The 72,089-nt window shown below is 41.0% G+C and overlaps 2 protein-coding genes and 1 pseudogene across 4 annotated transcripts in view; 1 reads left to right on the forward strand and 2 right to left on the reverse strand.

Annotated features, from left to right (window-relative positions):
• Positions 1–5,336: 5,336 nt before the first annotated feature.
• Positions 5,337–33,170, reverse strand: TSPAN3 (tetraspanin 3). The gene is made up of 7 exons (XM_084877105.1): positions 32,916–33,170; positions 13,979–14,170; positions 13,672–13,746; positions 11,483–11,584; positions 10,388–10,540; positions 9,295–9,378; positions 5,337–6,211 (listed from the first exon to the last, which is right to left on the reverse strand). The coding sequence occupies exons 1-7, from the start codon at positions 32,976–32,978 to the stop codon at positions 6,119–6,121; spliced, it is 762 nt and encodes a 253-aa protein (XP_084733231.1). The 5' UTR covers positions 32,979–33,170; the 3' UTR covers positions 5,337–6,118.
• LOC311612226 (nuclear transport factor 2-like) lies at positions 14,191–22,368 on the forward strand (annotated as a pseudogene). Its single transcript has 2 exons — positions 14,191–14,196; positions 18,558–22,368. The product of its transcript is annotated as a nuclear transport factor 2-like (transcript).
• A 14,832-nt stretch (positions 33,171–48,002) lies between the features above and the next one.
• PEAK1 (pseudopodium enriched atypical kinase 1) overlaps positions 48,003–72,089 on the reverse strand; it is a 117,774-nt gene continuing 93,687 nt past the window's right edge. For both annotated transcript variants that reach the window (XM_084876569.1, XM_084876568.1), the window contains 3 exons: positions 65,461–65,645; positions 60,244–60,980; positions 48,003–54,812 (listed from right to left, as the gene is read on the reverse strand). In XM_084876569.1, coding sequence (XP_084732695.1) covers positions 53,649–54,812; positions 60,244–60,980; positions 65,461–65,645 — 2,086 coding nt within the window. In that variant the 3' untranslated portion in view covers positions 48,003–53,648. The remainder of the gene's footprint in view (positions 54,813–60,243; positions 60,981–65,460; positions 65,646–72,089) is intronic.

Consider the following 72,089-nt stretch of genomic DNA (forward strand, 5'->3'; position numbering starts at 1 on the left):
TGCTGTCTGTGGCCGCAACCATCTTGGTTGGGGTTAATCTGCATACTCGCTTTGATTGGCTGGTGGGCAAGGCTTGTGGGTATAGCAAAGTGATAGTTAATTTGCATATTACTCTTTTACTAGGTAGGACTAGAGGCCTGATGCACAGAGTTAGTGCAAGGGACTCAGTCTCTGCCCGCAATCACAGCCTGGGGGCCTCTACCACCTCTGCCTCAACCCCTGCTACCCCGGCTTTGACTGGAAGGACATCCAGTCTAATTAGCATATTATGCTTTTCTTATTATAGATTTTCCTCTTACTGGTCCCTCAATGATATACCAAGGTGATCTAAATGAACAAAGGGCAGATGATATTGTAACCTCTTGATGTGACTGATGCCTGCCCCAAGAGGATGGGACACAGGTAGTATTCCAGCCACCTGGAATGCAAATCCTACTCTAATTCAATTAGAGGAGATAATCTCCAAATATATTTTATTTAAAAAAGGGACTATGTTTTTCCCAAATGTCTACCTTAGCTATTTTTAAAAATAAATCTTTATTGCTCAGATTATTGCAATTGTTTCTTTTTCCTCCCATAGCTCCCTTCCACCCAGTTCCCGCCCCACCCTCTGCCCTTACCTCCCCACCCCACCCCCGCCATTGTCCTCATCCATAGGTGTACTAATTTTGTCATCTCTTCCTGCACCCCTCACACCCTTTTCCCCGATAATTATCAATCCACTCCCTTTCTTTGCCCCTGATTCTATTATATTTGCCATTTTATTCTGTTCCTTAGATTTTTAATTCACTTGATTTTTAGATTCACTTGTTGATATATATGTATTTGTTTATCATAATTTTTATCTTTTTTCTTCTTCTTTCTCTTTTTAAAGAATACCTTTCAGCATTTCATATAATATTGGTTTGGTGGTGATGAACTCCTTTAGCTTTTTCTTATCTGTGAAGCTCTTTATCTGCCCTTCAATTCTGAATGATAACTTTGCTGGATACAGTAATCTTGGTTGTAGGTTCTTGCTATTCATCACTTTGAATATTTCTTGCCACTCCCTTCTGGCCTGCATAGTTTCTGTTGAGAAATCAGCTGATAGTCATATCGGTGCTCCCTTATAGGTAACCAACTGCTTTTCTCTTGCTGCTTGTAAGATTCTCTCTTTGCATTTTGCCTTGGCATTTTAATAATGATATGTCCTGGTGTGTTCCTCTTTGGATTCTTCTTGTTTGGGGTTCTGTGTGCTTCCTGTCCTTGTAACTCTATTTCTTTCACCAGGTGGGGGAAGTTTTCTGACATTATTTCTTCAAATAGGTTTTCAGTATCTTGCACTCTCTCTTCTTCTGGCACCCCCATAATTCTGATGTTGCTATGCTTGAAGTTGTCCCAGAGGCTCCTTATACTATTGTCAACTTTCTGGATTCTCTTTTCTCCTTGCTTCTCCAGAGGAGTGTCCTTTGTTTCTTTGTATTCCAAATCTTTGATTTGATTCGTGTGTTCCTCCAGTCTGCTGTTGGATCTCTGTATAATATTTTTTTTATTTTAGTCAGCTTATGTTTAATTTCTAGTTGGGTCTTATTAAATTTATCGGCCTTTTCTAGGAAATTCTTGAAAAACCTTATAACTGTGGTTTTGAACTCTATATCCAGTCTTTTATTCTCCTCCATCTCTTTCGTTTGAGATCTATTTCCTTGTCTCAGCATTTTCACTGCTTCCCAGAATTGGTAGGATGGCTTTGTGTTTGGTGTTCTAAATGGCCCAGTGGGTCAGCCTCCCCAGTTACCTGAGGTAGACACTCTTGATGCTCCCCTTTGTGGACTGCATGTACAGCCTTGTTGTAGTTAAGTCTTGATTGTTGTTGGTATCACTTGGAAAATTGACCTCCAGGCCCATTGGATGTGAGTATTAGCTGTGTCTACTCAGGGATACCTTCTGTATTAGAGACAGTCTTATAGGATCAGACTTACAAAATTGCAAAAGCCTCTGTGCTCAGCTTGGATGGGACAGAGTCTCGGGACAGAGTCTCAGGGCTGAGCTGACAGTCTTGGCTTCCCGTCAGCCCTTGTGCGCTCACCTGAGTTTTCGCTCTGCCTTCCACAGCTTCCCTGAGTTTCCGCCTGACCATCCTGATTCCCCATGCAAGAGTGTGGGTGCCCCAGGGGCTCACCCAGAATTGGGTTGGGTCTCTGTAGTCTGGAGCTTCTGATTCCTTTCGCTATGGAGACTGTGGCAACCTCCGTGGTCAGACCTCTCTGCATGCAATCACTCGCGCACGACTGTAGACCCTGCCTGCTACGGCTCCTGGCTCCCCCAGTCTCCCAGTCTCTGAGTCTCTGGGTGCCTTTCTCTACACTCCAGACTCCACCCTTATGAGCCTGAGTCCACGGGGTTTCAGCCGGGGTTGGGGTTCAGTGCAATTGGAGACTTCCTTTCCCCTCCTGCCAGCCAGGCATTCGGCCACACTTCCTCTCTGCACACGAGTGTCTCCCTACTTCAGCGCTTAGCGGCTCCCAATCCAATCCGTGAGCCTCTCTCCTTTCTAGTTGTAGATTTCCCACTCCGCCAGCTTTCCTGTGTTTTTGGATGATGTCCGTTCTGTCTTTTAGTTGTTGTTTTGAAATTGTTTTGCGAGGCGGCAGCTTAGGTGCTTACCTAGGCCGCCATCTTGGTTTCTCTTTCTACCTTAGCTATTTTTAATTGCTATGCTACAAAAAAATTTTAAATATGCAATTCCTGATTATTTAGTCAAGAGCATTAACCTCTCTTCCCTTAATTGTCAAATAAAAAATGACAACAGCCAATACAACAATAGCCATCTGGTATGAATGAATCCAAATTATGCTTTTTTTTGGTCAGAACAGCAAAAAATATAGTATATTTTTTGGTGTGCCAGAGAATTTTAGTAATTAGTTTATGTGTGCTATGAGATGAAAGAGGTTGAAAATCATTGGTCTATGTCATAAGGGACAAAACTATGGAAATGCTCCAGACTAAAGAAGAACAAAGAGCCATGACAACTAATCCAGAAGTGAAGGCAAAAAAAAAAAAAAAAAAAAAATGCTATAAAGGACTTTATACATTAATTGGAATAGGAAGGGTAAAGTATTGTATTAGTGTTAAATGTACTAAATTTGATAACTATACCATAGTTATTAGGGACTATTTTTAGGAAATACCTACTCAAATATCGATAGTAGGGATAAAGCATCATGAGATATGTGCAAAGAGAGACTGAGAGCACATGTAAGATCACAAATAACAAAATCAAATGAGGCAAAATGTTAATAGGTGAATCTAAGAAAAAGCAATTCAAGTTTTATATACACGATTCTTATTCTTGCAACTTTTCTGTAAGTTTGAAGTTATTTCCAAAGAAAATTAACTTTTTCAAAAGGCAATACGATATAGCAATGGTTCTCAGCCTTCATTGCATCTGGAAGTACCCAGACATCTGCAGTTCTCCGTTTCCCAGATGACTCCAAAGTACAGACAAGGGTAGGAAACACTGACACAATGGGAGAGCTCAATCATTAAATTCAGACACAGCAAGTAGCTCTTCTACCCTCTGAAGAATAAGCACTGAAGGACAGGGAGTCAGAGTAATAAAGACTCCCAGTCTTAGCTCTGTGTGGAATGGCAGAAACTCTGGAGACATTAATCAGATAGAAGTTGAATTTGTATGGAACTGGCCAACATGGACAGATTCCCATTCAGTGGTTCCCAAACAATGGAAAAAAGACATTTCCAGTACGATGCTAGGAATTATGCACAACATAAAGCTGACAGAAACTAGAATGGTTTAACAGGCCCCAAAGTAACCATCTCTCATCTTTTTTGGCTTCACTGATAACATGGTCTATTTCAGTATGTAACTTTCAGAGCACAATGGAGGTAGCTGCTCTCTCACCAGGCAAGCAAAGAAGAATCAGTAAAGGAGGGATGTATGGAATTAGTCTCTTGAACAACTTTAAGGAGTGAGCTAGCAATTGGCACATTTTCCCAAAGCACTTTCCTTCTCTAAAGGCTCAGTTCTGTCATGCAGAAATAACTGAGGGCTATCAACATCATAGTCCAAATACTGCTCACCTCAGCTCCACCCTGTGAGAGGATAGCCATGAAATGGTACATAATGAAACCTGGACGGGGGAGGGGGGGGAACAGGGCTGGGTGCAGAAAGTGGCTGTAAAAGATCAAAAGATAAGCAAAACATTCTTACCCACTGTGCAAGAGGTGGGATGGGTTAGTGGAACATATGAAATCTCCTATAGTTCTCAGAAATCATGAAAGTTTTAACTTCCACTCTGTCAATAGGAGTTAGAACAGGAGTTAGTTTGTTCTCCTCTCCTTTCTCACATCTTCTCCATTTTTCAGGCAGGACAAACTTGCGTGATATTTCAGTATCTCAAAACTGATAGGTCCAAACTGAATTTGAACTCATGCCCCTAGATGTGGTCCTTTCTTGCTCCCTACCTCTTGTGACCAATTCTGTTTTCTCAGTTGGCTGAACCAAAAACCTGGGATTCAACCTATACACCTTCCTTCCACTCCTTTCTCCCCCCCCCCCCCACATCCAACTAGTAATAAAATTCTGCCATTCTTCCTCAAATTCCCCAAACCCAGCCCCTCACTAGCTCCACCAGTAGTGCCCTACTCCATGCTCTTCAGCTCTCTCCTGAATCATCCAATCCAACTCCCTGAAGCCCAGTCATATCCCCTCCAATTTGTCCTCCCCACCACAGCCATAGACAAGGGGGTCTCTAAAACAGGTCCACTCATATCACATGACTGCCTCCACCCATAAGTAAAATCTGACTCTCAATGTCATGTAAGACTCTGGAGGACCCAGCCTTTGCCACTTCAACTTCTTTTCCCAGCCTTGTATTTTAAAATCCAGGCACAAGGATACTGGTAGCTCCCTATACATTCTATCCCACTTCGCACTCCTGGTACCTCCTCCCAAAAGCCTATCCAGCTACTGGGCTTGGCCTCTTCTCTAGGAAGTTGCCCTGACTTATCTAGGTACCTCATTTAGGTTTCCATTCTTTTGTCACTACAAACACTGTATTGTATGAAAATTATCTGCTTAGGTGTATGGCTACTACACTAGGGCTCCACATACCTCGAAGGCAAGGACAGCATAATGATTGTACCCCCAGCACCATGCACAAGTAGATTCTCCATATTTGTGAGATATAAGGAACTGAAAAGCATCTGTGCATTTTGAATATCAAGGACTTCAGAATTTGGCAAGAGATATAATTAAAACACATGCAAATTATGATGAACTGTAGATGGCATCAATATATAAATCATTGAAATCCCCCCAAATAATTAAAAACTACATGTTAAGGGATAATACAGAGTTTATTGAATTATATTTTTATATTTACAACTGAGATCACATCTACATACTATTTTGCTAGTCTATATGGTACATTATTTCTAACAAAATTACTTACATTGAATGGGCTCAATCATACAAACACACACTCTAATTGTTTTAAAACAGTAGTGCATACATTACATTATATTCCTCCTATAAAGCCAGCTTTAATTAAAAACCTCTAGTTTCAAAGATCAATCTGATTTTAAATATGAACTAAGTTGTACATTGTATAATTCTAAAATCTATTGTAGCCATTTTGTATAGTTGCTGTCTTATTGGATTATGGTATATAGTTTTTATAAGGACTCTGATGAGGGGTACCATCTGGTGTTAATTCCTCCTTCCTTCAAAAAAAAAAAAACCACATTTGGCCAAGAGTTGTCCATTGTGGTACTCCGAGGACCCAGTGGTACTTCAGCAGCAGTCCCATTGCTGCTTGGAGGAAACAGAAGCAGTCTACATCCTCCTTTAATTCTACCACACCATACAACTTGCAAAAGGCTTTGAAATTAGAACATATACCACTTTACTTAAAAACATAGGGATGTGAAAAGTCAGTTAGAACAGGGGAAAAGGAAGTCTTAAATGGCTAGGAAAGTAAGTGGGCACATGAAGAACCAAGCAGCTCTGTCTGACATGTGTGCTTAAACTACATGAACTGTGGAGGCCAACAGCAGTAGACCTGCTCAATTCACCTTCCAAATTAGAACAAGACGAAAAAGCTCAGGCTTGAGTTTTCTACTATGCATAAGTTCCGCCAGTGATGAGGAGCTCATAAGCTGGATCTCTACTCCTTCTGCACAATACAATGCATGCACACAGCATGCCCAGCAGCTGTGGGAAGAAAATAACAATGGAAAAGAAAACCTAAGAACCTTTATATGGCAAGTATATATTTCTTTGTTGGCAATGAAGTTGTTTCAAAGTCCAGAGACTTCAAATCATCAAAAAAGCAGTAACAAGAGTAAGAGAAGCAACATGTAATGAACACAATATTTTTTCAGAAACTAAGTACCAAGTTTTAGCTTCCCTCACTTACATCTAAGAACAATTTGTGAAGCTAGCCAAGAATCAAGGCTCTCCCTACTGCCATCCCCACTCCCAATCCAGAGCAATGCTGTACAAAAGGACTTTGTACAATGATAGAAACCTTCTCTATCTGAGCTGCCAAAATATGGTAGCCACTAGCCACTGCAACAAAAGAATTGTGTTTTTATTTTATTTAAATTAATTTAAAGTTAAAATATGTGACCACTAGTTACCACACTGGATAAGAAAGTTCTAGAAAGTAGAATGATCAAGGCTATTTGTTGAGGAAATTTAATGGTGGTCTTTTCAGGCATATGGATTTGAAAGAGACAGGCTTTATAATAGTCCACAAATTTCAGTACATGTGTAGCCCAAAAGCTCTATGGCAGAACACCCCCCCGCCCACCCCCCCAAATGAAATTTGCAGGTTTTGTTTCATTCACAATTATTTCTTATTTTTTAAATCCAGGTTTGACTCTGAGGTATTACATACATATTACTTTGTAAAGGTCACAACTCCATCATTTTATTTTAATAAGCCCTAATACTTCCGTAGTAGCAAATTGGAATAATAATAAAGTCATGCCACATTATTTTGGATAAGCTAGATGGTTAAATTGGATTAAGCAGAAAACTATTCTAGAATTTTGACCTCACAAAATATAAGGCATGCAACTTTTTTAAAAAATATATATTTTATTGATTTTTTTACAAAGAGGGAGGGAGAGAGATAAAGTGTTAGAAACATCGATAAGAGAGAAACATTGATCAGCTGCCTCCTGCACACCCCTTACTGGAGATGTGCCAACAACTAAGGCACATGCCCTTGACTGGAATCGAACCTGGGACCTTTCAGTCCGCAGGCCGATGCTCTATCCACTGAGCCAAACCGGTTTTGGCAGCATGTGACTTTTTACAAAATATAAACTAGCAAAAGATCTAAATATGAGTAAGTTAATTTCCTGTTCTACTTTTCATTGCTACTGAAAGGTCTCAGTTATTTGGTTTTAAAAGCCCATCACAAGAGACAACAAAGGTCACTACAAAATACCCAGGTTGTGATATACTATAGTTGGGTAAAACATTATCACTATAGGAAACTGCACAAAGCATATATGCACTCTGCACACTTCCAAATATACCTATCTAACAAAACTAAGTTTCAAATACAGAAGAGGTTAGAACCTGTTTTATTTTAAAGCCTTTTCTGTAAAAAAAAAAAAAAAAAAAAAAATTAAAAAAAAAAAAATAAAATATATATATATATATATATATATATATATATATATACACACACACATACATACATATATAATTGCTCCTATTAATATAAGAAACTAGAGTTGCAGAACCAGACCTTGATTTATGTATATCCTACATAATAAAAGTATAGTATGCAAATTGTCCCCTCAACCGAAAGTTCGTCCAGGAGTTTGACCAGGGGGCAGGGCCAGTGGGGAAAAAGGAGGAAGGCCCAGGCCAACAGTGGCAGGTGGCTGGGGAAAGGGAGGGAGGCCCTGGCTGGTGGCGGCAGGTGACCGCAGGAAGGGAGAGAGGCCCAGGCAGTGGCAGGTGGCCGGAGGAAGGGAGGGAGTACTTGGTTGGCAGCTGGCAGCCACTAGGAACCCTACAGTGTACAAATTACGTGCACTGGGCCTCTAGTCCTATCCAATAAAGAGGGAATATACTAATTGACGCTCATACCATCGCAAAAATGGCAGTGCCCACGGTCAATAAGAAGGGAATATGCTAATTGACCCTCATACCATCGCAAAAATGGCAGTGCCCACGGTCAATAAGAAGGGAATATACTAATTGACCCTCATACCATCGCAAAAATGGCAGTGCCCACGGTCAATAAGAAGGGAATATGCTAATTGACCCTCATACCATCGCAAAAATGGCAGTGCCCACGGTCAATAAGAAGGGAATATGCTAATTGACTGCCATGCCCTCAAAGATGGCTGCGCCCAGTCCCCTCAGACTTGCCAGGGTGGCAGACGTGTGGCAAGGCAGGCCTGGCTGCTCCATGAACCTGCCTCTGGAGTCCCCAGTCCTCTCAGCCCCCCAGCCCCTCAGGGCTGGCCCGAGCTGCAGACAAGCCTTGGATAATGGCTGCCCAGCCACCCAGGGCCGCCCGAGGCTCAGGTAACCAGGGCTGGCTGAGGCTTGTGCTGCTGGCAGTGGAAGCAGCAGAGGTGGGATGGGACATTGCCTTCCCCTATCTCTGGGTTGCTTCCTGCCCCTGAGGGCTCCAGGACTGTGAGAGGGGGCAGGCCAGGCTGAGGGACACCCCCCTCCAATGCATGAATTTTCATGCACCAGGCCTCTAGTAAACATATAGAACCCTTGAGAACAGAATAATAATAACTGAAAGGAGAAAGATATTTTTAAAAAACTAAAACAAAGCTATTTCCAAACTGAAATAAAGCAATATATATATTTTTTTAATTCTGTAAAGTTCTATTAAAATATCTCCAAGAACATACAGTTCGTATTTTGAACAGCTCACTCACTTAATCAAGTCAAGAAAATAAGGTGGCCCTAGCTGGTTTGGTTTGGTGGATAGAGTGTCAGCCTGAGGAATGAAGGGTCCTGGGTTCAATTCTGACTAAGGGCACATACCTGGGTTGTAGGCTTGACCCCCAATGAGGTCATGCAGGAAGCAGCCAATCAGTGATTCTCTCTCATCATTGATGTTTCTATCTCTCTCTCCCTCTTCCTTACCTCTGGTTTCTTGAAACCATTCTGGGCCTAGGACTACAAATGGAAATAGAAGATGTTGGAAACTGGTGCCTGGTATCTCAATCATTTTCACTTAGTGATTCAGGGCTGACATCAGAGAATCAATACACTATGATCTAAACTGCTTGGCTAGCTGTGCTTACCTGAATAGCTGCAAATGCCAGTGCTGCCCAGATAACATGCATCATGATTTCTTGTAGCTTCTTCACAACTAGAGCCTCACACCCCTGAAACACAAAGTCATCCTTATTATATGTCTCTTTTAAAACTGAAAGCTACACAGTCACATACTACCACCCACTGGCAGAAATGGCAATGACAAAAACTAAAAGACAGAAAAAAGAAGGCCCATGTATTTAAAAATTATTTACAGTAAAATAAAATAGCTTGAAGGAGAAGCAGAAGTCATGGAGATGTAAACTACAGCATATGGAATATAGTCAATAATATTGTGATAACTACAATACATATGGTGTCAGGTGGTTATTAGGCTTATTGGGGGAGATCACTTTGTAAGCTATAGAAATGTCTAACCACCGTACTATACATCTGAAACTGATATAATATTGTATATCAACTATAATTGAAAAAAATTAATTTTTTTATATTAAAAAAGCTATAACTACAATCTGTACATAATATAATTTAAATCCTTAAAGAAAAATAATTGAAAGGAAGGACTCAAACGAATATTTGCATATCTATTTTCACAGCAACATTATTCACAATAGCCAAAGGGGAAAGCAACTAAGTGTCTATCCATGAATGAATGGATAAGCAAAATGAAGTCTATCTATACAATGGAATATTATTCAGCCTTAAAAAAAGGATGAAATTCTGGCTTTTGCTACACATGGATGAATCTTGAAGACGTAGTTAGTAAAAAAAAATAAGGCACAATATGACAAGTTTTATATGATTCCTTATATGAGGTACCTAAAATAATCAAAATCATAAGCAGAAAGTAGAATGATGGTTGCCAGGGACTGGGGGAGGAGAACATGGAATGTTATTTAATGGGCATAGAGTTTCAGTGTACAAGAGGGAAAGAGTTCTGCAGATGGGTAGTGGTGAATATATTCAATGCTACTAAGCTGTACACTTAAAAATGGTTAAGATGGCTTTTTAAAAAAAGACAAACAAAACAAGGCAGAAAAGAAGTTCCAGGTAGAGATGATTCAGAGAAAAACAGGTTATTAGGCTAGATTCAAATTTTAGCCAAGGAACTGAACTTACCTCAGCGTAGAGGTTGGAGGGATGGGCCAGACTGCCATTACAGTTGCTGGCAGTCTCTCTGCAGCAGCTAAGAGGGACACTCTGATTTTTGGTTTCTTTGAACCAGTCTGTATTTTCCCAGTCTGAGTAGTTGTGAATTCCACAACAGTGCAGCTATTGGAAAAGAGAATAGAGATATTACTCCTCACAAAATACATATACCTGTGTTGAACTTTAGAGTTCTGTGCACTGCAGAACCTTAAGTTATTCTAGAACAGTGATATCACAATACAACTTTTTGCATTGTTAGAAATGTTTTATGTCAGCATGTCCAACATGGTAGCCACTAGCCATATAAGGCTATTGAACACTTAGAATGTGGCTAGAGTGACTAAGGACCTGAGATTTTAATTTAATTTAAATAGCTGCATATGGCTAGTGCCTCTAGGAATGTCAATATGAAGAGCACAATGCCCACAAGAGGTAGTTTATAGCTAAGAAAAATCTTCCTATCTTACATGTTAAATACCTGGTTCTGAGTTAAATACTATTTCCAATGACACAGTGTTCGAAATATTTTATCTAAAATGTCTGTGATTTGCTTTAAGATAATTTAGCAAAAGCTATGTGGGGGTAATAGATGAAACGATTACAAACAAAACACTGACAGTTTTGAAGATGGGTTTCTGAACATAAAAATCAACTATACTATTCTATTTCCATGTATGTTTCAAATTGTCCATAATTTTTTTTTTTTTCAGTTTTGTCAGTTACTTTTTCTGGTCTTGCTTTAAAAAGACAGGTAATATCTCCCACCTCCTCTTTAGTCCATCTGGACTCCCACCTTCCCTGTGGCACACACCTCTCTTCCTTCCATCACCACCTCTTAGCTAATTAGTTTTTTTGGAGGAAAGTCAGATACATTTTATCTTACTTTGACTAGGTCGTGATGGGAAACAACTTTTCAAGTGTGAAGATAAAAACATTGAACATATCATAAAGTTAACCATGACTGTGCAAGTACATGACTAATTTACATAGTAATAGCAGAGTAAGTTTCATGTTGACCCAACAGTGATTGGCCCTCAAAAACAAATTCACCTCAAGACTACTCACCTGTCTCTGTACATAATCAATAGCCCGGCTAGCAGCATCAGGATTGGTTCCATTATAGGTCTTATATACTTTCTGAATGCTGTGGTCAACCTCATTTTCCACCTGAATCAAAACAAACAATTTGGCCCCTCTAAAATACTAGTAAAAAATAATATTAGTCAAGGCTCTAACTAAGATGCATAAATGGCATATTTGCAAAATTGACAGACATCTCTGTAAATTTCTTATAAGAAAAAGTTTTACCCCTTCTTGGTTCTATACATATTCAGGTAAAGATTCAAGCATTTTATATCACATAGATTAAGCTTCAAAGAAAAGATTGTGTGCAAAGTGTCAGGCTAACAATCCACTCAAAAGGGAAAAAGCAGTCGAGCCTTGAGACAGATGTTCTAAATAATAAATGGACTGCTGCCTCCTCCTCTTTTTTAAATCCTCACCTGAAGGTATATTTTCCATTTAGAGAGAGTGGAAGTGGGGGGGGGGGGGGGGGGGAGTGTAGGCAGGAGGGGGAGAGAAAGAGAGACAGAGACATTAATGTGAGAGGCAGGTGGACTGATTGCCTCCCACATACATCCCAAATCAAACCTGCAACTCCAGTCATGTGCCCTTTACTAGGAATTGAACATGCGACCTTCCAGTTTGTAGGCTGGCACTCTAACCACCGAGCTCACTGGCCAGGGCAACTGCCTTTATATATATACTATATTGATTTTAGAGAGGAAGGGAGGAGAGAAACATCAATGATGAAAGAGAATCATTGATTGGCTGCCTCCTTCTCCCCCATCCTCCCTGCCCTCACACTGCGGATTGAGCCCACAACTCAGTCATATACGCAGAATTGGAATTGAACCTGGAACCCTTCGGTCTGCAGGCCAACACTCTATCCACTGAGCCAAACTGGCTAGAGCTGCCTTTTTTAAAATAAGTTTTCAGTGTAGTCTCAGAAGACCTAGGCATTTTCCTTTACTTAAGGAAGTTAAAAATAATGTAATTCAAAAAACACCACATGCCTGGCAAGAGTGGCTCAGTGATTGAGCATTGAGCCATGATCCAGGAGTTCATCAGTTTGATTCCTGGACAGGGCACATGCCTGAGTTGTAGGCTTGACCCACAGTAGGGGATGTGCAAGAGGCAGCCAATCAATGATTCTCTCCTATCATTGATGTTTCTATATCTCTATGAAATAAAAAAATAAAAATAAAAAACACATGGGGGGAAAAAAAAACACAAAACACCACCACAAGATACTTTTGGGACAAATTATTAAACTTGGCCAAATATGCAAAAATAATCAGCAGGTAAAGAAATGACACTTTCCTACTAATTATTGAAGAGTCACTTAAAGTTTGTACCTGATTTTCCTTACCCTTTGAAGATTATTAAACTTATTTGGTAATTTTATTACCGATGTCAGGATACTATAAAATTAATAACCAGATCGTAGGTAGGAGCATAATCCACTGCATTCCTTTTTTTTTTTATATAGTTGCTCAATACCTTATTTATCAATGATTTGAATATTAAATTAGAATATCGTGCTTTTGATTTAAAACCATACCTTACAAGGAGTCTATACCATGGCTCTAAAGTTATGCCCAAATTAATTAATTTAAAGAAACCTGTTTAGCCTTAAATGGTACTGTAAGTGGAAAGCAAAAGCAGGCAAAGTAGAAAGGAAAGAGGAAAGAAAATAAAAGAGAATGACAAGGAAAGAGGGACAAGAAGGGAGTGGCTGCAGCAGCTGCCTTGTTCGAGTTGGCAGGTCACCTTGTTCCTTAGGATGAGGTAGAAGGTAGGATCACACAACTCACAATCATCTTTTTTTTTCTAAGGCATTTTTAAAAGAGGCAATGGAAAACAAAACAGAAATCAGGAAATTTGCATTTCCCCTCTTATATAGAGAATCTATGGGCAGAGGAAATTTGAACAAACTTCTTAGTTGACTAATTATTCATCTATAGCTCATTCTGAATAATTTAAAGAAAACTAAATATAAACAAACTAGAACAGGAGTAGAATTAACACTTTGCTATATAAAACAAGACAAGAAATCTTGACATATGAACTTTAGATATTTAATACAGTGGCTAAACTGAAGTATGGCAAAAGAAAATGTTTACTTTGATAAAATGAATTTGGTCTATCTTAAACCACCTTTTAAAGCATATAAATTATAGTAGATAACATACCTTTGCTCTGTAAACATATCCCAAAACCACTACAACAACTTCTGTGACAAAAACTAAGAGTAGGATGATGACAAACTGCAAGGAAACATAGTCAAAAATTAAATACAAATAAAAATAGCACTAAATACTCTCTTGATAAAAAAATGATCTAAGATAACTGTTACAAGTTTAAGACAAGTGCTAATTCTATTCCAACAATAGGAACCAATCTATGGAGTTTCATGCTTAATTCAAAGCAAATAACCCAAATGAAATATTCCCACATATTACGATGAAACATCTGGTCAATGAAGTGCTGCTAACTTACCGTGGCCAATCCACAGCGGCTTTCCCGGATTGTGGCACAGCAGCCAATTAGCCCGATAATGAAAAGCAAAGCTCCTACAGCTATAATCACCACAGCAGGGATGAGAGTGTACACATCTTCAAAGAAGTGGTCATAGTCATCGTAAGTGATGAAGACATAGGCTCCCACATAGCATAAAATGCCAGCTGCCCCCTGTGGAAAACAAGGGCAGAATGCTGGTAAGTTTCTAAGGGCAGCTGGTAAAATGTTCCAGTAGTTTATAATTCAGTGAGATTTTCCATCATTTTTAAATCAATCTGTATACTTTTTTTCAGAAACTGGAAAGTCTCCTATTATGCATTAGCAAGAATATTTCTTTACTTAAGTTGAAAGGTTTTTCAAACTCTATCTACTTTTCAATAATTGCTGATTTACTTAGAATAAGAAACTACAAATTTGGTAATAATGATGACAAGAATGAATCTCACAAACACCCCAAATGTTTATTTGTAGCTCAATTACAGTACCATATAAATCAAAAAAGGGGTAAGGAGGACACATTTGCTCATCACAGGTGCCCTCAACAAATAAGGAAATTAGATACAAGTTGCAGGGTCAGGATGTGACCCCAGCATTCTGACTCCAGAATCTGAATTTATTACCTACTAGAGATCTGGTGCATGAAATTCATGCACTGTGGGGGAGGACCCTCAGCCCAGCCTGCACCTTTTCACAGTCTGGGAGCCCTTGGGGGATGTCCAATTGATTGCTTAGGCCTGTTAGTCAGACATCCTTAGCGCTGCCCCAGGCAGGAGAGGCTGTGGCCACTGCCACTGTGCTTGCCAGCCGTGAGCTCAACTTCTGGCTGAGCAGTGCTCCCCCTGTGGGAGTGCACTGACCACCAGGGGGAAGCTCCTACATTGAGCAGCTGCCCCCTAATAGTCAGTGTGTATCATAGCAACCGGTCATTCCATCATTCAGTCAATTTGCATATTAGCTTTTTATTATAAGATACCTATCCCTTTAGGGGGAAAAAAATAATACCTAGTAACAATGATACCCATTACCAAAAAACTTGCTGTCCTAGTCAAGGTTGTGAAATGGTAAAGATTGAGGACTCATTTATAGCAAACTTTGCAAACCCTTAGGGTCTATTTAGTCTTTAGAATAGTTCTTCTCATGTGAATAGGACTCATCTGAGGATCTTATTAAACTATGAGGCCTGGCACAGGAAATTCATGCATGGGTACGGTCCCTAGGCCTGGCCTGCAATCAGGGCCATCTTCCCCAGCTGCCAGCAGCCGGCCCCACCACCCACCACCACCCACCCCAGTTCCCTGTTCTATCGGGTGATCAGAGCCTGCTGGCCAGGGGAAGGGACCGAGAGGTTGGCCAGCAGGCCCCAATCAGGTGATCATGGCTTGCGGGCTGAGGGCAGCTCCTGCATTGAGAATCCACCCCCTGGTGGTTAGTGAACATCACAGTGACTGGTCGTTCTGCTGTCTGGTCAATTTGCATATCACCCTTTTATTATATAGGATAGACTTATTTAGTAGGTCTAGGGTTGAGGCCTGAGATTCTGCATTTCCAACAAGTTCCCAAAGATGCTGATGTTGCTGATTCTTGGACTACACTGTGACTAAAAAGCTATAGAGCACCTGTAGGGAAAATGTTGCACTAAGTCAGAGAACCGATATGTCTTATTTCGGCTGCTGCTCCAACCACCATTCTCCAGCTGCAGTTTTATATACATTCTCCTTTTGCATTATTGATTTTGCTATTATTATGTACCAACGCAATGCTGACAGCCCAATACCACTTGCTTATGTGTGAATGACCAAATACAGTGTGAGGCTAAGTATTAAAACATTTGGTTTAATGAGTTATAATTTGTAAAGCACTTTGAGATTTTCACAGAAAAATAATTACTTCACCATCCTTTAAAATTTAACACCTAAATCATTAATTTTCCAACTACAAAATAGTCTCCACAATGACACAGGAAAATAATTCCTTTCAACCTGAAAACTCAGTTTATTTCTTAGGTCTATGGCACCCAGTAAGCTTGGTAAATTTTCTTACAATAGATCATTAGAATCATTATCAGCTCTGATAGAAAAAGACTACATTTATGTAAAGTGGAGAAAGTAACTTATGTTTTCTAAATAGCATGGATCTTTTTTAAAGACAACTAGAATAATGGAGGCAATTTTTTAAAAATATATTATTTTTAGAGTTCCCATTCAAGATGATGGAATAGGTGTGGTCCATGACCACATCAAAATTGCAACTAAATTATGGAACAATCAACCTGGAGAACCATTTGAAGACTAGCTAAACAAAAACCCTATAACTAAGAATAAACAAAAGTCATATTAAGACTAGTAGAAGGGGAAGGGAGACAAAATGGGCCAACTCCACGTGCATGTGAGGCAGCTGAGAAACCAGAGGGATATCTCAGCTGCAAAGGTGTCCCCTAAGGAGCCAGGGGTCCCAGCCCTGAACTGGGGCCCCCAGTCCATACCACAAGTGCTGGGAAGAGAAGCCCCCACAACATCTGGCTTTAAAAATCAGTGGGGTTTGGCTGGAGAGGGTCAGTGGATGAGTGTCGACCTATGAACCAAGAGGCTGCAGTGTGATTCTGGGACAAGGCATATTTAGGTTTGATCCCCAGTGGGGGTCATGCAGAAGGCAGGTGATCAATAATTCTCATCACTGATGTTTCTCTCTCTCTCCTTCCTCTCTGAAGTCAATAAAAAAAATTTTTTTTTTTTTAATCTGTGGGGATTTTGTCCTTTTGGGTGAAGATTAGAAACCCAGCTATCCTCTTAAAGAGCCTCCACACAAACTCTTGCTCACAGACACTCACCTTGGACTTTGGTGTAGGGACAGTGGCACAGGGGATGCCAGATACATATAGGGAGAATCTGAGTTGTGTGGTCAGGGCAAGTGCTGGAGGGATGGCCGCTATTGTCCCTGTGTTGAGCTCTCCTCCCTCATGGCCAATAGGCACCATCTTTCTTGTGTAGAGCACTCTCTCCACTTCAGCCAAATCTGAATCTCCTTTAGCCAAGTGAACACCACTCAATTCATCCTGACAACTCCCAGAAACCCTGCCCCACCTCAAAGTTCCACAGGCCACAGGCAAGTGGCTGTTAGCTTTGGTGTACCATCACTTTTGCTAACTGGCATCAAGCTCTGCACTGACACCAAATCTAAATCTGCATGAACATCGTGAACACCACTCACCCCACCCTGCTGACTTCCTGAAACTCTACAACCCCAACTCATGATGTCCAAGGCTCTTTCAGAGGCTGACTGATGAACAGAGGATCAAATTAGTAATTTGGAAGACAAGGTATCAGACAACACCAAATCAGAAAAGCAAAAAGTAATAATAAACGAGGGGAGTTTAAAGGACCTCTGGGATGACATCAAGCATAACAATATTCACATTATAGGGTTACCAGAAGCAGAAGAGAGAAAAACAAGAGATTTAGAACATATTTGAAAAAGTTATGAATGAAAACTTCCATATGCTAATGAAAGAAATAGATTTCCAAGTGCAGGAGGTGCAGAGAACCTAAATAAGATGATCTAAACAGGTCCATACGAAGACAGATCATAATTAAAATGATGAAAAAATTAAAGACAAAAGAGAATCTTAAAAGCAGCAAGAAAAAGTCAGTTAGCTACAAAGGAGCTCCCATAGACTGTCAGTTCATTTCACAACAGAAACTTTGCCAGGCCAAAAAGTAATTGGCACAAAATATTCAAAATTATGAAAAGCAAGGACCTAAAACAAAGACTAATGATAACCAGCAAGGTTATCATTAAAATGAAAGGTGAGATAAAGAGCTTCCCAGACAAGAAAAAGTTGGAGTGGATCACCAACAAACCAGTATTACAATAAATATTAAAGAAACTTTTTTTAAGGGGGGAGGTAAAGAAACAAATATAAATAATAAAATGGCAATGTATATATGTTACCTATCCTTAATCACTTTCAATGTAAATGAATTAAATCCTGCAAACAAAAACATAGGATAGCTGAATGGATAAGAAAACAAGACCCATATATATGCTGTCTATAAGAGATCCACTTCAGAAATACACAAAGAGTAGGGAGATAAAAGGATATTTCATGCAACAAACTTTATATTTTATTGATTTTTTACAGCGAGGAAAAGAGAGGAATAGAGAGTTAGAAACATCGATGAGAGCAAATCATCGATCAGCTGCCTCTTGCACACCTACTACTGGGGATGTGCCCGCAACCAAGGTACCCAATGTACCAGCAACCATGCCCTTGACCAGAATCGAACCCGGGACCTTTCAGTCCACAGGCCATCGCTCAATCCACTGAGCCAAACTGGTTTTGGCAAGATATATTTTTAAAAATATATATTAGCAAATAGAATCTAGTAATACATTAAAAAGATCATAAACAATGACCAAGTTGGATTTATTCCAGGGATACAGGGCTGGTACAACTTTTGCAAATCAATAAATATGTTATATCCTATAAACAAAATGAAGGATTAAAATCACATGATTATTTCAATTAATGCAGATCATGAATTTTTGACCCACACTGCAGAGAATATGGAGCATAAGCAGAGGCTGGGTGAGCTTCAGTGTGGGAGACAAGCCAATTTGGGATCAGATTTGATCCAGCTTCATTCAACATCACTACCAGCTATTTGATAATGACAGAACTCAATTAGGCGCAATTTACATCGGCACATCATTCCTTACATGGGAAGGACAGCAATTCCAGGGGAACGCTGCCATTGTGGAGAAGTTGTCTAGCCTTTAGTTCCAGAAAATCCAAGCATCAAAGTGCAGGACCATCAACCCACACTAGATTAACTGCTCCTCAGCATGGCTGTGGGCCAGCTTAAGGCTGATGAAGACCCCATCATTGGATCCCATCAAATGTTCTTATTGAAGAACATCAAAGATGTTTGAGTTTGCACCAATGACATGTTCAGACTTGCCCTGCACAACTTTGGTTGACCTTTTCCCAGCCAGGCACTCATGCTGTTTCCTCCTCCCTCCTCTTCCAGATACTATTCACACTCCTCCAGGTGCTCCAATTAGCATATACAAATGAGCAGGACCAGGTGGGAAAGGGCACAGGGCACTGCTGCTACCTAGGTATTGTGCATGCTGTTTGGATGCTAGACTGGTTACATCTGACAGAAGTTTGTGTTGAGCCAGTGCATGCCTTGGAAAGACTTACATAATACAAAAGGTTGTCTTTTTTTTTTTTTTAATCTAATAACAAGTTGCTCTAGAAACTCAAAGAAGTGAAGGAGAAAACAGCTGCCTCACTGTCCAGATATTGATTTGTTCAGATGCCTCATGATACAATAAAATCACAAAAGTTTTCTTAACAACAGCAACAACAAAAAAACATAGGCAGTAAAGTACCAGATATCTCATGTAGCAGAATTTTCAATGATGCTTCTTATAGGGCAAGAGAAACAAGGAAAAAGAAACAAATAGGACTATATCACACTACGAAGCATATACACAACAAAAGAAAGTATCATCAAAATGAAAAGAGAACTCACTGCTGGGCCACACAACCAACCAGCCTGAGGGTCCACCCCTCCCAATGTCTTGCCAATATTACTTGTGATAAGGGGTTAATTTCCAACATATATAAAGAACTCATACAACTCAACAAAAGAAAGACAAACAATTCAAAGAGGACATACAGATAGCCAATAGACATATGAAAAATGCTCAAGGTCACTAATCATTCCAGAGATGCAAATTAAAACAACAATAAGGATACCATCTCACACCTGCCAGATTGGCTACCATCAATAAAGCAACAAATAAGTGCTGGTGAGGATGCGGAGAAAAGACAACCCTAGCACACTGATGGTGGGAATGCAGACTGGTGCAGTCACAATGGAAAACAGTATGGAGTTTCCTCAAAAATTTTAAAATGGAACTTCTTTTTGACCAGTGATTCCACTTCCAGGAATATATCTTAAGAATCCTGATACACCAATCAGAAAGAATATAGAAAGAGGGGCAAGATGGCTGCAGCCTAATAGTATTTTACAGCTGAAATACTGTATGCTCACCTTGAAAAAAATAAGAGTATAGCTGACTGGACATATTTTGCCTAAGGTGCCCTGAAGAAGCAACATAGAGACTGGTAAGAAATGGGGAGTTGTGGAAAGATGGAGCCCCCCTAGAGCTAGTGCTCAGCTGAGAGGCCCGAGTGATACTGGCTGAAAGCTCTCTCCCCTTGGAAGTATGGACCCCATCCCCATATAGGGATCCCAAACCCAGAGCAGCAGAGACTAGAAGGAGAGCTTGCATAGCATCAGGCAGAGAGATCCAGGGGAACTCTGTCTGAGTGGAAAGCTGGGTCTTCACCTTCTCAGTCAATGTGCACACCTATTGTTGGCAGCCCTAGAGGAAGTCATTCACCCTGGACTCTGACTATGGAGAAAGGCTGTGTTTGGCTCCAAAAAAAAGGGGGGCGAGGGGGAGGGAAGGAAAGGAGTGGCCAAGGATTACACCCAGCAGTGACTCTTGAGTGACCCTGTTTTCCTGAAAGGCTTTTTGTAGACCCCAGACAGTGAATAAACTGTGTGGAGTGAGCAATGGGGAGAAGATTCTCCCACCTCCAATGAGGTCTCTCCCCCCACCTAGGGAACCACATGGACTCCTCCATCCTGTGGTGTTGGTGGCAGTGCAGATCGTGGATTTTGACCCACACTGTAGAAAACTTGGAGCACAAGCAGAGCTGGAAATCTCAGCCCCAGCTATACTGAGACCAGATGTGCAGAGAGATCTGAGTCCTGCACGGGGCTGACTTTAAAACCCCTTCTGATTGAACTGGGCCCCTAATGATTGATTCCCCAAGACCCTAAACTAACCAACTTACAGGCATACCAACTTGCTTCCAGTGGTTGTTCCATAAAAAGGGCCTGTCTTAGCTCATGCTGTAGACTTTCAAAATCTCTCAAAGGTTCATATACCCCAAACAAGCATCATCTGGCTTTGGGTTGTTCCATACTTTTTGTTAAGCAGACCCAAGACCAGCACTAATGGCAGCAGGCCTCAATTCACAGCTTAGCTTCCCAAAGGAATATCCAAGCCCAGCACAAGTGGCAACCATCTGCAGATTACTTTGTTGCTCATACCACATTGCATGAGACAGGGTACAGGCAGCAGCTGACCTTGGCCAGGACCAAGCCCCTACTAAGAGGCCCAGAACCAATAAACCTGGTGGCCAGCTTCAGAGAACACCACAATACCCAATATCTCCACAAACAACACACCCGAAGGGCAGACTCAGCAGGCACCAGAGTCCTGCTGCAGCAAAATCTTCTTCCATAGTGTTAGCTCCTGCACAATAGCTACTCCATTGTAATCACTGCTGAGCCACACAACCAATCAGCTTGAGGGTACATCCCTCCCAATGACTTGCCAACAGCAATCAGGCTCAACTATGACAGGAAATTACACATAATCTATACAGGGACGCACCTGAAGCACCTGCCTCAGATGACTACAAAGATTGTGTCAATGGACCCCACAGGACATCTACTACATCAAGGCACTTTACCAAGACTAGGAGTCATAGCACCTCTATCTAATTCATACAAACAAACACATGGAGGCAGCCAAAATGAGGAGATAGACACTTGTCCAAAATGAAAAACAGAACAAAACTCCAGGGGAAAAAAAATTAAAACAAAATGGAGACAAGTAATCTACCCAATGCAGTTCAAAACACTGGTTATAAGGATGCTCAATGATCTGAGAGAACTTCAACAAAAAGATGGGCAACATATAAAGGGATATAGAAATATAAAAGAGAACTAGTGAGAAATGAAGAACACATTAGAGGGAATCAACAGATTATATGAAACACGACAGAATCAGCCATTTGGAAGACAAGGTAGTAGAAAACTCCTAGTCAGGTTAGCAAAAAGAAAAAAAATCAAAATAATGATTATAGTTTAAGAGGCCTTTGCGACAATATCAAGTGTACCACCATTCACGTCATAAGGATACCAGAAAAAGGAGAGAAAACAAAAAAATTTAAAATTAACCGGAAGAAATAATGACAAATACTTCCCTAACCTTGTGAAAGAAATAGACATATAAGCCCAGAAAGCACAGATGCTCTCAGACAAGATGAACCAAAAGAAACATACCCCAAGACACAGCATAAGAGGAAATCTTAAAAGCAGCAGGAGAAAGGCAGTTACATACAAAGGAGCTCTCATAAGACTTCCAGCTGATTTCTCAACAGAAATATTTCAGGCCAGACATGACTGGCACAAAGTATTTAAAATGATGAAGAACAAAGACTTACAACCAAACTTAGTCTACCGACCAAGGCTACTTTCAATGAGAAATAAAGAGCTTCCCAGACAAAAGAAAGCTAAAAGAGTTCATTGCCACCAAACCATATTATAAGAAATGTTAAAGGACTTACTTTAAAGGAAGAAAAATAAGAGATAAAAATATGAATAATAAAGTAACAATGACAACATATCTATTAACAATTATTTTAAATGTAAATGAGTTAAATGCTCAAATCAAAGACATACAATGGCTAAATAGAGAAAAAAGAAAGACCCTTACATATGCTGCATAGAAGACACCCACTTTAGATCAAAAGACACATACAATAAGGGATGGAGAATGATATTTCATGCAAGTGAAAATAATAATTTTCACAAAGCTAGGGCAGCAATACTCAGATCAAAGTAGATTAAAGCAAAGGCAATAACAAGAGACAAAGAAGGACCCAGCAATTCTATTTCTGGGTATTTATTTAAAACAGTAATTTGAAAAAGACATATACATTCTGATGTTCACTACAATGTTTTTTACAATAGCCAAGATGTAGAAACAACCTAAGTGACATCCATAGATGAATGGATAAAGAAGTGGTACAACAATGGAATATGACTCAGGCATAAAAAATAATGAAATCTTGACATCTGCAACAGGGTTTCATGCTAAGTGAAATAACAGGGAAAGACAAATACCACACGATCTCACTTATATGTGGAATCTAAAAGAACATAGTAAACGAACAAACAAAACAGACACAAACTCATAGATATAGAGAACATTTTGATGATTCCCAGATGGTAGGGGGCTTAAGAGGATGGGTGAAAAGGGGGAAGGAATTAAGAGGTACAAATTGGTAGTTACAAAACACTCACAGTGATATAAAATACAGCAAAGGGAATATAGCAAAAAAAAAAAAAAAAAAAATTGTAATAACTATGTATGGTGTCAGATGGGTACTAGATTTATCAAGGTATAATTGTAATCATTACATTGCATACCTGAAACTAATATTGTGTGTCAACTGTAACTGAAAAGTAAAAATAAAATTATTTTAAAAGAGAAAAAAACAATATTTGTGGTATGTTAGAAGAAAAACAAACACATATCATCACATACAGTCATTTAAAAACCCCACCAAAATAATAATGTTTAATCTCTGGGTGGTGAAATTATAGTAATGTGGGGTGTTTTTTTTGTTGTTGTTGTTGTTGTTTTTAATACTTTTTAATGTCTTCTTTAAAAAGTAAATAATTTGAAATTTTGGAAACATTAGCTGTGCTGTCAACTTTGGAAAAACTATCCCAGTTGTACTGTGTTGGGTTGGCATTATACAGAAATTATCAGCTGTATCAGTCAAGAAATGTTCAACATAATTTTTTCCATTTGTACAGGAGTAACACACTGTTTTAAATATGTAAAGCCTTAATCTACATGGATTTGATTACAGAAACTAATATTCTCTAAATTATGAAAAAAAAAGTAAATATATCACCTGCATAATCAGTAATGTTTAAAATTATGTCTGACATTGAGACCTTGTTATTCTCTCACAATAAATTCCTATGTCTGTCCTTAACCATTTATACTAGTAAAAGGGTAATATGCTAATTAGACCGGGAGACATTCTGGACAAAGCCAGGGTGGTAGGGCCGAGGCCAAGGCCGAGGCAGTTAGGGGCGAGCAGGCCAATGGGGGAGAGGCAGTTGGGGGCAAGTAGGCTGGCGGGGGGGGGGGGGGGGGGGGGGGGGGCACTTGGGGGCGACCAGACCATCAGGCAGAGTGGTGATCAGGCAAGCAGGCCGACAGGTGAGCGACAGGTGAGCAGTTAGGAGCTAGCGGTCCCGGGTTGTGAGAGGAATGTCCAATTGCCAGTTTAGGCCCAAACATCCCCCAAGGGGTCCCAGATTGGAGAGAGTGCAGGCTGGGTTGAGGGATTTACCCTCCCTCCCCCCTTGCACAAATTTCATGTACCAAGCCACTAGTCAGCATAAAATAGTCATCTGCTTAATCCTAAATATCAAGCATCTCTGTCAAACTGCTCGATTATTACTTTTCTTGGGTCTATCTGGCTTTGATACATCTTTAGATGTTTTCTGATTATCTAACACAATTCTGATTCTTTCAATATACACTATCTTTTCTCCCCAGAAATTTAACCTTTCAAGGAAACAAGTAAAAAAAAAAAAATCCTACTTCTTGCTAAAACAGGTTTGGCTCAGTGGACTGAAAGGTCCCAGATTTGATTCCGGTCAAGGGCATGTACTTTGGGTGCGGGCACATCCCCAGTGGGGGGTGTGCAAGAGACAGCTGATCGATGATTCTCTCATTGATGTTTCTAACTCTATCCCTCTCTCTTCCTCTCTGTAAAAAATCAATAAAATATTTCTTTAATCCTACTTCTGCCATCATTATCAACATCACTATCATCATTATTGCCACTATTCTTTTTTTTTCTAAATGCACAATGGGGACTTGGACTAAGAATATTAAAATACAAACTCCCATTCAGAAAGGGAGGGGTATTAAATACATAGCAGTCTCTGGTGCAGGGCACTGGAGCAGTCCTTCTTTTGGCCTGGATTGTGTGCTTTGTGAGGAACTCCCTAATCCATTGCCGCTTACAGTCCTTTGCTCTTGACCACCTGGGAGGTTATTTTCTGTTCATTAGCCTTCAGGCCACACTATTGCTGAGCACTGGAAATATGCCCTCCCTAGGCCATATAGCTTTGAAACTACCTTGCTATTCTGCAAGTTTTTTCCCCCTCATACTTCATTGTTTTTTAATCTTTATTGTTCAGATTACAGATGTTCCTTTTCACTTACCCCATAACTCCCCTCCACCTAGTTCCTACCACACCCCATGCCCTCATTCCCCTCTACTGTCCTCGTCCATACGTTAAAGATTTTTGTCCAGTCTCTTCCCTTGCCCCCTGAGAATTGTCAGTCAGTTCCCTTTATGTGCCCCTGATTCTATTACATTCATCAGTTTATTCTGTTCATTAGATTTTTTATTCACTTGATCTTTAGATTCGCTTGTTGATAGTTATGTATTTGTTGTCACTTTGTTTTTCATAATTTTTTAAATGCTTCTTAATTTTTTAAGCTTTTGTTAAAATATATTTTATTGATTTTTTTACAAAGAGGAAGGAAGAAGGATAGAGTTAGAAACACCAATGAGAGAGAAATATTGATCAGCTGCCTCCTGCACACCTGCTACTGGGGATGTGCCTGCAACCAAGGTACATGCCCTTGACTGGAATCGAACCCATGAGTCCACAGGCCGATGCTCTAGCCACAGAGCCAAACCAGTTAGGACCATAATTTTTTATCTTTACCTTTTTCTTCTTCCTCTTCTTAAAGAATATCCTTCAGCATTTCATATAATACAGGTTTGGCAGTGATGAACTCCTTTAGCTTTTTCTTGTCTGTGAAGCTGTTTATCTGACCTTCAATTCTGAATGATAGCTTTGCTGGGTAGTTATCCTGGTTGTAGGTTCCTGCTATTCATCACTTTGAATATTTCTTGCCACTCCTTTCTGGCCTGCATAGTTTCTGTTGAGAATTCAGCTGACAGTCATATGGGTACTTCCTTGTAGGTAACTAACTGTTTTTCTCTTGCTGCTTTTAAAATTCTTTGTCTTTTGCCCTTGGCATTTTAATTATTATGTGTCTTGGTCCTCTTTGGATTCCTCTTGTTTGGGGTTCTCTGCACTTCCTGGACTTGTAAGTCTATTTCTTTCACCAGGTAGGGGAAGTTTTCTGTCATTATTTCTTCAAATAGGTTTTCAATATCTTGCTCTCTCTCTTCGGACACCCCCATAATTCAAATGTTGGTATGCTTGAAGTTGTTCCAGAGGCTCCTTACACTATATTCATATTTTATGATTATTTTTTCTTTTTGCTCCTCTGTTTGGGTGTTTTTGCTTCCTTGTATTTCAAATCTTTTATTTGATTCTTGGGATACTCTAGTCTACTGTTGGATTTCTGTATATTATTATTTCAGTCAGTGTATGCTTAATCTCTGACTGGTCATTTTCCATTTTTTTTTTTTTTTTTTTTTTTTTGCATTCTCACTAAGATCCTTGAAGGTCTCACTAAGTTTCTCAGAGGTTTTTTAGAAGATTCTTGAGTAATCTTATAACTTTTGTTTTGAACTCTATATCCAGTAGTTTGCTTTCCTCCATTTCTTTCATTCATGACATGTTTCTTTGTCTCTGCATTCTGGCTGCTTCCCTGCGTTGATAGAGTGGCCTTGTGTGGTAAGTGTCCCATGGGGCCCAGTGGCTCAGCCTCCCCAATCACATGAGGTAGGAACTCTTGGTGCATCCCTTTGTAGGCTGTGTACACAGTCTTATTGTAGTTAAGCCTTGATTGCTGTTGGTATCAGGCCAGTTGGCTGCTATGATCAGTTGTGTCTACACTGGAAGTTCTGTTGCACAGGAGACACCCTTATGGGGCAGGGCTTGCTTCAGTGGGGCTTTGGTGCTCACTGAGACTGCCCCTTGAGTATGTTGCTTAAGGATGTGAAGAGTTGTAATCCATTATGGTCTCACACTGACCCCTGGGAACACTGGCTCTTGGATCTCCAAGGTGCAAAGTCAGCCACTGCCTGAGGCCACCAGCAGGAGCAACAGAGAGATCTGCAGATTCCTCCTCTTTGTTTTGGGATTTGGAAGTGCCCAGATGAGGTCCAGCTGTGAAACAAGGCTGACTGCTGCTGTTGAGCCTTGGACCTTCTTTTGGAAGTTCTGGGGCTCTCTCACCCAGCAGCAGTTCGACAGGTTTTAAGTGGGAAAAGGACAGGCCATTAATATGCAAAAGATGCTGCACACAGCTTGGGTGGGGTTGTAAATTGGGTGGGGTGAGGTCTCAGGGAATCACTGGGGAGAGCAAACAGCAATGGCTGCCAGTCAGCCCTGTACCAGAGAGATCCCTGCGTCTCCCCATCCGGCGCCCCAACGCAGGAACAATGATTTCTGAGAGAAAGCTGTCCTCAGGTTCTGGCCTGATGCCAGACAGGCCAGTTTCTCCCCGTATGAGTCTGGATCTCCAGAGCCTCGCCTGGGACTGGAGTTTAGAGCAATCAGTAATGTATCTCCCTCTTGATTGAAAAAAATGCAACAATGCACCCTGTTGCCAGCCCTTTCCATGCCCACCTCTGCACCTCCTACCTGTCTCAATGTGCTTTTTTCTTTCCTTCTAGTTGTAGAACTTCCACTCAGCCAGTTTTCCCACGGTTCTGGATGATAGTTGTAGTTTTGATGTGGTTGTGAGAGGCAGCAAGTTCAGGTGTCTACTTATGCCGCCATCTTGGTTCTCTCTATTGTGCAAGTTTTAACACCTCAAAGATTTTATTAACAGACAAAGTCCTTTCATGTTAGCTCATGAATTCTTTTGCAGTACAATTACCTCAAAAACTTTGAGCTACTAACTGACTTGCTTCTTAGTTCCATGTGCCAGTAAATCAAATCCAAAGATCTTTACTAGAATTTGTCTATAAATATACTTTCTTTCTCATTTCCTCAAAGACATTTTTAAAGAGGATATTAAATCATTTATTGATTACACATGATGATGGATGATGCAGCAGGGGAGACTTTAACAATGCTTACTCTGCAGCAGAAAGGAGTGATCTACTGAATGTACCTCTCAAAGGCTTTTGTTATCTTATTTCCTGCTGAGACTAAAACCATCTTTGAATATTGACATCTTATACCCTGTGACCAACTCTACCACAGACCTTGAAATCTACCATAGCCACCCACTGCAAAGGTCAAATCTTTGATCTTGTCTGTATCAAAGATTACCAGCCTTTGTAATCTCAATTTCAAACATCCCACTGTTTGATCATGACACTCTCTCTAACATTCCAATGATTTTTCTACCTCAACCAGGACCTACAAACCACTGACCCTAACCCCTTCAAAGTGCCCCTCAGTTCCCTCATGTTTTCTTTTCTTGTGTATGTGCGTCTGTGATTTTGAGAGTACATTTATAAAAGCTGGGGACAGTGAAACAAGGAAGGACCAAGGGTAGAAGAAGCAAGAAAGGAGAGACCAGAAATGTTATGGGAAACACATGAGAGCAAAGGCAGGGCTGCTGTCAGCCCCCTGGAGTCAGAGAAAAGGAGGCCTTGGAGACAGGTTCAGAGGGTTAGCCTGGAGAAGCTGCTGCTGCTGCCCATTGGTCCTCTGCTTGCAAGTCTCATGAAGTCCCTTGGAGTTTAGAAGATGCGTGAGTGTGGGGTAAGAAGTGGGAAAAGGGAAAGGCCTAGGCATACTTCTAAGAGGAGAATGCACTAGTTCCCTCATGTGTTCATCTCCCTCTTTACCTGCATCAGATTCTGTGGTCTCTCTTCAAAAGCATGCCCTTATATAAACCCTCAATTCTTTTGTTCCCATAAATTAGTTGTACTTCCCTGGGAAAACTTAATCCCTAGCTAAATGTAGCTCTCTGCCTATTCTATCCTGAACCCAGGCAACTATTGTTTTTCCTTTAAATTTTTAAATTACAATTTACATTCAATATTGTTTTGAATTAGTGGTCAGACAATCATACACTACACAGCATTGCCAGTACTCACATGCGCCATACACAGTTATTACATTACTGACTATATTCCCTATACTTTACATACCTGTGACTATTTTGTAACTAACAATTTATACTTCTTAATCCCTTCCCCTTTTTCATCCAGTCCCCTAAACTGCCTCCCCTCTGTTCTGATTACTATAACTTTGTAGTATAGTTTGATATCAGGTACTGCGATACCTACAATTTTGTTGTTTTTTAATCAAGACTGCTGTGGCTATTCTAGGTTTTTTTGTGGTTGCATATAAATTTTTTGAATCATTTGTTCTACCTCCAAATACTATTTGTATGTATAGAGTTTTTCATATGAGCAAATGATAATTAGTAAAGATGCCACATTCTAAAGCTGTTTCTAAAGCCAATTTAAAAGGTGTCTGACCTTCTTGTGGTGCTTCCTACTCATAGTTTTCATGTTACTATTACCTCTTATACAGATGAAAAACAATAGCCTAAATAGATGTGCCAGAGCATAATTTCTACAAGCATGGACAAAGCTTTCTCTTGCAGTTCCTATAAAGCGTAAGACACTTATGAGCAAAATTAATACTAGCCAATTGGTTTTTCACATAGGGTAGATTAAATAAAGGTAATTTTTATAATATGATTAAGTATTCAAATAACTTTACCCTGAATATTAAAAAGTACTGATTTAAACTTGCTTTAGATGAAGCCTCCTGGGTCATAGCAAGTGATCTACCCAAGTAAGAGTCCAGTATGACTTTGGTACAAAGGTGTAGTTTGTAACTGTTTCAACATCATTCAATATTTAATCATGAACCAAACACTACCAATATGCTCCATCGACCATCGTGGGTCTAGCACTTACATACTTATATTTTAAAGCTATGCCACTCCATAAAAACAAAGAGATCTAAGGTGTTCATCCTTTCCCTTGCCCAAAATTATCCTTCATGCCACAGCACTAATGATGAGGAAATCTGTTTCCACTGGACAACCTAGAGGATTTTAGGACCAGTTATTCCCCCGTTATTGTGTGGCTTTCCACAGTGACTTTCTTAGACTCCACTGTCCAAAATAACGCAGCCTAAGTCAATGTAGTGTGGAGCCTACATATGTCAAGAACATACCATTTCCACATCACAGCTCACTGAACCAACTCCCAAATTAATTAGGATATCAAGATATTAAAAGATGCAATTTAAAGATCTTGCCAAAGCAATTAAGCGTTAATACTTAACCACAATCACCATTACCACCTGATAGTGAGGAGCCAGTACACAAAGTTAAAAAGTTTCCCAAGGCAACCTAAAATAGCTTTCAATATGCCCTTTGCAGGGAATATTTGTTTTTTTCAATTATTCACTAAGGCCTTAAAAGGAGGGAGGGAGCCAGTATATAAGGATACACTTATTAAAACTGAAGAATACATTACAAATGTATTACTCCCTCATAATGGCCTAATTTTTTTAAATGACAAGTTAAATAGTGCATTTTAAATACTAGTATAGGTTCTATACAAAATTAAAATCAGTATGTTTTAGAGAAAGTGACTCTAACATAACCTAATAAGGTCCTTTCCCTTTCCAAATCTTTTGAAATCACTTTGCTCTAACACTCAGGGCTCTAATTATAGAACAACTTGAGTTTGAACGCAGGCTCTGTTAGCCCCTTAATGCCCTCAGGAACCCTTAATGCTTTCATCTGTAAAAAAGTATAATAATATTCCTGCCAGATTGATGTGCGAACACTCCATGTAAAGTGCTTATCACAGTGCCTAAGTGTAATAAGCACTCAAATGTTAGCTATCATTGCCATCATCAAATTCCAACGTCTGTCCCTAAACTAAACATCTGGGGGGAGACAAATCTAATAATACTGTTTTCTAATAAGTTAAGTTGCACTAATCTGCTCTATGCCATATTTTTCCCTGCATGTCTGCTTAGCTTCCTTATCACCGCTCACAAAAGCTTTATATCCTTGCTAACTTAGATAAAGGGTATTTTTACTACATAGTATAACTTTAGGCCTGGAATAACCCACTAAGAAATGCACAACTGAAGTTCAACATAACCTTTTTCACTGAAGAAAGTACCAAAAGTACATATGCTAGCACAATTTCCAAAGATTCCTAAGCAATCACTTAGAATTAACTGATATTTAAGAGTAAATAAAAATCTATTTATTTATTTAAAGAAAATGGCCCAGTATTTCCAATATTTGATTCCAGTCCCTGAGGTTAAATAGCCTAGAATTCATCTGATTCTTCAAAATTAAAAGTCATGCCCATAAAAATCACAAGAAACTAACAATTACAAAGTGAAGTCTCTCCCTAAGTATCTTATTAATAATAAGAGTATTATTCGGGGATCCCTGAAAATACCTTTTAAAAAGGCTTGTAACTCAAACTAATGTATGAAAAACACTAATTAGAGAAGAAGAAATCATGAATGTAGTGATGGGAAGAGGGGAGTGGTATGGATGGAGGTGGGTAAAGGGGACATCTGTAATAGTGTCAACAACAAAAAATCACGAAAACCCCATTGTCACGTGAGAGATTCTGAATAGGTACTATCAGTCAGGACTCTTCCCATCACACCATAAATACCCAAAAAGACTATTACATTGCACGTGTATGTATAGGTGCCTTATTATATATGCTACACTAGTGGGGATATAAAAAGTTTCCTCCTTGAGAGGAGAGGGGAAGATGGGAGTTGTAAGAAGAAAATATTTTTTTCCAAAATAGGTATGTGTGTGGCAAGAATTTGGGGACATACAAAGTATAGGAAGTTCGAATGTTCCAGGAGTATCTTGGGACTGTGGAAAGAGAAGTCTGTCCAGGGCAGCAAGTGCTTAAGAATATGGCCAGTTATTGCCGAAACCGGTGTGGCTCAGTGGTAGAGCTTCGGCCTGCGGACTGAGGGGTCCCAGGCTCGATTCCAGGCAAGGGCATGTACCTTGGTTGCGGGCACATCCTCGGTAGGGGGTGTGCAAGAGGCAGCTGGTCGATGTTTCTCTCATTGATGTTTCTAGCTCTCTATCTCTCTCCCTTCCTCTCTGTAAAAAATCAATAAAAAAAAAACTATTAAAAAAAAAAAGAATATGGCCAGTTATGGGGAAGGAAAGGTGATTGAGGACATCAAGAGATTGAACCTTACTTTACTGCTAATGTTTTAGGGGCTTTGTTTGTTTTATAAATAAAGTGATGCAAGGGAAGAATGCTTAATAAGCTTTATCCAGGTGCAAAGGTCCAGAGGATTAGATTACAAAAGTAATCAATACAGGTTTTTACAAAAGTCCCTGGTGAGATAAGAACTTGAACTAGGATGAAGTGGCTATATACATGAGTTTGAGTGTGTTTTAAAAAAACTCATAAGCCACCATTTATTGAAAGAGAGCCCATGGATTTTTAAATCTTGTGACACCCGAGTCATATTTAACCAAGGTTTATAATCTCAGGTTTTCCACACCCATGACCCAAATAGTTTTATTTTCTTGCCCAAAGGGTTATCTGACTTAACAAGTCTAAGCCATTCGGTTTGGGGGCTGCTAACCGGCCCACCAGTTCTCCATTCACAAAGAGCTCTAAGTCCAAGTCCTCACCGAGTTGGCAGCGCCCCCGCTTGTGTGCACCGTTTGCTCACAAGCCGGGGCCCCGGAGCTGCAGGCCGACAAGGAGAGCGGAGCCTGGCCCTTTGGGGGATAAATAGCCTCTTTCCAGCCTGCGGTCCGGGAGGAATCCGCACGGAAAGCTCTCTGTCCGGCAGGCCGCTCCATGGAAGAACCTGAGGCCGGGCCGAGCCCCTCCGCGGGAAGTCCCCCGCCCAGGGGCAGCCAAGCTCTGAGGCCCGGACGCGGGGGCCGCCAGGAGCCCCTCAGGGTTTCCCTCCTCCGCCCTCCAGGCACAAGGCCTGGCGTCCCTCCGTCCTAGGCCGGGCACTCGACCCAGAGCGGCTGCTGCAGTCCCCCCATACCCCTCAGTCTCCGCCGGACCCCTCAGACGCCTCCGCCGAGGCCTCGGCGCGGCACCCCCGCCGCCCCCGCCCACAGCCGCGCTCACCCAGAAGATGAGGTTGAGAAACACCAGGACGGTCTTGGAGGAGGTGATGCCGCACTGGCCCATGGCGCCCGCAGTCGCTGGGGCCCTGCTCCGGGAGCCGGATGCGCCCGCCCAGCGAGGCCTCAATGGCGAGGGCGCCTGCGGGCTGGGATCCTGCACAGGCTGCTAGCGGCTCCCCCAGCCCCTGGCGGCCCTGCACAGCCCGGCCCGCCAGCACCTGGCTCCTCTGCGCAGCCGCTCAGCGGGGCGGGGAGCGGAGGGGGAGGGACGCTGCTCCCTAGCAACCGAGTTGCACCGAGGGGAAGCCTCGGCCAATCACTCCCTCAGCGGGCTGCAGGGAGGCCATGCCTCTTAAAGGAGCCGAACACTCAGCTACTTTTGGCCTCTGGCCACCCTTGGATGCAGACGGCTCATTAGGGAAGTCCTATGGGAGGAAAGTCACTCCTCATAGCGCCAGCCCACAGTAGATAGTCTCTGTCCTAGCCCCGCGGTTGGCAAACTGCGGCTCGAAAGCCACATGCGGCTCTTGGGCCCCTTGAGTGTGGCTCTTCCACAAAATACCACAGCCTGGGAGAGTCTATTTTGAAAAAGTGGCATTAGAAGTTTAATTTTTAAAAAATTGGCTCTCAAGAGAAATTTCAATCATTGTACTGTTGATATTTGGCTCTGTTGACTAATGAGTTTGCCAAACAATATCATAGCCCATTTTCCCTGTCAACCCTCCGCCCATGGTTATTGGCATCAGTTCACCACCCACAGGAATCCCCAATTTGGGTTGCAGTGAAAAAGTGGGCTTTATTCAATGCCAACAGCTATCATGATACAGCACAGTTGTGGGACAGCATGACTATGGAGCAACTCAATAATGTTACAACTCAATTATGAAATAACACTACTGTGAGGTTGATCCTGGCAAAAGGCTACCCTCGGGCAAGGCCCTTCTCTGGCTAGACAGCTCAGGTCGGAGCTGATTCAAGCTGGTCTGCTTCAACTCACCCTGCTGTGAGCTGCCCTGACAAGAGACCTATGGCGGTTCAGCTCCAATCAGAAGACCTCACCCTGCAGTATCCTTGGCATAAGAGAACTTGGGCTCTCCCAGCCAATGGAAAACTGACATATAAAGAGAAGTCCCTGCCCTTGGCCACTGATTGGTTTGTTCTCATGTAAATAAGGATTCCAAATCCTCACTATTTAATTGGTCCAAAAAGCACTGTCATGATTGGTTGTATGTAGCTGTTCTAATTGGTTAGTGAAGATGCTAATAAGGCTATAATAGTATGGCTCTGATTGGACAAAAGAAGTTTCAGTCTTATTGGTTGAAATACTATTCCAGGTACTCCTTTTTAAGGGCTGGCTCAGTTGGTGGAAACAGCTTAGGGAGGCAGATTAGTGCAGGTTTATCCCTGAAGCTGGTTTGCATGAGAGGCCCCTGTTTAGAAATGGCTGCTAGGCTCTATTTTTACATTTGAGACCAGTTAGTCACCAGGACTCCTTTTTGGTAAGCTATCTTCTTTCTCAATATTGACACCACATAAGGAGGTAGCAGACAGTAATCTCACCCACTCCACATCGAGATTTTTTTCTAAGCACTATTTGGAAAAAGTGCAATGAATATCAACAAATAGTTATAGATAATTTATTTGCCATGTGCTAGGCTCTCAGAATAGACGTTGGAAAGGAGAAAAAGCTCGTGATGGAGCTGGCAAGGCAGAGACATGTTTGTGTGGGAGTATGGTTGGGGCAAGGTAACACATCAAGTCTATTCCCAGGAAGGACATTTTGGACCCAGACTTAGAGAAATATATTTTTGCATTGCAACTTTTCACATTATTCCCCTAATTTTAGATCATCACAATTAATACTTTTTGAGAGCTTACCCTGTGTCCAAGTCTTTATAGCTATTAGCTCAATTAACCTCATCACAACCTTATGTGGAAGATACTATGATTGTGAGCTCCATAATTGGGTATTGAGGATTAGAAAGATGAACAAACTAGCCTAGAGCCGAACAGAGTTCAGATTATTATAATTACTCCCTTTTTTTTTTTTTTACCATAGCTCCCCTCCACCTGGTACCCACCACACCCTCTGCCCTTACCCCCTCCTCCCCCACTGTCCTCATCCATAGGTGTACTAATTTTGTCCAGTCTCTTCCTGCACTCCCCACACCCCTTCCCTGCTGAGAATTGTCAGTCCACTCCCTTTCTATGGCCCTGATTCTATTATATTCACCAGTTTATTCTGTTCATCAGATTTTTTATTCACTTGATTTTTAGGTTCACTAGTTGATAGATATATATTTGTTGTTCATAATTTTTATCTTTACCTTTTCTTTCTTCTTCCTCTTCGTAAAGAATACCTTTCAGCATTTCAAATAATACAGGTTTGGCAGTGATGAACTCCTTTAGCTTTTTCTTGTCTGTGAAGCTCTTTATCTGACCTTCAATTCTGAATGATAGCTTTGCTGGGTAGAGTTACCTTGGTTGTAGGTTCTTGCTATTCATCACTTTGAATATTTCTTGCCACTCCTTTCTGGCCTGCATAGTTTCTGTTGAGAAATCAGCTGACAGTTGTATGAGTATGCCCTTGTAGATAACTGTTTTTCTCTCGCTGCTTTTAATATTCTCTCTTTGTCTTTTGCCCTTGTCATTTTAATTATGATGTGCGTTGGTGTGGTCCTCTTTGTTTTACCCTTGATTGGGGTTTTCTGCATTTCCTGGACTTCTAAGACTATTTTTTTTTCACCAGGTGGTGGCAGTGTTTTAGGTGTCCTATAGGGCCCAGTGGCTCAGCCTCCCCAGTTACCTAAGATGGACACTCTTAGTGAACCCCTTTTGTGGGCTGTGTGCACAGTCTTGTTGTAGTTAAGCCTTGATTGTTGTTGGTATCACTGGGAAGAATTGACCTCCAGGCCAATTGGCTATGTGGATCAGCTGTGACTAAATGGGAGAACTTCTGTGCTGGAGATACCCTTATGAGACAAGACTTGCTTCAGTGGGGCTTTGGTGCTCACTGAGTCTACCCCCTGAGTGTGTCCCTTATGGATCTGAGGAGTTGTAATCTGGATGGTCTCACTCTGACCACTAGATACACTGGCTCTTGGATCTCCAAGGGAGTGATAATTTAGCCTCTTTCTAAGGTAGGGGTGTCGAACTCAATCAGAGAAGGGGCCAAAATCTAAAATCCAGCCTAAATCGCGGGCCGAATGGTTTACTGAACAGTCATAAACTGACAGCGGAGTGCAGTGATGACAGCGCGGTGTGGGCCACATTGCAAGGCCTGGCGGGCTGGATTTGGCCCGTGGGCCTTGTGTTTGACACATGTGTTCTAAGGCCACCCAGCAGGAGCTACAGAGAGATCTGCAGATTCCTCTTCTTTGTTTGGGATTTGAAGATGCCCAGCTGAGGCCCAGCTGTGAAGCAGTGCAAGCAGCTGTGGGGCCTTAGGCCTTCTTTTGGATGTTCTGGGTCTCTCTGACCCAGGTGCAATTTGTTAGGTAATTTTAGATTCCAAAGGACCAGACCATTTATATGCAAAAACCTCTGACACATCTTGGGTGGGGTGGGGTCTCAGGGTGGAGCAAACAGCAATGCTGATCCTCGGCCCTACTCTAGAGACCCCAGGTCTGAATGTCTTGTGGTAATTACTGTAAGCACCTCTGAGAGAAAGCTGCCCTCATGTTCCACTTGATGCCAGACAGTCCATTTCCCTCCCATATGAATCTGAGTCTCCAAGGGTCTTGCCTGGAACTGGTGTTCAGAGCAGTCATGAGCTTGTGTCTCCCTCCAGATTGAAAAAGCTAGCTGTGTATTCAGTTGCCTGCCATTTCTGCATGCGCACCTCTGAACCTCTGTACTTTATTTCTGCAGCTCCTGTGAGCCTCAGTGTGCTTTTCTCTTTCCTTCTAGTTTTAGACTTTCCACTCAGCCAGCCTTCCTGTGGTTCTGGATGATGTCTGTTTTGTCTTTTAGTTGTGGTTTTGAAGTGGTTGTTCGAGGCAGCAATTTCAGTTATTTACCTATGCCGCCATCTTGGTTTCTCCCTCTAAAGTTATTTTTGATAGGTTCTAGCTTGTCAACATTTTTGTTCTTTAACCCTGTGTTCCTTCTTTGCTTCCTATTCTTTCTTTCTTTCTCTTTCTTTCTTTCTTTCTTTCTTTCTTTCTTTCTTTCTTTCTTTCCCCTTCCTTCCTTCCTTCCTTCCTTCCTTCCTTCCTTCCTTCCTTCCTTCCTTCCTTCCTATTTCCCTCACTCTTCTTTCTTTCTTTCTTTCTTTCTTTCTTTCTTTCTTTCTTTCTTTCCCTTTCCTTCCTTCCTTCCTTCCTTCCTTCCTTCCTTCCTTCCTTCCTTCCTTCCTTCCTCTTTCCCTCACTCTTCTTTCTTTCTTTCTTTCTTTCTTTCTTTCTTTCTTTCTTTCTTTCTTTCTTTCTTTCTCTTTCTTTCTTTCTTTCTTTCTTTCTTCCTTCCTTTCTTTCTTTCTTTCTTTCTTTCTTTCTTTCTTTCTTTCTAAGCAGACCCTTTAGCATTTCTTGCATTGTTTGTTTGGTGGTAATAAATTCCCTTTGTCCTTTTTTGCCTGTGAAGCTCTTGGTTTCACCTTCAGTTTTGATTGATAGCCTTGATGGTTACAGTATTCTTGGATTCAGACTCTTACATTGCATGACTTTGTATATTTCATTTCATTCCTTCCTGATTTGACTAGCTTCTGTTGAGAAATCAGTTGCTAGTCTGATGAGGGTTCTTTTATATGTAACTTTCTGTCTCTCTCTGGCCACTTTTAAGATTCTTTGTCATTGGTATTTGCCAATTTAGTTATAATGTGCCTTGGTGTCTATTTTTGGGGGTTCATTTTGCTTGGTCTCTATAAGCTTCTTAGATTTGTGTGGGTTTTTCTTCCCTATATCAGGGAAGTTTTCTGTCATTATTTTTTCAAACAGGTTTTTTATTCCTTGTTCAGTTTCCTCTCCTTCTGACATCCCTATTATGCAGATTTTGTTTCATTTTGTGTTGTCCCAAAGTTCCCTTAGGCTCTCCTCGCATTTTTTAAGTTTTTTGTTTTTGTTTTTTTCTAGATGCTGCTCTGCTTGGGCATTTCTATCTACCTTGTCCTCTAGCTCAGTGTTTCCCAACCTTCTCTCATGATGAGAATCACCTGGTGGAGTTTTAAAACACAGATTCCTGAATCCCAACTAAGAAGTGCTAAACTAGAATTTTTGGGAACATATAGGTAAAATTGTATACTTAACTAGTGCTCTAAGACAGATTTTATATACAGAGCACTAAGTTAGGTATGCAATTTTAGCTATATGTTCTCAAAAATTCTAGTTTAGCACTTCTTAGTTGAGATTCAGGAATCTGTGTTTTAACAACTCCACCAGGTGATTCTCATCATGAGAGAAGGTTGGGAAACACTGCTCTAGCTCACTGATGTGGTCCTCTGCTTCTTCTAGTCTACTGTTGATGCTTTCTATGGAGTTCTTTATAGCAGCGATGTTATTTTTTTCATTTCTTCTTGGTTTTTCTTCATTTCCTCTTGGTTTTTACACATATTGTTGAATTTGTCTTCCATTCTTTTCAGCCACCTTATGACTATTTCTCTGAATTATTTCTCTGACATGTTTCTTGCCTCCTTTTCATTTACTTACTTTTCTAATGATGCCTTCTTTTCTTTCATATGTGGGCTGTTTCTTTGTCTCCCAATGATCTCTCTTCTCTGGGTATCTGGTTATGTAGCTCTCTCTCTCCTGCGTTGATTTAAAGGCACAAAATACAACACAACACACAAAGGCACTGAACACAAATAAAAGTCACTAATAACCCCAAATAAAAGTGACCACCAGAGAAAAGAGAATTAGGGATAAGAAAAGAAAAAGGAGTGCAAAAGTGATATTGAGAAAGGAAAAAACAGTAAGAGAAAAAATAAAGAGAATAATATTTTTTATTTTATTAAAAAATAAAAGGGGGAGAACTATTTATAGGGGGGGAAGAGAAAATCCAATAGAACAACTACTAATCCCCAAAAATGCAAACAACTAAGACCCAGAGATCAATGCCAACTACAAACAACAACTAATAACAAATGAGTAGAGGAAAAACAGAAGCAAAAACAAACAAACAAACAAAAAAACACAACACATAAAAACAAAGAAACAAGAAAACAAAAAGAGAGAAACAATTTCATAAACAAGCACAAGAAAAAACCAATTTATTCAATAATCAAGCAAACAACAACAATAGGACAGAGATAAAGCAAGACAAAATAAAACAAACAAGCAAAAAAACAAACAAACATGCAAAGAAAGGGGCAGAGAGGAAAAAATTTGGGTAGTGAAGAAAGAGAGAGAGGTGTATAAACTTAGAGCAGGGAATCAGGAATTAGATATATGAGTAGGGTGAATTTTTAACAGACAGTAAAAAGAAGAAATAGGGAAAATCTAAATCAGAAATAGAGTAAGAGAAACAGGACAAAAAAAGGGAAAAGTAAGGAAGAGAGTGTTGGCATAAAGGTAAAGTTGAGATATAAAGAGAAAATGAAAGTAGAATGTAGAACACTAATCCAAAAATAAAATAAAGAGAAAATAAAATGAAACTTTGAAAAATGTAAAATAGTAGTATTAATACTGATTATAAATACAAATATAATAATTAAAGAGATAAAAGCAAGTGTGGGAAAAAATTAGTTTCTTAAGTAAACGATGAAAAAATAAGCATGTATAATAGTGAAGGTCATTCACTTCCTCTACTGTTCTGTTTGGCACGCCTGTTTCCTGTATGGTAGTCAGGACAGTACAGAAGTCCCCTGCATTCCACTCTTCCTTTGTGTTGTAAGCCACAGTCCTGATTTTCCAGCAGGCATTATTTCTTTGTTTCTTAGACTCCTTTACACAAGAGTCAATTTGTGATTCAACCCCTGGGTGGCAGTGTTTCTGGATTGACCTCCAGGGCTATAAGTCCTCTCTAGCCAGTATTTAGATTTTGTTTTCCCTGGTGCACTTAATACTGGTTTTGGAGAATGGACTGCCCCAGAGCTGGTTCTCTGATCATTACACCCTGCTCTGATCCCCAGGTTCCACAAAAACAACTTTCCCCTGCAGTCTCTTAGAGTGTCCCCAATTGGGTCATCCTATGTACTGTTCTTAGTAATCAAAAGCAAGGATTTAAAGAGAAAAAAAGAGCCAGAGTAAGTGCGTGAACTTGTTACTTTTACCCTCAGGCACTCAGTGCAACTCTGTGAACATCTCTGTGCACTTCTTTTTTCCCCTGACACTAGGCAGTGGGCACACTGATAAATTTTCGGGCTGCCTTTTTAAGCCCAGTCCAGCTATGAGTTGATTTTTAGAGTTCCCCTCTGATAGCTGCCCTGCAGATCCCCTTTCACATTTGCAGATCACATTAGCCCCAACAGCTGCAGATTTTGTGAGGCGCAGACTTCACCTGAACCTCTAGTTCTTGTTGTGCACATTTCTCTCTCCAGCCTGGATCACAGATTTCACATTTTCCTAGTTGAAATCTGACATTTCTGTGAGAAGGTGCAGAGCTCATCCAAGTCCATGAATTCACACTGCTTGAGATCTGGTGTTCCTGGGTTCACAGCTGTTCCCTGGGTGTTGTGGTTGTAGTGTCCCAGGAATAATAGGCTTCCAATAACAGCCACTCACCCCTTCAAGATGGTGAGGTCTCCGCAGCATAGCTGGTTGCTCTAGGAGAGATTTCAGCATCAGTGGAGGCTGCCTGGTCAGGGGAGCCTATTCCAGCAGTCCCCAACACTTCCTTGGAGTATAGCTGTCCTTCACCCACAACTATATACTCCCCATATTTCCCCACACTCTCCTTTCGTTCTCTCATTCACACACTATCTTGCAGTCTGCCTTCCTGTTGGCAGCCATCTTCCTTCCCCTCGAGATTTTCCTTCCATTGCTTTTTAACTTAAAAAGTCCTTTATCAATAAGAGGTAAAACAGATACTGACTTAGCATTCTTCCTAGTTCTTAGGGTTTCTTTTTGTCAATGTAAGAAATGGTCAAAACCTGTAAGAATTTTTATGAGTTTATTTGAGCCAGAGTGATTTCAATTGCAGGGAAGTAAAACCTCAAGAGATTGAGAAAATGCTACACAAAAGGACATTTTTGCACCTTATTTTATACATTACAATCAAAACAGGAGGTGTAAACTCAGCCAGCATGGCTCAGTGGTTGAGCATCAATCTGTAAACCAGGAGGTCATGGTTTGATTCCTGGTTGGAGCAAAAGGCCAGGGTTGTGGGCTTCATCCTGTTGGGGGCTTGCAGGAAGAAGTCAATCGATGATTCTCTCTCATTGATGTTTTTATATCTCCCTCTCTGAAATCAATAAAAATATATTTAAATCAATATTCTTATGACACACCATTTCTTTTACATAGGTGGACATAGGATAATTAACAGTCAACAATTAACACAATAACAATAACAATGAAAGGGATTTGTGGTCTTTGCATGGTTGTATTTTGAATGGTCCTGAGGGATCCAGAAAAAAGAAAATTACTTTGTTATTATGAAGACATTTTATCAATATATTATCTTAGATGCAAAAAGACAGATATGCTCAGTTAAGATTGACCTTTGCTAGAGCAAAGTACTGCCCTAGGACATGAATGCCTGCCACGAATAGCTTTTAGTTAGAAAGTTTTAATTTCAGACCATCCTATGTGGTTACTTTCTGTCTCTGAGTTTGTAAGGCAACCATGCAGCCTCCCCTGAACTTGTCGGGTTTAATATTTGGCCTTTTTCATCCACATTTTCTTTTTTCTTTCCTTTGTAGCATGTAGCTTTTTGATCATGTTTGGATTTGTTTTATAGTGTGATTAATTACTTTCCAAATAGCTAACCAATTGTACCAGCACATTTTATTGCATAAGACTTGCCTTTCCATATAGTGATGTCTTATTATATATATATATATATATATATATATATATATATATATATATATATATTTTATTTTATTTTATTTTATTTTATTTTTTTTTTTTCTGAGAGGAAGAGAGAGGGATAGAGAGTTAGAAACATCGATGAGAGAGAATCACTGATCAGCTGCCTCTTGCACACCCCCTACCGGGGATGTGCCCGCAACCAAGGTACATGCCCTTGACTGGAATTGAACCTGGGACCTTTCAGTTCGCAGACTGATGCTCTATCCACTGAGCCAAACCGGTTTCAGCTTATTCTATATTTTTATAGATATTTTATTTTTAGGTTATGTTTACCCCAGGAAGGAATATTCCTGCCAAAAAGGACTCCTTGAAGTTAACTGGGTCCAAAATCATAACCAGAGACTCCTAGCCCTTGCTTAGGTGCTGAATTTCTAAGAAAAGCCACACACTGAGCTGCCAGGTTGCTGCATTATGCTCCCGCTGAGCCCACCCTTATTAAAGAGTACCTGGTAGCATATTTTGACCAATGGGCTGAGACCTGCCCTGTCCAATTAGAAATACAGAGCTATGTGTTAATTTGCATCTTGCTGACCAATCAGAACAGTTCTATAACAACCAACCAGAATGTATAATTTTTACTAATCTGGACAATGCTATTTGCATTCCTCATTTGCATAGAAATGGGCCAATCAGGGACCTAGGGTGGGAATTTTCTCTAGAAAAGCACATTTTCAGTTTTCCCTTCAGGCTGCCCTTACCCCAGTTTGCAAACAATTCTCTTGAGTAAAGTTTCTCCCTTTACTGCTCCCCAAATTGGGAACTGCTGTTGGCATTGGATTGGGAGAAAGAAACCTTTGCTGAGTTACCTCTACTGTTACATTGACATCCCCGCCCCCCCCCCCCCCCCCCCCCCCCCCGGCCCCTTCATACCCATATCTCATATGTTTAAATAACTTCTCAGTTTCAACAATTTCTGGGTTTCTTTCCCTTATTCATTCTTCATGACTTTGAGAACCATTTTGTGAAAGTGAAAAAAAAACTCACAACACATTAAGATTTTTAATTCAAATTTCATTAAAATATTTGAGAAAACAACATGGTCTTTCTACATAGCCTGATAGCTCATCTCTCTTTTATAGCTTTGGGGAAAATTTTATATTTTCTCATATTTAATTGTTTAACCACTCCTACAAGTATGTGACAGGTGCCCAGAAAAGTAGAAATAATAAGAATAAATGTACATATGTGTACGTTATATAATACTATCATTTTTAGTGAAAGAAGCTGCCCTTTAAGAAGTGCTAAAGCCATGGTGTCTATTGGGGTCAGCCTTTAAATTAATTACATGAGTAAAACAATTTACATAGTATTTACAGTTGTATGTATAAGTTTTGTGTATATTTGCACAAGCATGAAGCCTGGGTTGAGTGCTTTACAATCTTGATTACTATGACAGGGTGGAAGTGGAAGGATTGTAAAGCATATTATTAACATACACACACACACACACACACACACACACACACACACACAAGGAAGGAGAAGAAAGTTGGCAGTTACTTCTATGGTATCTGGTGGTCTCTCAGTTGCCTCTTTAGCTCCAGAAACAGTCCTGAGGGATGACCTAGTAGGGTCATGCTGGGTGGGTGGAGCTGGAGTTTTCTAATTTGACAAATTTAATGTTCCTTACCTGAAGAGTTGGGGTGTAGGGAGGCAAATCTGCTCTAGGGCCACTTGAGGGAAAGCTTTTGAAGGCAGATAGTGCCTCCCTCTCCTCAGCTGATGCCCTACTCCTGGTCAGCTGTCCTCCAGGGAGTCAGGGATCAGACTGCTTATTCTTGCACATCCTTTCCCTCCCCACTTTTCTTGCATCAGGAAGCCTTCCGTGGCTGCCCTCATCTGTCATGGTTGGAGGGATTGCCCATAGGACCCAGACCTATCTATTGGCACAAAAAGAAACAAACAAACAACAACAATAAAACAGGCAATATACAAAGGCCTGTGAAGTGATGGGAGAGTCAGCCAAGCTAGGTTTGAATCTCAGCCCTACCACTTACTAGCTGTGCAGCCTTGGCCATGTTCCTTACCTATTCTCAGTTTCCATTTCCTCATCTGTAGAATTGATATAGGACTATAGTATTATATGTGGGAAAGCCTACCCCACAAAACCTGTCTTGCTTGTTTTCCCATCAGTAAAATGGAGATAATTCTAGAACCTAGCTCACAGAATTGTTGTGAAGATAAAATTCAGCTGATTCATAAGAAGCTCTCCTTGGCTGGCTTTCTAGAGAAGACAGAATCCTTCACCCTCAGAAATTCAACGCATTCAATATTGACCTTTCTCTGGGGCCTGGTGACTTTGACCTCCAGAGTGTCCCTTGATGTCTTATTCAGACAGACCCCTGATGAGCCACCAGGACACAAGTACTCGGAGGGGACCCCCATCCAAGAGCTCAGGCTGGAACTCTTGTCCACTGTGCAAGGCAGAAAGAATTCACCTGAAGTTGGTTGGAGGTCTCCAGAGTGGGCAGAATCATGGGTGCAAATGCTGGAGGTGGAGCCAGCAGGGCCTTGCCCTTCAAACATCATCCCTTCAAAACAACTTTTCCTTCACTCTTCTAGGGCTTGATAAAACTTCTCAGTTTTATCTGAACCATCTAATGCTTTCTTCTTTCCCCAACTTCTTTCTGAATGCATAGGGTGTGTTCAGCTTTTTAACAATGCAATCTAAAAATTTGCACAAATTTTACCCCACTGATTCATCCTTCTGGCTACCTGTTGAGGAGATGGCAGACAAGACCCCATTCTATAGATTAATAGAGTTCACAGAAGTTGAGAAATCTGTTCAAAATTCCTTCAAACCTGGTTTCTGGCTTCCTGGAGGCAAGCAGTGGATATGGGTAGTTCACACTGGTGGCCTTTCTGACCCTGCCTAACGTGTCAAGGCTTCAGCATCTGTAGGGCTATAGAGCATCTTTGGGCCCAGAGTGGGTTTCCAAAGGCCTTTGCCTTTGCCTGCAGGGTAAATAGTTGTTTGGCCCAGCCGATGGGACCAAAGTTCATTTATTTAAACCATTCCCCAGGCACATAGCAGGCAGGAACCTTTGCACCTTGCTCCCCTTCCAGCTGGCACCCTCTGGAGTTGGGGCAGGACTCTGCTGGCTTTGCCCAACAATGGGTTCCAAGCAATTGGTAGTTAAGAATGATAGCACACTGCAGGAAATGCTTCCTCTCCTTCAATGCTCTATAATTATCTTAGGAAGAAGCTCTTCTCTGCTCTCCCCTGAGCTCCTATAGTACTCCCAGTGTCCTTGCCACACATTGGTTGCAGAATGGAGTGGAGAGTAATGGAGAAGAAGTCATATAGGGTTCAAACTCTGGCTCTCATAGGATTCAAACTCTGGCTCTGATTATTTCAGTAAAAAAAAATGGCAGAATAGAGCCATCTTGTAGGTTGCTAGTGAGGATGAAGTGAGCTGGGTCGAAAGGAGCACTAACCGTTGTTAGCACTCACTCAGAAGGCTACCCTGACCTTCTGGGGCAGGCTGAGGTGCAGGGAGGTTGAGGAGAAAGAGTCTGAGGGAGAAGCTGAGCAACTTCAAGCCCTAGGTGTTGAGGGAGGGAGGCCTGCAGAGCATGATGCTTCAAGGTTGAGTTCTGTTCCCAGCATTAGGTAGCATTAGTGGCCCAGGCAGCCTGGGGCTGGAAAGACTATGGCAGCAGGATTGGAGTAGTTTCAGACATGCCCCTGGGTCTCTGCTAGAGTGTGGGCAGGGAGTAAAGGCATTTGGGGTGAGAGGGATTGGAAGATGGAACTGCCATGAGCTTTGCAGTTTTAACTCTGTCTCTGAGTTCCAGGACTTCAGCTCAAGTGTGGGCTGGTGAGTGATAGACCCACAGAGTTTAGAGGTCTGTCCCTTTGGTAGAGATCCAGAGTCCCTTTACTCCTGGGGCCCCTGGTAGCCTCCAACCCCCTTATAGGTTTCCCAGGAGTCCAGCACCTCTCCTAAGCCCACTGTGATTCTTAAGCCGAGACAAGACTGGTGACCAACACTGCACTATCTTCTGGTTATTTCCATGCACCTTCCAGAGCATGTGGTGAGTTATCTGAGGTCTCCAGTGCACAGGCATCCTGTTTCATCAGGAAGTTTGTAACTTTGAGAGAACTGGATGTTGACAACTTTCTCCTGCTCTCCACCCAGTGTAAAATTCAATTTTTAAGTTTCAGCTGTAATTGCCTTGAGCCCTTCTTAACTTGTGCCCTGCCAAATGCAGTTCTTGGCTCTTAAGGTACTAATGAAATCCCTACCCTCACAGAACACAGGCTCACTTAGAAGGAAGAAGATGTTCTGGGCTTTGGAGGGCAGACAAAGAGCTCCTGGAGTAAATGGTCCACACTCACAACCCCAGGCTTGCGGAGGACTCCTCTTACCAGTTCATTCCAGGTAGGAAAGATCTACATTCTCCGTGGCCTGGGTTAAAAGAAGCCAGGTACATGGAAGCTAAAAACCTTATCCAAATGTCAGTGATCCATCACCTCTGGACAATCCAGAGTTAAAGAGAAGGGTGATCTTGTTGAGAACCCACGGATGGAATCCCCAGAAATGTATTCCATGCTGGGTGAAGTGATGGATGGGAAACAGGGTAATTTCTCTCCAGGCTTTCTAGTTATACCAAAGAATAAAATGACCCCATTGGAAGAATACAAAGTGTATTTCTCTGCAGTCTGACAAGGGCAGTGGTCGACAAACTGCAGCTCAAGAGCCACATGCGGCTCTTTGGTGCCTTGAATCTGACTCTTCCATAAAATATCAAGTGTGTGCACACACATACAGGGAGATTGAAATTTCATGGCCCATGCGCAGAAGTCGGTTTTTGGCCTGGGAGAGTCTATTTTGAAGAAGTGGTTCTTACGCCGAACCACACTCAAGGAGCCAGAGAGCCGCATGTAGCTCGTGAGACACGGTTTGCCGATCACTGGATTAGGGCAAACCTGAACAGATCCGATCGTGCAGACTCATATCTTTCCAGGGCTTCAGGTTGGCCATCCATGCCAGCAGAGCATTAGACAGCAACCCATGCCTAGTGCACTCCATCTCTGTGACCTCTCAGCCACGACTGCCTGCTTCTCTTTTGTTCCTTTCCTCAGGAAAGGCAGATCCCTAGGCTCCTTTCCAGAGAGCAGGCTGAGAACCTCAGGCAGAGCCTGTGTCCCTGGGAGCTGTCTCTTGGGGTCTGTTGCTAACCTTTTCTCCCAGGCCCAGGCAATACAGAGAAAGCTTAGAGGCCTACACTGAAATGGGTTTGCTTACTTAGTAACACGGAACTCGAGTCTAGTAATCACTTTTCTGAAATATGCCTTAAATAGCATGTCTGCAAAGTCCAGAGTGCTTGCTTGTGGAGAAGATCAGAAATGCTGGGCTGGACACAGTGCCCAGTGGAAGGGGCTTAGAGCTCTAAATTCTGGTCTAAATTTAGAGTTTGGATGTTTGCACTTTCATCCATACTCCTCTTAATCATATGGCAGCTATTGCTACCACTGCCAACTGCTGACTCTTCCTGCCTAAGCCAGGTGGTCTTCTCTCTGCTACATTAATTAGCTTGTTGGCCAATGTGGTTCCGTTGGTTGAGCTTTGTCCTGAGCACCAAAAGGGTTAGGTCCCTAGTCGAGGAATGTGTAGGAGGTAACCAACTGATGTTTCTTTTTCTCCCTTCCTCTCTCTCTAAAAAAAATAAAAATCAACAAAAACATAAAAATTAGCTAGTCTGCCTTTGTATATAGAATCTATGAGACCATATACCTTAAGGCATGTGAATTCTGTAGCAGATGATGATACTCTACAAAGCCCTAACCATGCTCATACTGTCTGCCCAGCTTGGAGATTTCTACTGGGGTCAGGAAGGCTGTACTGTGACTGGCCGCCAGGGAGCAATCTCACACAGCAAAGCTACAGCCTTCTGAGCTCTGGGGAAAGTAGGCGGCTGTCACTTTCTTCCCCCAGGACTAGTTTTCTCAGATTAGGAAGGGAATGAACAAAAATTATGGTCCAGATTAACATCGATTATAAAATACAAGAGGGCATGCATCCTAGGGGGTGAAGACATAACTGTGTCCACAATCAAATCCTTCCCAGCATGTCAGAATGGGAGAAGCAATAAAAGGACCCACAGAGTCCTACTCTGGTTTTTAGCATATTTTAAAATGAATTTATTTACATAGTAACATGATGTCACAGAGAACACAGCCAAGTACCACAGCAAACCAAAGGGCAGCACCACCTGGTGACAGAAGGGGGCCTTCAGTGGTAGATTTATACAATTCTAAAATAAGTAGAAAGGTGAGACTTCAAGAAAGAGCAATAGAAACAACATTTTCAAATATAAAGTATAGGCAGAGCAATGGGGGGTGAAAAAGATTGGAATGCAGACTGTCATGATTCAAATTACTGTGAAAGACGACATCTTGCTTCTGCCCTGATGTCGCACACAAATGCCATGCATATCAATAGAAAGTCCCAAACCAGTGTGTCCACACACAGCACTCTTTAAACTTGGTAAGGGAAGGGATAAATGACTGGTATCTGGAGTAAGTTTTCTGAAGCAGTGTGGTATATCTTTTAAAAATGCTAACCTAAAGACTAGGGCTCATTCAGCATTCAAGTTATCATGGGTACAGACACATACACTTTCTACACACCATTAGGGCAAAGTGACTTGTTCATAATACAATAATATTCATAGCAAAATATATGACTCTCTACTTCTGCTAGATTAAAAAGTTTCCAACCTTTTTTGATTCCCTGAAAGTTTCTTAAAGAAAACATGGATGTCGGAATGCAGGCCCCTGCAGTCCACCTAGGTGGCTGATGCAAAAACGTATTCTAATTTCAAACAGCGGCAGAGAGGATGTGTTTAACAGCTGTATAGCACCTTGTACATTCTGGGCACTTAAAATACTAAATAACAGTGATGATGAGTGGTAATCACCTCTGTAGGAAGGTTTATAAAAGCTATAATATGTTAATAAACTTCTCAAGAGTTTTTTAAACCAGCCTATTGAACTACCATCTCCTTTAAAAAAAACTCTCAGCCTCAGTATCACATGGATATGAATGATGTTTCCAGGCTGAAGTTCATGCAAGACAAGGTCATGACAAGGGGAGAGGGAATAGTTTCTCCTCCTTAAATACTAAGGAACTTCATAGGCTGCCCAATGCTTTCCTCTGTATCAGCTCCTTCCTCTTTTTGCCCCCTAACATTCAACATGGACTTGTAAAAAAGATTCTTTGAGGATGGAGTGCTTTATTAGCCAAATACCTTTGATGTATGTGAATTCTCCTTCCATGGCATGCCATAACTCAACCTCATCACTTCAGAAACATCAGGACAAAAAAACCCAAAACAAAAAATCTTTGGTACAATTTCTATGTAGCCTCTGCACTGCAGCTCTTTTGCTTCCTTTATGGCACATTTATGGAATCCCCACTTTTGGCGCTGCTGTAAGAATGGACAGCTTAACCTTGGTGCAGACTTCAGGAAGAGCAGCACTTGAATTTGTCTTGGAACAGCACTTTGGGCCTTTGAGAATATGAACTTCAATGAGGTAAATCTAATAACCCGGTTTCGTGGGCAGCCACTCTGTTCACTCATTAGGCTGGGCCAGAATTTTCAAACCTTTATCAACTAGTGAGGGGAATAAAAACATGTCAGACTTAGCCTAGGGAGTCAAGTTCCCCTCTTCCCTCTCCAAGTACATTCATACTTTATTTATACATCTAGAAAAATTTGGGATATAGTATAGTATCATAAGCCCATTCCAATTTCTAAGACTAAGCTGTATTTTTTTCCCTCCAGATCACTTCTGGTAAAATCTAGAGGGAAATTCTAGTTGCAGGTTACTTCCTAGCACCAAAGTATTCTTAATACCAATTTGGGAAGATGAGCGCAACCCTTCTATATCCTACTAGGCTTCAAAGATCTTTTATAGGAATCCTGTAACACTAAAAACTGAAATACAATTTTAGGTAGTTTTACTCCCAGATATTTTATGAATATTTCTAGAGATTTAACTCTCAAACTTATTCTGAATTTGGAAACAAAACTGATCTTCACTTAAATCTACAATGAAAAGCTACTCAGACTCTTAAAATCCTAACAAATCTATTTTACTTTTAGGTCCCTAACATCAGTAGTGTGAGAGTTTGTGTCCCCTTCTATACCTCACCCAGTTTATTTTCAGAGGGCAAAACTTGAAACCCAAGGCCATACTCCTGCCTTCCAATTTTAACTTAGCTAGGGATTGGTGGACCTATTCATGATTCTTTTTTTTTTTTTAAACCCTCACTCAACGATATTTTTTCCATTGATTTTTAGAGAGAGTGGAAGGGAGAAGAGAGAGACACATTGATTGGCTGCCTCCTGCACACACCCCCGGGGTACATGCCCTTGACCAGGAATTGAACCTGTGACCCTTTGGTCTGCAGGCTGATGTTCTAACCACTGAGCACAAACACCCAGGGCTCATGATTCTTCAGTGTTGATTCCACATATTACAACTGCTCTTTTCCCCATCCTGCTGTTATTCTTCATGAACTAGTGCCTGGGCATCGCATTACTGTGCATATACCAAAGGGGCTCTTCTCAGACTAGCATGGGAGATCTCTCGTAGTCCTAGTCCTTTGTGGGACATCTGCTTCTCTTCCTTCCTGGACTGGGTTATCACTCTGCTATACATTCAGTTTTGGTCTTGGCTATTCCAGCCATTGTCCTGTTGCTCCAGCACCCAAATGTGTCAGAGAGATTGTTCTTGCTTATGTGGCTTAAGGAAAAGTTTCAATAGCAGCTTTATTGTCTGAACTCTCAAAATAAATGGAAGAAACTATAGTACAGACTTCAGTAGAAAAGAAAGTAAATATCCAATCACTATTAAAGACTTGAAGTACTTAAAAAACTTAAAGTGCTATACTTGTTACAGTCCCAAACTCATACTAGTACTGTCTGTGTCTGAGAATAGGGTTTCTTTTCTCTGATGAATTCAGAGTTCCTATTACAATTAAAATAGAAATGCATTATTTGAGATACTAGATTAACTGAATTACATTATTTTGGAAAAATATTCTGAGGATCAATGTTGAGTACTTTTTGCCCAGACATAAGTTACTTAGTCTGTTTGGTTCTAACCTGTAACACCACCTTCCCTTTTCACCCTCACATTGTTCTGCCATCACTCAGAGAAAATTAATGTAGCCCCTTGTCTCTGAGAAGCCTGAGGCCCTTCTATGATAGTTGGCATTTATCTTTTATACTTAACAAATCTGAATATAAAAACAGTACTAAATATCTGATATAAAGGGGTGCCATTGTTATATTATAATGGTAGAGGGTGTCCATGCTTATTGTACTACAGAGTTAAAATGAGGAAGACTGGATCCAAGTCAAAACAGAAAGAAAAAGAAAAGAGAAGAAAAAATACTTAGAGAACAGGTTGGGGAACTAGGAGACTTTTGTCATTAAATAGGAAATCTCATTAAGTAGTCAACATTAAAATTTACATGGGCAAGGCACAAGAGTGACATTGAGAAAGTGTCTCAATGGGACACTTTCAGGGAATGGGGTTAGGGGGAGGGAGGCTGGGAAGGGAATGTGCTGGTTGACACGGTCAGTGGTCGGCATGCTGCTACGTCAGTGTATAATTAGGCAAGGAGTTATGTGCATGTGGCCATGCTTAAGTGAACCAAACCCCAGTCTATGAGGCAAAGCACAGCCATGCCACAGGACAGGAGTGGACTGCTAGCCTGCAGTGGCATGCCCTCTCTGTGGCCATTTTTAGGGGGCAGAGCCCTGCACTCTGACTAGAGGAGGCAACACTCATTGTGAGCCACCTAGCTCTCTCCTTTTGGAGTCCTGTACTGCTGGCAGGAGAACATGGACAGCCTACAAATAGAGCTCCATGCCCCATTATCTTAAAAGAAGGAGGAGGAGGAGGAGGAGAAAAAGAAGAACAATAAAATACATTCTTTTCTGTTCTTGATACTCTTTGATATAGGTGAATCACGAAAGGCTGTTAAAAATGTTAAAAATATAAATTTTAAAAGGCCACTAATGTGCTATCTAATACTGCACAGCTATTACTGACTTTAAGAAACCCTACACTAGGAGTTGAGGGTCCCAAAAGCTCTGTCACTGACAGGATGCAGAGAACATGTCTATCAAGGCTGCCACAGGTTGTTCTCCCAGAAGCCAGGCCCCTCTCTACTTCTATCATGCATGTGCACACATTGTCCAAGTGACTTCTGGGATTGCAAGACTGAAATAAACAGATACTTCTAGTTTTGAATAAAACAAGCATACACACACTCACACCCTCCCATGGAAGGTGTCTCGTAGCGCAAATATGTGCCAGGGGAAGAAGAGAAAGATTTCTATAGATTCTGCTTCACATAAAGTTGCAACATAAATACTGTAATACACAGCTAAAAAAATACATATAAAAATTGCACATTTATCCATAGGAAAGGAGCATAGACCTCACATACTGTAAACAGCTTTCAGCCACACCCCTCAGCAATAAAAATTCCCTGTCAGCTGTGCTCCAGAACCATTTCAGAATCATAAGGAGCAATGTGCCAGGGCAACTGTTAGGCAGTCTCTCCAGAAAAGGTCAGCATCCTGAGGTGGTCAGCAGCAGTCTTATCTGTGACCTTCTTCCCTTCTTCCCTTCTCCTGTCTCTGGCAATTATAATAGCCATCTGTGCCATGCCCTCTAAGGAAATCTTGTAGGTGGACTGACAACTGTTTCATTCAGGGCAGTTATCTATAGTATTTGGTAGACTAGTTAATACTGGTTACTGATAGAAGGAAGCTGGCCAATTAATGCTTGAGAAAAAAAGCTACAATTTGGGCACCACTAGCCCTGGCTGTCAACTTTGACAGTAATCAAAGAACAGTACTTTAAACTCTATTCTTCAATGGTCCCTAGAGAACTGCACATGCAGAAAAATCATCTCCTTCTGTATTGCCAGCTCTTTTTACAAGATCTAAACTGCACTCCACTCTGATGAGGAATGGGTGACAGCACTGTGGGTCAGCTCTGTAATAAACCACAGGTGGCCAATAAACCCCAACTTCATTGGCAACTGGGGGCAGAGTAGTGGTGAAGGAGAATCAGGCAGTAGCAGCAGAGGGGAAATTGTTAGGGCCATCCTTCATGCAGTATACCTCCTTATTGATAATAGAAATGAAAATGGGTCCATGATCCAAGGGCTGGGTTCTCTCCTTGTCCTTCTACTCTCCACTGGAACAAAGAATATAGTCCTAGGAACCAAAATTGGGTAGACACTAAGGATGGCAGTTCTGCCTGGTAATGGAGGGAAAAGTATGCTGTGAGAGCTTAGTGCATGATAGTAAGAATTGGCCAAATCTACCTACTGCTAGAGAGAATAAATACTTGATGTTAAAAAGACAGGTAAAATTCAGAATTATGGAGCAACTGGATATAACTCACTGAGTTTATACCAAAGGAGCTGTCCCTTCAAAAATGTTCATTTTCATTTTTTATCTGCATTTGCGTTATAATTAGGGTGAACAGTGCTCCAATGGAAAATAAACTGAATGTTTGTGCAGTTGAAATTCTGTGAAGTTAAGACAGACTCAGCTTATCACTTGATTTGAAGCTGTGGATAACCTTCTGAGTAAATGCTTTTGTTCGTGGACAGGAATGAACAGTTTGTCTCTTTTCTTTCCTTGAATTCTGTGTACTAGAAAGTGAAAGTGTGTGGGTGACTTGAAGAAGGAGAAGATAAAATAAAAGCAGCAACCAGGATACATTAACGGTGTTGCAGGATTTTTACAATACAACTGAGGGAATCTGGAGTGGCAAAAGCCAAATACTGAGCACATAACCAGTCCTCAAGGCTGATCCCACCCACTCTATCCAGGGACTTTTCAGCAAACTTGATCATCAGCAATGTTCGCTTGATGTCCAGCCAGTTTTGGAGCAGGGCATTCCTCTGCACTGGGCTGGAGGCAGTGGTGAAAGCCTGGAAGAGATCTTCCCGGGGGCCCCAGAGCAGACACTGGAGGATACCTCTAGCATCTGAAATGAGAATACGCTCAGAAGGGTTGGGGTTCAGAAGGCAGCTGGCCAGCTGCTGAAGGCCCCAAGAATAAGGGGAGCGGAGTGGGATTTGAGGCAGATCTGCTCGAGTGTACTCCTTCTCCTTCAGTTCTGGGTTCTCATCAAACGGGTTGGGCAGGTGTAGCATCTCATAGATGAGGATCCCTGTCTGGAACTCATCACACTTTTTGTACTGGGTGGCTGTTATGATCTCTGGGGCAAGGCGGGACTGGTCACGGAGGATCTCAGGATCCACCAGGTGGCTCTTCTGCTTGGCCTGAGAGAAGTTGCTTACTATAAGCCTTGTGAGACAAGATGAGGTGGGATTAAGTTCTTTAGGCCCAAGGCCCTGGGTGGTTCCCCCTAGCTGGTAGTGGACAAGCAGCAGGTTCTCCAGACGTAGATCGCAGTGAGTGACGTGGTAGGGTTTGAGGTGTTCAAGGCCGGAGCACAGCTGTAACAGCAGCAAACACACTTGCCTCTCATACAAATCAGGGCTTTTCCCATGCTGGATTAGAGAGTCCTGCACAAAATCAGCCACGGTGAGATAGGGGACTTCTCTGGTGATGACTACAACGTGACTTCTCTGCTTCTTGCTAATGACTCCCTCGCTTTCTTTCTGGGATGACTCTATTTCAAAGCAGGACTCTGGGCTTTTCCCACCAATTTCTTCTTTCATTTCTTCTTCATTCTCCTGTATTTCATTCTCTTCCTCTTCAGGGGCATCAGGATCCTCCCAGGGAAGCAGACGCTTAGGGACTTCAGCAAGGAAATGACCACAGTCCTGCTGGATATTAAAATGGACGGCCAGACTCTGCCGAACAGCTAAGCTGTGATAATACTGCTGAGATTCTTTAGCTTTGCTCTTACAGATCTGAAAAAAGAAAGCAAATAATACAATTTAAAATATACACACTTTCATAACCAGGCTTACTATGTGTAAAGGAGGATTAATGGGAAGGTGACTGGTTAGGAATTAAGTGTTATAGTGCAGTCTTCAGAACGGGTAGTCCTGTACTGAATGATAGTAATAATGACTGTCTACAAGCTTAGTACTTTATGTGTATTATCTACATCCTCTCCAATCTGTGACCCCTTGAGGGATGTCTGACTGTCCGTTTAAATGGGCAGTCAGACATCCCTCTCATAATCCAGGACTGGCTCCCAACTGCTTGCCTGCTTCTGCCTGATTGCCCCTAACCACTTTTGCCTACAATCCTGATCACCCCCTAACCACCTCCTGCCAGCCTGTTCGACATCTAACTGCTCCCTGGCCGGCCCGATTGACCCTAACTGCCCTCCCATGCTGGCCCAATCACCCCTAACTGCCCATCCCTGCAGGCCTGGTCACTCCTAACTTCCCTTCTCTGCAGGCCTGGCTCCTCCACAACTGTCCACCCCTGTAGGCCTTGGCCCCTCTCCCTCCAACTGTCCTCCCCTTTAGGCCGGGTCCTCCCCTTCCAACTGTCCTACATTGCAGGCCTGGTCCCCTCCCCAACTGCCCTCCTCTGCGGGCCTGGTCACCCCTAACTGCTCACAACTGCCTTCCCCTGAAGACCATCTTGTGGCAGCTATCTTGTGTTCACATGGGGCAGCCATGTTTGAACACACGGGGGTGGCCATCTTGTGTCTTGGAGTGATAGTCAATTTGCATATTACTTTTATTAAATAGAATTAATCATGCTCTATTAACCATGTTTGTTCTGTTCTGATTAGAGAAAGCACATTTTAACCTGGCTGAGAGTTTTATGCCCTGGAACATGTGAGCTAACATCAAAATGCAGTCCATCCTCCTTTTCTGAGAACTGACTATCATTATGGGAAGATTTATAACCTCTGGCTAAAACAATCTGGTCCTGGAGGCACCCACCCTCTGTACCCTCCCCTCCAGTCCACATACCATGTAATTCCTACTTTCCCACATAATCTCTGTCCTTCCACCCAATATAAGTAGCTGGCTTATGGGGAAGGGTAAAGCAGATTGGTGGTCAGTGCACGTCATAATTACCGGTCAGAATGTCTGCCCCTGGTGATGATTGATCGTATTACACAGTGTTTTACAAAGTGATTTGGACAATCACTTAGTGTTTATATATATATATATATATATATATATATATATATATATATATATATATATATTGTTTACAGTAGCCAAGATATGAATGCAACCCAAATGCCCACCAATATGGATAAAGAAGTGGGACATATGTACAATGGATTATTACTTAGCTATAAAAAAGAATGATGACATGATTGGACCTAAAGGGTGTTTTGCTAAATGAAATGTGTCAGACAGGAAAAGGATTGTTTTGTTCTGATTAAAGAAAGCACATTCTAACCTGACTGGGAATTGCTGAAGGACCTGGGAGCTCACCTGGAAATGCGGCCCATACTCCCCATCTGGGAGTTGCCTATTATGAATGGAAAGATTAACAACCATGTTGCAGAAACCAGAGGCACCAGCCATTTGCAAACCCCAGCCCACACTGTCTATAAACTGTAACCATTATACCCATTTTGCATACTATTCTTAATCCTTTTGCTTATTTCACCATGCAATCTTTGTCTTTGTACCTCAGATATGCAGATGGCTTACAGGGGTGGAGAGCAGATTTCTGTGGATGACCTGCTGCGCTCCCATACTGCAGGCATTACTGGAATAAATGCTCATATATGATTCAACCCTGTTTCTGCTAAATTGGCTCAAGGAGTGGCAGGCAGCCCACCAGTTTCACAACCACTGAGCAAAACTGTTCAGGTGCAAGAGAACTTTGGACAAACTTTTCTTCATTAGCATACTAAAAATCATGAACATGGGTGGAGATTCAACATTAAAATTAACATACTTTGCGATGTATAGCTAGGTGTGTTCCAAGAACATTTAAGAACTGTACATGATGTTTTGCAATCTGAAAATTCTCTACCCTTCCTCAGGAACCTAAACCCGCCTATCTTCCCTATCCCCAGCCTATAAGACTTTCCTAATTCCCCCAATTCAGGGAGAAAATATCATAGTTAATCCTCCATTCTCTGACTTGCTTTATCAAATACTGTCTCATCCTATTGGTGTGAGCAACACCAGGTAAAAGGACCACAATCTACAGTATGTGGCCCTTAGGAGTCAGTGAAAATCACTTTGTAAGGCATATAAAAGTTTAATCACCTGTTGTACAGCTGAAACAAATTAATATTGTATTCAACTGTAATTGAAAAATAAATTTACAAAAGAAAGTCATACCAGTTAGCCTATTCTAGATTCCTTTAGTATGGGAGGGCATATCTTAATACATTGCAGACAGATCACGAGAATTCTCATTTCGTATTACACAGTGTTTTACGAAGTATCATACTTTAAAAAGATATCAGCTTGTCAGAACATGTAATAAATAACTTCAAAATACAATGGGTATTTAATTTTAAAGTGTGTCTTTAACATTTATGAAAAACATTTTTTGTACTCATTCAATAGAAACTTATCTGGCCACTGGATAAAGCTAGCAATAAAACTACTGGTCCACATTGTGTTAAGAAGACAAACAATAAAAAGTTGTGTGAGCCAACCACTAGTCTGTTTTGTTTATCTCTGCAAAAGAAGAGCTCACAGTGTCCTAGTAGTTTCTCTCTCTAGGGTTGTTGAGTTTTGGCCCAAATAGTTTTCAATGAGACATTACATTCACCATTTAGTGTAAGACACTATTTTCCAAATATGTCTTACATATATACCCGCATATCACCACTTGCCACCTGTTTTTTGGACATTGCTCTTGCATCATTATAAGCAGAGAAATATACCAGATCATTCATTTGGGAAAAAGAAAAGACTGCATTGCAATAATACATAAGTTAGTCCAGCCCTACTTCTCAATTGTTTTAAAATAACACATGTTCCTTTCTGAAATAGGTACTTTGTCTTATAGCAACAAAGGCCCAAGATAGATGAGGCCCCTTATGATATAATAGCTCTTAAAATATATATATATATATATATATATATATATATATATATATATATAGATAGATAGATAGATATAGATATAGATATATCTCCTATATAATAAAAGTTTAATAGGCAAATTGTCCCCTCAGGAGTTTGACCGATTAGGAGTTTGACTGCCCACTATGACATGCACTGACCACCCAGGGGTGGCACAGAATGAAGGAAGGCCCCAGCCAGTAGCTGGCAGCCAGCAGCTGGGAGAAGGAAGGCTCTGATTAGCCCTGATTGCCGGCCAGGCCTAGAAACCCTACTCATGCATGAATTTTGTGCACAGTACCTCTAGTATATGTGTGTGTGTGTGTGTGTGTGTGTGTGTGTGTGTATGTGTGTGTGTATATATATATATATATATATATATATATATATATATTAGAAGTATATATATGTTTATTGATTTCAGAGAGGAAGGGAGAGAAGAGAGATAGGAATATCAATGATGAGAGAGAATCAATGATCAGCTGTCCCTTGAAAGCCCCCTACTGGGGATCTAGTCTGAAACCCGGGTACGTGCCCTGACCACTGGGAATCAAACCAATGACCTATTTCAGAGCTCAATGCTCAACCTCTGAGCCAAACTGGCTGGGCTATAATAGCTCTTGAGTGCTATCCAGAATCTCAAAATGCCTTTTCAGATACCATAGTAATATGTTAACTTGAATCCAGATTCTCTCTCTATAGTTTACCTCTCAGTTTAAAAAGTGTGGGTCAAGACCCAGAGTCACCCTGTCATTGGCACCAGACAGTTCCAAGGTGTAGGTGCTACAATTGCAGATGACAGCTAGTTAAAAGCCTCGTCCAGGTGTACATTCTGTCTTGACAGACAGAGAAGGCCAGTAACTTATCTGTTAATTTACTAAGACACCATCTAGTCTTTCTAAGCTAAATTATCACTCAGAAGTCATTTGGGTATGTTAACTGATTTTGAACCAGTGTATAGAATCAGTAAAAACGAATTATGGAAATATAGAACTTTACCTTGAGTTTACATAGAACTTGTGTTTTTAAAAACTCTCACATGCATTATCTCACTTGACAATAATATCAGTCCCACAAAGTAGATGTATTATCACTGAAAACACTTGAAAGATGAAAAACTGAGGCTCACTATTGCCACTCTATTAAAGTAACATCTGAAGAAACTAAGAGACAGTGAAAGAAATGAGCACTCATCAGGAACATTTTGTTCTCTTTTAGCCAAACAGTACTATAAATACCATTACTATCCCTTTTTAAAGCTGAGGAAGTTAAAACTTTTTAAAGCTGAGGAAGTTTAAAGCTGAGGAAGTTGAAGAGTAGCAACTTGTGATAAAGCTACTAAGTGGCAGAGCCAGAATCTGAACCCAGATCTTTTGGACCACAAAGACCATGCTTTATTTATTACAAGATGAAGCCTTAGACAGTAAATTTGTTTCAGTGAATGTAATAGGACAAGAATGCTTGATGTTGAGTTTTAGCCCTTTTAAAAGTGGGTTGTCTGGAATGAGCAATATTCATTATGAAATTAATATGTGACATAATGGACAAAGTACAGACCGTGGAGTCAGAGAGATTGGTAATTAAGTGCAGCTTTCCTAATTTCTAGCTGTGTGAGCTTAAGAAAATTAGATCACCACTCTGAGCTTTATTTTCCTCATCTGACAAATGGATAAAAACAATCTTAACTTCAGAAAAATTGATGTGAAGATTGAATTATAACACTAACACAGTTAATGGCACATTAACAAATATTATCTTCCTTTATAAAAATATTTATGGAGGAAGCAGAGAAGTTCCAGAGCAGGAAAAGACAATGGTCTCTTATTTGCTAGAGAATAAAGAAAAATGGAGTGGAAAGCACGTAATAACAGACTTCATTTGTATAGCAGCCTTAGACTTCTTTGACCTTTAGAGCTAAGGTCCTTCTAAATTCCTAAGAATGGTGTTTACCCTTATCTTATCATTCAGTATCTGTGTTGCAGGCCTGTCTCTTTGTTTTATGCCCGCGGGCCAAATCCAGCCCGCCAGGCCTTGCAATGTGGCCCGCACCGTGCTGTCATCACTGCACTCCGCTGTCAGTTTATGACATTGTCAGTTTATGACTGTTCAGTAAACCATTCGGCCGCGATTTAGGCTGGATTTTAGATTTTGGCCCCTTCTCTGATTGAGTTCGACACCCCTACTCTAGATAAGGCTCCTGCTTATTATAATATTTGGTATGAGGTAGATGCTCAAAAACCTTTGCTGATGGGAAGAATGGAAGAAAGAACAAAGCCATCCCAATAAAAGTGTGTTGAAGATTAGAATCAGATTTATAATATTTTCTTACCTTGACTGCGTAACTACTAAGTGGATCTTTTGCATATGAAGCTGTGTAGTAAACTGCATCACCTGCTTCACAACATGGCTTGTCACTGGTTAGCCTGAAGTCTGACCAGCTGTCCATCCCAAAACGGAGTTTGTCTTTCTGCCCAGCCATAAAGAGGTCTTCACATTTAATAGCCAATTTCTTTAAGGCATCTGTATGAAGGCTTCGGATTTTTCCCACCACTTCTTCCCGATTCTCAAGTCCTCGATAAAGTGCATGTCTCTGTGGCTTCAGGATGCCTTGGCCCTGTCTCCAAGAGGGACCTCGTTGACTGGACAGGGACTCCATACTGTTGGAAAACCTATCCTTAATATTGAGAGTGGTTAAACTGGAGATGCTGTTTGCTGCTGGTCGCTCCTTCTGTAAAGGTCTCTCTAAGGATTCGTAAGACTCAGTGTCCAGTCCCTTGAGTTCATAACTGATGGAAGAGCCAGCACTGCTGGCATCCCAGTTGGGATCGATATCATAGGTGGGATTAGCCATGACACAAAGACTAGTTTCCATGGATTTTTGGAGGTCTTTGGAGATTGGCTCTGTGTTGGCTCTTAAGATCATTTTCTTTGGCAGTGGGGGTGGTTCAGCTTGGGAAGCATTAGGTGCTTCTTGGTCTGTTTTCCCACCAAAGGTTATGGCATCATCCAAAGTCCCCCTAGGCTGCCGTGGATGCTTGGGAGGTATCATAGCTGCTCTAGATTGCCCTGAATTGTTTTAAAACAAACAAAGAAAAAAGAATAAGTAAACTTTTCATTACTGTTACATAATTAAAACTTAAGCAAAAAGAAGTACCCTAAGAATATAAGAAGTCAATGCCTTAATTTAAAATAATAGAATAACACAACCAAATAAGCAACTGGTTAAATGTTAAAGGCAGAGCTCAATACTTGGTGGGAGCAATAAATGTGAAAAATGTCTCAGTATTTCTGTGTGAGAGGAATAGGGTGATGGTCTTTGTTTTAAAAAAGGAATCCAGATTCTCCACTCCTGCACCCAAGAGTGCTGTATTTACCAGACTAGGATACTAAGGAGTCAAAGACACTAAAATAATTGCGTTGTGGAAGAGTAGAGACAATAGAATTTATGAGAAAATAATACTGGGGAACATTATTAAAAACAATTGAAACTATCAAGGAGACCTCTAAACTGGTGCTAAGAAGATAGTAATCCGTACTTTCAACTTTGTCCCAAAGTTATCTTATGTTCTGTACACTTGTCATTTTTAATCTAACACATATGAATACAATTTCATAAACCACGTTCTTTTATTTCAGTACAGTGATGGATTCTGGCACTGCTTAAACTGGTCTATGTATAAGAGTCCAGTGATTGTGGTATATATAAGCAATCAACAGCTGTTCCAAATGTCATTCACACACTCTTGTGTAATTCTGTTTTATTGGGGAGAGGGGGAGAACATAAACTGTGATTTGAAAGATGCTACTTTTGAACATGTCTGACAAGTCCTAGTTACAGAACCAATCATTTCTGATTTCTTTCCAACATTTATGCTTAGAAGAAGGTAAAACAGACATGTGTGATCAATGACATCTTTGGAGCTTATTGTATACGGGAGAGAGAGCATTATCATTTTTTAAGACAGAAATATACCATGAAACTTTCATTAAAAACTATTAAAATTAGTAATGTTACTGAAGCCTCAACTTAATATCTCACAGTTAGAGCATAGTGCTATATTACAGGTTTAATTATGTCTCTTCTCTCAAAATATGTTGAAATCCTAATCCCTGGTACCTGTGAATGTAACCTCATTTGGAAATAGAGTACTTTTAGGTAATGAAATTAAGATGAGGTCATTACAGTGAGTCCCAATCCAATATGACTGGTATCCTTATAGGAGGCAAAATGATAGATGAAAATAGGCACATAGGGAGAACACTAGTAATGATAGAAGCAGAAATTGGAGTAATTTATCTGCAAGCCAAGAACTCCAAAGATTGATGGCTACCACAAGATACTAGGAAGAGATAAAGAAGGATTCTATCCAGAGTCCTAGGGGGAACATGGCCTTGAAAGCACCTTGATTTCAGACTCCTAGCTCCAGAACTGTGAGAGAATAAATTCCTCTTATTTTAGGCGACTCAGTTTGTGGTACTTTGTTACAGCAGTCCTATGAAACTAATACATGTTCTTACTGATGATCAGACAGAATAGAAAGCACTGATGGTCCTAGGATGATAATGAACTAAAATGGTTGTTTGGCCGAAACCAGTTTGGCTCAGTGGATAGAGCGTCAGTCTGCGGACTCAAGGGTACCAGGTTCAATTCCAGTCAAGGGTATATACCTTGGTTGCGGGCACATCCCCAGTAGGGGGTGTGCAGGAGGCAGCTGGTTGATGTTTCTCTCTCATCGATGTTTCTAGCACTCTATCCCTCTCTCTTCCTCTCTGTAAAAAAATCAATAAGACAAAAATTATGAACAAGAAATACGTAACTATCAACAATTGAATCTAAAAACCAAGGGAATTAAAAAATCTGATGAACAGTATTAACTGGTGAATATAATAGAATCAGAGGTATAGAAAGAGAGTGGACTGACGATTCTCAGGGAAAAGGGGAATGGGGGGTGTGGGAAGAGACTGAACAAAAATTGTACACCTATGGATGAGGACAATGGGGGGTGGGAAAAGGGCAGAGGGTGGGGTAGGAACCTGATGGAGAGGAGCAATGGAGGGAAAAAAGAGGAACAATTGTAATAATCTGAACAATAAAGATTTATTAAAAAAAATAAAATAAGAGAGGAAACAAAGATGGCGGCATAGGTAACCAGCTAACTGCAGCCCACACAACAATTTCAAAAAATACAACTAAAATATAAAGTGGACATTATACAGAACTACAGGAAAGTTGACTGGCTGGAAATTCTACAACAAGAAGGAAAGAGAAAACCAGAAGGAAAATGAGAGGAGCTGTAAAAGCCTAAGGTACGGAGACACGTTGCATGTGCTGAGAGGACAGAGCCAGAGAGGAGGGGGAGGCTGAGTGCCTGGCTGGTGTTCCCTAGTGGGAAGGAGATAAAAGCTCCGGACTGTGCTGAACCCCAGTTCTGATAGCACTGAACCCCAATTCTGGGGGAGACCCTCAGGCCCCAGGCTCATACAGAGGGAATCTGGGCTGTAAGGAGGAAGCTCAGGGGAGCGGCGAAGGGCAGAGCCCCGGAGTTGCACACATTGCGAGCAGAGGACAGACTGTTGACTGTGCCGCGGGATTGCCCTAGCTGGAAGGAGACATAAGCTCCGGACTGCTCTTAACCCCACTTCCAACTGCACTGAACCCCAGTTGCAGGTGAATTGGGGGAGAGACTAGACTGTCTGGTAGGGGGTGAAACTCCTTTCTCTCAGAGGTGCTTGCAGCGAGTACCAAAGGACACTGAGGAACACTGAGACTCAGGAACCTCATAGGGCGGGGCTAACAGGAAGCCAAGGTTGTAGGCTCCACCCAGAAACTCCGTTCCATCCAAGCTGAGCACAGAGGCTCTTGCAGTTTTCCAAGTCTAGTCGAATAAGGCTGTCTCCTAGCATAGATACAGCTGATCCTCCCACCCTACCAACTCAGGGAAGCAGCGAAAATGCCGAGACAAAAAAACAGATCACAAACGAAAGAAATGGAGGACAAAAAGCGACTGGATTTAGAGTTCAAAACCATTCTTGTAAGGTTTTTCAAGAATCTCCTAGAAAAGGCCGATAAAATAAACAAGACCTATGAAGATATGAAAAGGGATCAACTAGAAATAATAAAGGATCAACTAGAAATAATAAGGGATCAACAAGAAATAAAGAATACATTCTCTGAAATAAAAAATATTATACAGAGTCCTAAAAACAGAATGGAAGATCGCAAGAATCAAGTCAAAGATTTGGAACATAAAGAGCCAGAGGACACTCCTCCGGCAGAAGCAAGAAGACAAGAGAATCCAGAAAATTGAAGATAGTGTAAGAAACCTCTGGGACAACTGCAAGCGAACCAACATCAAAATTATGGGGGGGTCCCAGAAGAGAGAGAGCAAGATACTGAAAACATATTGGAAGAAATCGTGACAGAAAACTTTATTTAAAAATAAAATAAAATAAAATGGTGGTTTGTTTAATTAAAAATATGTCCTTGTAACAATGCCAAAGGTAAGCACCAATATAAACTGTTATTGTAATAACAATATATTTCTCTTCCTATGCATGCAACTCTGCTCAAGAACATTTAAGAGTTTATACAAACTACTAGATGCCCGGTGCATGAAATTTGTGTACGGGGGTGTGTGTCCCTCAGCCCAGCCTGCACCCTCTACAATCTGGGACCCCTCTCACAATCCAGTACTGCTGGCTGCCAACTGCTTGCCTGCCTGCCTTCCTGATTGCCCCTAACTGCTTCTGCCTGACAGCCTGATCACCACCTATCCACTCCCATGCCAGCCTGATTGATGTTTAACTGCTCGGCCTGCCAGTCTGTTTGCCCCCAACTTCCCTCCTCTGCCGGCCTGGTCACCCCTAACTGCCCTCCCTTCAGGGTTGATCACTCCCAACTGCCCTCCCTTGCAGGCCTGGTGCCTCCCAACTGCCATCCCCTGCTGGCCATCTTGTGGTGGCCATCTTGTGTCCACATGGGGGCAGCCATCTTGATCTTGTGTGTTGGAGTGATGGTCAACCTGCATATTACTCTTTTATTAGATAGGATAGAGGCCTGGTGCATGTGTGGGAGCCAGCTGGTTTGCCCTGAAGGGTGTCCCAGATCAGGGTGGGGGTTCCCTTGGGGTGTGGGACAGCCTTGGTGAGGGGCCTGTGGTGGTTTTCAGGCCCCGCCCCCAAGTGGAGGCCCTGGTATAGGGGATTTATTTATCTTCTACAATTGAAACTTTGTAGCCTAGAGCAGAGCCAAGCCTTCTGCTCACTCCGGGATGGCAGCCATTTCTGTTGGGATCTATTTATGTTATATAATTGAAACTTTGTAGCCTTATTGGAAGCCTGGGCCAGCTAAGGCAGGCGGAAAGCTTGGCTTCCTCTGGGGATACTCAAGCCTCCCTCCTGCTCTCAAAGTGGCTGCAGCCACCTTTGTTGGGTTAATTTGCATACTCATTCCTTATTGTCTGGTGGGCATGGCTGGTGTGTGTAGCAGAGTGGTAGTTAATTTGCATATTAGTCTTTTATTAGATAGGATGGCATTTGCACTTACCTAAGTTGCTGTATATTGCACTACAGGGATTCAGGTCTGTAGGATCTGAAATGTCTTCTTTTTCCTCTTCCCTTTCCAGTTCAGGTAGGGGCAGTGCTGGTGTGCAGCCTCCACCATCTTGCTTCACAACAACAGTTCTTGGATCCCAAGAAGAAAAATCCTCTGTCACTTCATGGGTCACATGACTGAAATAAATCAGACCACTGTCACAATGGTAAAGGTCTTGCTAACAAAATGAACTGACCAACAAAAAAAGACCCAAAGCATGGAGGGATGGAATAGACTGATATACCTCAATATGGGATGGGAGGATGGGGACAGATAACCAAAAGAACTTATATATATAGCCCATGGACACAGACAACAGGTTGATGAAGACCTGGGGGGGGGGGAGGTGGTGGATATGGGCTGGTCAGAGAGGGATAGGAAATGGGAGACATGTGTAATACTGTCAAGAATGAAATAAATGTAACAATATAAATAAATAAAGAATATCTCTACGTCTGAAAAATAAATTAATAAAAATAAAGGTCTTGTTAAAATTTAGATTTATGGATGGCATACACTTGCCATAAATATAAATAACTGGCCCAATAATCCAGCAATGGGTCATAAGCCACAACATACTTGTGTGAATATAAGGCAGTCCTTCATATATAATAGACTGATACTTCTATTTATCTTGATTCATATGTATTGATCATTCAGTTTGGTAGAGGAAGTATGATAATCTCAGAAGGAAGCTGGAGGATAGCAGGTAAGAACTGGAATACATTTTTTTTAAGGTAGGAGGTGGCAATTACAGTTGTGATAGAGAGAGTTGAATGCTTTATTGATTAAAGACAAATATACTCAAGTATTGAACATATTTGCTATATGATAGTACTACAATATTAAAGTATACATCAAACACTTTACTATTTAGTATATAGAATTTATTGCACATTAAAGTATTTAGTATGATATTTAGTAAAGAATCAGAAATAAAACTGAGATTAGACTACAGGGGAACCAACCTTCTCGAACTTAATTTATTCCCAAAGGCTGTTAGAGAAGTGATTTGTTCAAAAACCAGATTGTTTCTTCCCATTAGAAATAATATAAATATAATCAATCCATTCCAAACCCCTAAATGATTCCCCGTTTTAACCTTTCTTGTATACAGTACATAATAGTCTAATGTACTACCTATCTATATATATAAAAAGCCAGTGACCATAATGACCATAATGATCATAATGACTGGTAACTATGACGCCACTGTGGGCAGCAAATCAGCCTATCGGGGGTGGGGCTGGCCAGCCAACCTTGCAGCCCCTCCCTGCTGCCGACCTGCCCCTGATTGGACTCTCCCATCCCAATAAAGGGCAGGACGGCAAGCCAAATGCCCCTTTCCTTCCCTCCAATGACAGTCCCACCCCCAATCATCCAGCCCCAGCACAATAGGCCTGCAGCTCCTCCCCTGGCTGGCCCACCCCTGATTGCACCCCCACCCCAATAGGGGCCAGCCAACCTCCTGTACTCCTCCTTCCGCCTGGCCACACCACTGATAAGCCCCCACCACCCTGATCGGCCCCCAGCCCCTCCCCCCAGCCAGCCTTGCCCCTGATCACCACCCACCCCAATAGGGGGCAGAGCTGGATGGCCAATCTCCTGCAGCCCCTCCCCCACCCAGCCCAACCCCAAATTGGCCCCACACACCATCAGGGGTGGAGCTGGCTGGCCCCAACCACAATCAGGGGAGGGTCCCACTAGCCAAATGCCTTTGGCCCCTTCCCTCAGCCAGGCCTGCTGTGATTGGGCCCCAGTCAGGGTGGGCCGGCCAGCCAACCTCTCGCCATGTCCTCCTCCTGACAGGCCCAGCCTCATCCTCCCCAATTGGGGCCAAGCAAACCAGACCACACACGTGTACGAATTCGTGCACTGGGCCTTTAGTTTATAAAGACTTATTTTCTTAAATTTATAAAACCACTCCAAAGTAGCTGAATTTTTCATAATTCACTACCTGGGAAATGCTATCACCGGCTAATTGCTTTTTGTTTATCCAATCAACAGAAGTTTTTCTACCTATTCAGATGCCTGAGAATGTTATTTTGTGAGCACTTTCACACCCAAAGCAACATTAGCACTCTTCATGTTTTAAAATTGTGCTAAACTTTGATTTTGCCAGCAATAAAAGCATTCTCTACTTTGTTTGTTCCCAAAGACACTTTCTGTTACATTGAGGTTGTCAGTCAGGTAGATAACTGAAGTTTTGGTTGAGAACCAAATTGTTTGAGATGGGAAACGTTCAAGAAATGAGGTTTTGAGAAGACAAGGTGGAAAAAAATAACCGAGCCCACAAGCAACTGGAAGAAAACAAACTTAAAAGGCAGGAGGAGAGCGTCAAAAGGAAATGAAACAACATCTGCATGATAGGGGCGCCAGGAGAGGAAACAGCAAGGAATAGAAAACCTGTTTGAAGGAATAATGACAGAAAACTTCCCTGATTTGGGGAAGAAAAAAGCCATAGAAGTCCAGGAAGCACACAGTCCCAAATAAGATGAACCCAAAAAGACTGACATCAAGACACATCATATTTAAATTGGCAAATACCAATGACAAAGTAAGAATCTTAAAGGCTGCCAGAGAGAGACAGAAAGTCACCTACAAGGTATCTCCCATTAGACTATCAACTGATTTCTCAATAGAAACACATCAGGTGAGAAGAGAATGCAATGAAATATACAAAGAGAGAGAATGAATTCAAGAAAAATATACTCAGCAAGGTTATCATTAAAAACTGAAGATGAATTTGGGAGCTTCACATACAAAAAAAGGCTAAGGCAGTTTATTACGACTAAGCCAGTAATGCAAAAAATGCTAAAGAGACTACTATTAAAAAAAAAAAAAAAAGAAATGGAAAGGGAAGAAGGAACACAGGCATAAAAAATAAAAATGGTGACAAACAAGTACCTGTCAATAATAACCTTAAACATAAATGGATTAAATGCTCCAAACAAAAGACATAGGGTAGCTAAATAAGAAAACATAACTCATATACTGTATTTGCTGTCTAAAAGAGACCCCCCCTCAGAACAAAGGACCCACACAGACTGATAGTAAAAGGATAAATTTTTTTTCAGGCAAATGGAAAAAAAAAAATAAGCTGGGATACAAATATTGATAGTAGCTGACAAAATAGACCTCAAAGTGAAGGCCATAACAAGAGATAAGGAGGGCCATGTCATAATACTAAAGGGAGCAATTCAACAAGAGGATGTAACTCTGGTAAACATATACACACCCAATACAGGAGCACTCAAGTACATGAAAAAACTTCTGGAAGATATCAAGGGAGAGATTGACAGCAATACAATCGTAGTAGGGGACTGTAATATCCCATTGATACCACTGGATAAATCCTCTAAACAAAAAATCAGCAAAGAAACATCAATCCTAAATGTCCCACTAAATCAGATGGAACTAATTGACATCTTCAGAACATTTCACCCCAAAGTTATAGAATATACATTCTTCTTAAGTGCACACAGGACATTTTCAAAGATAGACCACATATTAGGACATAGATAAAGTCTCCTTAAATTCAAGATGACAGAAGTCATATCAAGCATCTTCTCAGATCACAATGGCATAAAATTAGAAATCAACTACAATAAAAACAATGAAAGAAAGATCAAATACCTGGAGGCTAAATAGTATGTTATTAAACAACTAGAGACCCAGTGCATGAAAGTCGTGCATTGAGGAGGGAGGATATCCCTCAGCCCAGCCTGCATTCTCTCCAATCTGGAACCCCTCGGGGGATATCCAACTGCCGGTTTAGACCCGATCCCACAAGGACTGCTGGTACCCAGCTGGCCTGCCAGACCGATCACCCCCTAACCACTCCCCAGCCAGCCTGAACAACACCAAACTGCTCCCGTGCCAGCATGATTGCCTCCAACTGCCCTCCCCTCTGGCCTGATTGCCTTAAAAAAAAAAATAATAATAATAATAATCCTGGTAACAAATGACAATGGAAATGCACAACAATCCAAAATCTATGGGACACAGTGAAAGCAGTCCTGAGAGGGATGTTCATAGCTCTTTAGGCTTACCTTAAAAAAACAAGAAAAAATGGTAATAAATTATCTAACCCCACAACTTAACGAATTAGAGAAAAACAAGACAAGAATAAGCAGAAGGAAGGAAATAAATGACATAGAGACAAAAAACAAACCACCACCAACAACAACAACAAACACCAATACAAAAGATCAATAAAACCAAGAGCTGGTTCTTTGAAAAGATAAAATAAAATTGATGAACCTCTCGCTAGGCTCATCAAGAAACAAAAAGATAGGACCCAAATAAACAAAATCAGAAATGAAAGAGATGAAGTAAAAACTGACCCCACAGAAATTCAAAGGATTGTAAAAAAATATTATGAACAAGTCTACTCCAATAAACTGACAACATAGGGAAATGGACATAGTCTTAGAAAAATACAAGCTTCCAAAACTCAATCAGGAAGAATAACAAAACCTGAATAGGCCTATAACTAGTGATGAAATTGAAGCAGTAATAAAAAATCTTCCAGTAAACAAAAGCCATGGTCCAGACAGCTTTACAGGGGAGTTCTACCAAACATTCAAAGAAGAACTGAAACTTATCCTCTTCAGGCTATGCTAAAAAATTCAAGAGGCAGGCACACCCCCAAGCTCTTTCTATGAAGCCAGCATTACCCTAATCCCAAAATCAGATAAAAACATTAGAAGGAAAGAAAACTAGAGGCCAATATCCCTGATGAACATAGATGCTAAAATCCTCAACAAAATTCTAGCAAATCAGATCTGGCATTACTTTAGAAAGATCATACACCATGACCAAGTGGGATTTATTCTGGGGATGCAAGGATGGCACAATATCCGCAAATCAATAAATGTGATACATCACATAAACCAACTGAGAGACAAAAATCATATAATCATATCAATGGATGCAGAAAAAGCATTTGACAAAATCCAACACCCTTTCTTGATAAAAACTATCAACAAAGTGGGAATAGAGGGATCATACCTCAACATAATAAAAACCTTATATGACAAACCTACAGCCAACCTCATAGTCAATGGGCAAAACCAAAACCATTTCTCCTAAGAATAGGAACAAAAGAGGGATGACCACTCTCACCACTCCTGTTAGACATTGTACTGGAAGTGCTAGCCATATCGATCTGGCAGTAAGAAGAAATAAAAGGTATCCAAATTGGAATGAGGAAGTAAAACTGTTATTATTCGCAGATGAGATGATATTGTAAATAGAAAACCCTAAAGACTCCATCAAAAAACGACTAGAACTAATAAATGAATTCGGCAATGTAGCAGGATACAAAATAATGCCCAGAAATCTATAGCTTTTTTATACACCAATAAAGAACTCACAGAAAGAGAAACTCAAAAACAATCCCATTTTCTCTTGCAACAAAAAAATTAAGATACATAGGAATAAATTAACTAAGGAGATAAATGACCTGCACTCGGAAAACTACAGAACATTGAAAAAAAGAGATAGAGGAAGATATAAATAAATGGAAGAATATATCATGTTCATGGATCGGTAGAATCAACATTATTAAAATATCAATATTGCCCAAAGCAATCTATAGATTCAAGCTATCCCCATTAAAATACCAACGGAATATTTCACAGATCTAGAACAAACTCTCCAAAAATTCATATGAAATAAAAAAAAGACCCCGAATACCACAGCAATCCTGAGAAAGAAGAACAAAGTTGGAAAGATCTCAATACCAGATATCAAGCTATATTACAAAGCCACTCTCAAAACTGCTTGGTACTGGCACAAGAACAGACATATAGACCAATGGAATAGAATAGTGAACCCAGAAGTCGACGCAAGCCATTATGTTCAATTAATATTTGACAAAAAAGGCAAGAGCATACAATGGAGTCAAGACACTCTCTTCAATAAATGGTCATTGGGAAAATTAGGCAAATATATGCAAAAAATGAAACTAGATCACCAACTTACACCCTATACAAAAATAAACTCAAAATGGATAAAGGATTTAAACATAAGATGAGAAACCATAAAAATCTTCAAAAGCTCTACAGGTAGCAAAATATCAGGCACATGTCATAGCAATATCATTACTGATACAGTTCCTAAGAGAATGGAAGCTAAGAACAAAGTAAACAAATGGGACCATATCAAAATAAAAAACTTCTGCACAGCAAAAGAAACAATCAACAAACCAACAAGAAAGCCCCCTGCATGGGAGAACATATCTGCCAATGTTACTATGTCCGATAAGGGTTTAATCTCCAAAATTTACAGGGAATTCATACAAGTTAACAAAAGAAAGATAAACAATCCAAATAAAAAAAATGGGCAAGGAACCTAAATAGACACCTTTAAAAAGAAGACATACAGAAGGCCAAGAGACTTAAGAAAACTGGTCAAAATCACTAATCATCCAAGAGATGCAAGTCAAAGCGACAATGAAGTAACCTTTCACACCTGTCAGAATGGCTGTCATCAACAAATCAACAAGTGCTGGTGAGGATGTGGAGAAAAAAGAACCCTAGAGCACTGCTGGTGGGAATGCAGACTGGTGCAGCCAC

Source organism: Pipistrellus hanaki, assembly GCF_964339955.1.
Source record: "Pipistrellus hanaki genome assembly, chromosome: 1".
In the NCBI taxonomy this organism is placed as follows: Eukaryota; Metazoa; Chordata; class Mammalia; order Chiroptera; family Vespertilionidae; genus Pipistrellus; species Pipistrellus hanaki.

Coding starts and splice junctions, on each gene's coding strand:
- TSPAN3 (XM_084877105.1), bottom strand. CDS start 32,978: ATGGGCCAGTGCGGCATCACCTCCTCCAAGACCGTCCTGGTGTTTCTC. Junction 11,585..13,671: donor GATATGTTTACAGAGCAAAG/GTATGTTATCTA, acceptor GTTTTGATTCAG/GTGGAAAATGAGGTTGACCA. Junction 6,212..9,294: donor TGGCATTTGCAGCTATTCAG/GTAAGCACAGCT, acceptor TTCTTCCCACAG/CTGCTGGGCATGCTGTGTGC.